The 51,856-nt window shown below is 43.7% G+C and overlaps 1 protein-coding gene across 1 annotated transcript; it reads right to left on the reverse strand.

Annotated features, from left to right (window-relative positions):
* Positions 1-9,631: 9,631 nt before the first annotated feature.
* LOC149438571 (extracellular calcium-sensing receptor-like) lies at positions 9,632-39,932 on the reverse strand. Its single transcript, XM_089659654.1, has 6 exons — positions 39,727-39,932; positions 35,913-36,204; positions 29,620-30,459; positions 27,630-27,854; positions 14,098-14,221; positions 9,632-10,586 (listed from the first exon to the last, which is right to left on the reverse strand). The coding sequence occupies exons 1-6, from the start codon at positions 39,930-39,932 to the stop codon at positions 9,673-9,675; spliced, it is 2,601 nt and encodes an 866-aa protein (XP_089515780.1). The 3' UTR covers positions 9,632-9,672.
* Positions 39,933-51,856: the final 11,924 nt, after the last annotated feature.

Below are 51,856 nucleotides of genomic sequence, written 5' to 3' on the forward strand. Positions count from 1 at the left end.
TATCCCACCATGTGTTGAGCAGGGAGGCTGAATATTTTTCTGATACTCCTGAAAAATAACTTAATGATGAACATTAAAGCTGAACCCCAGACACTATCTTCATTGCATTTTACATTGACCCAGCTTGGATCAATGTCAACATGCATAACTCCTACCTCTGGAGAAGTCGGTACTACCACAGTGAAAGTTATAATTTTAGGGGTCTTGTTTGGCTTCCCCACTGTGCATTGACCACAGGAGGCCACTTATTCAGCACCCATGCCATTTACAGAATGTTTTGTTGTTTTTCAATGAAAACAAGGCAAATCTAATCTCTGAATAGATGAGGTCTACAGGGAAGACAGTGATGTCACAATCTCTACCTTAACCAATCACACAATGTCTTGTATGCAAGTATGTAATAAAGATCATACCTGGAGTTAAGCTTTAAAGTATAAATTCAAGATAATAAATAAATAAATTTGAAAAATTTAAACTGGTCTGTCATTATGAGCAGTTGCTGAATGGTCTTCAGCTTGTACCTGTGTTCCTTTGACCTGATCCGCTGTACCTACTTACCTATGTATGACCTGGCTTGCCCCTGGACTTTGCTTCTACTCCTGCCTAAACTCTGTTCACCTGACTACTATGACCTCAGTCTGTTTACTGGACTTGCTTTTGCCTGCTGTTCCTGTACTCCTTTGCTCGGCTGTTACTGACCTTGACCTGCCTTCTGGATTTCCTCTGCCTGCCAATGTGGTCCCTCGATACTTTGTCGTTGCTGATCTCCTGTCTCCTGGTCCTGCTTCTGTCTTCTGCTCTGGTGCCAAGCTGCTCCTGCATTCCATTCAACTGAGAGTACCAGCTCTACCCACCTACAGATTAAACACTGCCAGACAGCTTCTCCGGCACTCGTGCCACTCTTTGCCCTCACACGCCCTGTCTCCATCTTCAGGAGTGTTGGGCAGGAGGTACAAGAGAGGTCTCTACAGCTTTTCAGTCTTCACTGGTGTTGGGCTGAATGTTCGAGTTGAACCTAAGTTCAACTCAAACATTGACCGTTTGTGTGTTCTCTGAACACACGAATGCTACAGAAGTTTGGCGGGCTACTTGTCTGCCATGCCCCACAATGCACTGCGCCCTAACAGTGTATTGTGATTGGTCAAAGCAATGCTTTGGCCAATAACAGCACAGGGTGACATCACAAGGGGGCAGGTTTCATGATAGTATTTAATAACTGTCATCGTGGCACAGCTTTCAGACCACGGGAACCAGCATCACAAGTTTTTTTTCCCTCTTTTTGGGTAGCAGCAGTGGGCATCGTGATTGATGTTGGATCTACTTTGGGGGGGACATTTTTTTATTTTTATTTTTAATAAAAGACTTGTCAAAGACTGTCTCCTGTCTTTTTTACACTACACTTTTTTGGTGAATGGGTAGCAGTACCATGTACCCCATACTCATTCACATGGAGGGGGCAGGATCTGGGGGCCCCCTTGTTAAAGGGCTCTTCCAGATTCTGATAAGCCCCCCTCCTCACAGAACCCCACAACCACAGCCCAGGGTTGTGGGGAAGAGGCCCTTGTCCCCATCAACATGGGAACAAGGTGCTTTGGGGGGGAGCCCCCCACCTCTAAGCACCTTCCCCATGTTGAGGTCATGTGGCCTGGTATGGTTCAGGAGAGGGAGCCGCTCGCTCGTCCCCCCTTTCCAGACCTGCCGGGCTGCATGTTCTAATAAGGGTTTGGTATGGATTTTGGAAGGACCCTCACGCCATTTTTTTATTCTGGCATGGGGGTTCCCCTCAAAATCCATACCAGACCCTAAGGGCTTAGTATGGATAGGGGAAGGGACCCCACGTCATTTAAAAAAAATGTTTGTAATTGTTGGGCAATGCTGACAATTCTTTTGACAGTCATCTGTCAGCGGGAAACCCCACTGACAGCTGAAACATGAATGAATGTCTCACTACTAAAATACCACATGACTTCATCATATAACTCATGCCAGATTTTAGTAAGTGATCGGGATCCTACCACATACTCAGATGCAGGAAGATACTGATCAGTAAATTGTTCGTGTTCGAAGTTTGCGGTCGAACATTCTGTAGATTTGAATGTTTGACCACGAACCAAACAGGGGGGTGTTCAGCAGATCACTAGTCTTCACCAGGTACATGATAAAATGATAGTTTTCTTTCTGCTAAGGGTGGATATTCTTGCTCTGTAGCTGAGTTGAAGAATGAAAAGATGACCCAATCATGCCTTGCAGCCACACAGAAATATGCAATTATTACATTGCAAAGGATTATTTTAAGAACACATTATGTCAACTGCGTACAGCAGGTACGTCATACTGGGAGGATATTCATAGAAATCTTGACCAAGGGCTGTTCTTACCAGCTGGAAATAAACACGGAAGATGTAGAGATGAAAATTAGGGTGCACTAGTACAAACATATCTTTCTTTCAATGTGTTTGTTTGATTCATTATCTAAAAAGCATTTCCAATTGTGTTGTTCATGTATGTGTACCTGTTGTGTATTTCCCCCTCTGTACATTTTATAAAGAGATCAGGTGACAGTCTCCACAAACTATGCTCTACTCTATGTTTGCACTATTGCAAATTGTATCTGTTCAGATCAGATCTTACCCAAAATTCTAGAACCCATTCCTATTTATATCATATACACTATATTGCCAAAAGTATTGGGACACCCCTCCAAATCATTGGATTTGGGTGTTCCAATCACCTCTATGGCCCAGGGGTATAAAATCAAGCTCCTAGGCATGCAGACTGCTTCTACAGACATTTGTGAAAGAATGGGTCGCTCTCAGGAGCTCAGTGACTCCAAGCATGGTCCCGTGATAGGTTGTCACCTGTGCAGTAAGTCCATCCGTGACATTTCCTGGCTACTAAATATTCCACGCTCCACTGTTAGTGGGATTATAACAAAGTGGAAGCAACTGGGAACAACAGCAACTCAGCCACCAAGTGGTAGGCCACGTAAAATGAAAGCGGGGCCAGCACATGCTGAAGCACACAGTGCGCAGAAGTCGCCAACTGTCTGCAAAGTCAATAGCTAAAGACCTCAACATTTTGTATGGCCTTCAGATTAGCACAACAACAGTGTGTAGAGAGCTTCATGGAATGGGTTTCCATGGCCGAGCAGCTGCATCCAAGCCTTACATCACCAAGTGCAATGCAAAGCCTTGGATGTAGTGGTGTAAAGTACGCTGCCACTGGACTCTAAAGCAGTGGAGACATGTTCTCCGGAGTGACTAATCACACTTCTCTGTCTGGCAATCCGATGGACGTGTCTGGGTTTTGCGGTTGCCAGGAGATTGGCGCTTGCCTGACTGCATTGTTCCAAGTGTAAGGTTTGGTGAAGGGGGGATTATGGTGTGGGGTTGTTTTTCAGGGGTTGAGCTTGGCCCCCTAGTTCCAGTGAAGGGAACTCTTAAGTCATCAGAATACCAAGACATTTTGGCCAATTTCATGTGCCCAACTTTGTGGGAATAGTTTGGGGATGGTCCTTTCCTGCTCCAACATGACTGCACACCAATGCCCAAGGCAAGGTCCATAAAGACATGGAGGAGCCAGTTTGGGGTGGAGGAACTTGACTGGCCTGCACAGAGTCCTGACGTCAACCCCATTGAACAACTTTGGGATGAATTAGAGCAGAGACTGCGATCCAGGCCTTCTCGTCCAATATCAGTGACCTCACAAATGTGCTTCTGGAAGAATGGTCAAACATTCCCATAGACATACTTCTAAACCTTGCGGACAGCCTTCCCAGGAGAGTTGAAGCTCTTATAGCTGCAAAGGGCGGGGCCAACTCAATATTGAACCCTACGGACTAAGACTGGGTTGCCATTAAAGTTCATGTGTGTGGAAAGGCAGGCGGCCAAATATTTTAGGCAATATAGTGTGGGGTTGTTTTTCAGCGGTTGGGTTTGGCCCCCTAGTTCCAGTGAAGGGAACTCTTAAGTCATCAGAATACCAAGACATTTTGGCCAATTTCATGTGCCCAACTTTGTGGGAACAGTTTGGGGATGGTCCCTTCCTGCTCCAACATGACTGCACACCAGTGCACAAAGCACTCCATTGTCCAGAAAGTCATACTTTCTCCTAAGTAATCAACACCAGAGACATCCACAAGGAGGAATATTCATTGGCTCCCCATGATCCCAAATATGAGCAGGCCATGAATTGCACATATAAGTTCTTCTCCTCACTCTATGTCTGGTTATAAAAACATATCACAACTTTAACCCAGCCGTTCTCAACCTATTTACCGCAGAGGAACTCTTGAAATAACGTTCTGCTAATAATTACTATACCTACATTTTATAGTAAACTGTCATGAACAAATAAAGAACATGGCATACTATTTGACACCCAGGACCGCTAATTAGTAATAATAATGAATGGAAACAAATAATAATAATGGCTGGAAAATTAAGAAGTGTTCTCTCAAAATACAGATCTGGGGAAAATGGTCGTTGGAAAAACATAGAAACTTTGATAATACTCCTTCTCTCAATGCAAGCAAATGGAGCACTAGTGCACAACTAGGGATTCCATTAAACGTTTAGTAAAGGTTCATTGCAAATGAAGCCACTGATAAATCCTTTGCAAAATTTTTGGCATAAAGGCATAAACTCTAGTCCTGATGAACTTGTAAAGCAGTTTGGCCTGTGTGGATTTAATCACAGGTGTCTCCATACCTTTGAAACAAAGGGACAATTTACTGCCTTTCAAACTTTAGGGTGGCTGGACTTTGGGCGATGGAAGTAGAAAATGTCCTGACATCGGTGGGAGTAAACAACGCCATAGCCTTGGTGGTCAATGGAAGTAAAAGATTTACATAATTGGTGTCAGTAGGAGCAATAATGCCCCATCATTGATTTGAGTGGGAGGAAATGTGTCCCATTATACGTATCAGTGAAAGGAATAGTGCCCAATCATTGGTGTCAGTGGGAGGAATAGTGCCCATCATTGGTATCAGTGGGATGAATAGTGCCCCATCATTGGAGTCAGTGGGAGGAATAGTGCCCCATCATTGGTATCAGTGGGAGGAATAGTGCCCCATCATTGGTATCAGTGGGAGGAATAGTGCCCCATCATTGGTATCAGTGGGAGGAATTGTGCCCCATCATTGGTATCAGTGGGAGGAATAGTGCCCCATTATTGGTATCAGTGGGAGGAATAGTGTCCCATCATTGGTATCAGTGGGAGGAATAGTGCCCCATCATTGGTATAAGTGGGAGGAATAGTGCCCCATCATTGGTGTCAGTGGGAGGAATAGTGTCCCATCATTGGTGTCGGTGGGAGGAATAGTGCTCCATCATTGGTATCGGTGGGAGGAATAGTGCCCCATCATTGGTATCGGTGGGAGGAATAGTGCCCCATCATTGGTATCGGTGGGAGGAATAGTGCCCCATCATTGGTATCAGTGGGAGGAATAGTGCCCCATCATTGGTATCAGTGGGAGGAATAGTGCCCATCATTGGTATCAGTGGGAGGAATAGTGCCTCATCATTGGTATCAGTGGAGGAATAGTGCCCCATCATTGGTATCAGTGGAGGAATAGTGCCCCATCATTAGTATCAGTGGGAGGAATAGTGTCCCATCATTGGTATCAGTGGGAGGAATAGTGCCCCATCATTGGTATCAGTGGGAGGATTAGTGCCCCATCATTGGTGTCAGTGGGAGGAATAGTGCCCCATCATTGGTATCAGTGGGGGGAATAGTGCCCCATCATTGGTATCAGTGGGAGGAATAGTGCCCCATCATTGGTATCAGTGGGAGGAATAGTGCTCCATCATTGGTATCAGTGGGAGGAATAGTGCCCCGTCATTGGTATCAGTGGAAGGAATAGTGCCCCATCATTGGTGTCAGTGGAAGGAATAGTGCCCCATCATTGATATCAGTTGAAGAAACAGTGGCCTATATTTGTTGTCAGTGCGAAAATAGTTCTCCATTTCTAGTATCAGTGGGAGAAATAGTAATCCATTGTTGGTGTCAGTGGGATGAATAGTGTCTTTGGTGTCAGTGGCTATTATTAAGGCCACACAGGCTGAAATGTGTTAGCAAGTTTGTCACGACTAGATATACATTTTTGCGAAGGTTATGTTACTGTGTGCTTAGTTAATTCACAATGGACTTTCTGTGAAAGCATGTCCCCATACATTGGTGGTCAGTGAAAAGCTCCCTTACTTTGGTGGTCAATGGAGAAGGGCCCACTTAGGTTGGTAGTAAGTTGGAGAAGGACTATTTTACACTGGTGATCATTGGGAAGGGACCCTATTATACTGGTGGTCAGTGAGAAGAATGTCCTTTACATTAGTGGTCAGTCGGAATACTGCTCTTTGTGCAGATAGTTCAAAAGTGGTGGCCATTACTATCAGTGACTATTTAGAAATTGCTAATTCTTCAAGGAACCCTGGAAGCCTCTGTGGGAACCATAGGGTTCCATGGAACCCTGCTTGAGACAAGATGCTTTCAACACATTGTGTATGCAGAAACTAAATATATGGTTCTACATTATGCAACATTTGTTGTTACTTGCATCACAAATGTTGCTCCAAAGAAGGATGGAAGTGGGCTTCATAGGGGAACCACTGTCCTGTACATTGTCAATGGGAAGGGCACAAAGTGTCATCAGGTGTGCAGTAGCAGTGTGATGAGGTTGAAGGCCTGGGAGAGAAGTCTACATAAGTACTGAATAACCTGAATGAGATCATAGGAAGCTGGTGAGGACCATTTCTTTGACTTTTCTGTGATGATGGTTACTGAGAAGGACACATGGCTTACTGGACAACGAGTTAAGAGACAATTGACAACTGGTTACAAATTGCAGAGATAAAAAGGAGGAGTACAGAGTTTGAGCAAAGACATTTTTTGAGAACTCATGTATACGCCCACATGGAAGAAAATATATTTAAAATATATTTTAAACATACTCTTCCCAAATATATTGACATATATTTGAAATACTACAATATTGCACGTTGAAATGTGTTTTCATTACAAAATATATGAAAAATATTTTTAAAAATACATTTTCAAATATACTGTATGTCTTTAAAAATACATTTAATCTACATTTTCAGAATGCATTTACTTACAAATATATGTATAAATATATGTTAAAAATAATCTGAAGAATATGCTTAAAAAATATATATTTTTAAAAATACTTTTCATATAGTATGTATTATATAAAAAATTCATTTCAACATGCAGTATATATATATACAGTATATATATATATATATATATATATATATATATATATATATATATATATATATATATAATGTATTTATTTGTTTATTTTATATATTTAATATGGCCAAAATTGTAGTATTTCAAATTTATGTCAATATATCTGGGAAGAATATTTTTTAAATATATTTTTCTTCCATGTGGGTGTTGCCACTATTCCAGACTCCAGATCTGCTGTATTGTCGATTTGGAGGACACTGGGAGAAGATAAAGGAAGTAATGAAATAATGGAAGTCTGTGAACATTCTCATTTACCCAGGTCATGGTGGTTGCCCTTGGTTAGTTAGTTGTACTTGGTCACTTTGAACCAGACCTATTCTGTAAGGTTTCAGTGCTTAGCCAAGCAACTTCTTCAGCTCTGATGAAGCTGTTTGAATAAGCAGCAAAACATTTCCAATGTTACAGAACAAGTCCAGTTAAATGTAAATACTACTAGGTGAGTAAGGAACCTATTTCTGTTAGACAGCCTTCCAATCCACATGGCTGACTCTCTTGCTGATGTTCTTAATTTCCAGTTGGGTATACTGTGCTTAAATCTGTGGTATTTCATTCCATTGTTTGTAATTGTGGATTGTCAATTTTTAGATTATCATTGATTTGAATGGTTAAAATGCACAAGAAAATGTTTTTGTAGACTGACCAACTTATACTTTTTGTCAGCACCTGTGTTTGTGAGCCCTTGATAGTCAATTTAGGGTTCCCCAGGGCACAGAGTCCAAGCCCCAGCCTGCTTCTTCACCAGTGCCCCTGATGTGGGGATGGACTTGCAGCAAGTTAGGACCAGGTCACAGCCCCCAGGTATGCCCAGCTGAGTTTGAGGAGACCGCATGCAGGAGCAGAGTACAATGGGAGGAGACAAACAGAAATCTGATAGACTAGCCTAGGTCATGACAGGTGGAAAACAAGCACAGTCAGAGAACAAAACCGGGGTCAGTACACAAGTAGTCAATGCAGGATACAGGAGATAGCAACACACAGGAGCTCCGACAACTAGGAAGTTGCTCAGGCAAAGTGGCCTACACTGAGCATGTCTTATATAGGCAGGCAAAAAAGGAGGCGGGCCAGGAAGTGATGGAAGGGAAGGAAATAAAACCCAGAGAACAGCAGACGACGCCCATAGGTGAGCACAAACACACATGTGAAAGGGATCAGGAACAGCACTGCAGCAAGGAGGTAAGAACACAAACAAGAAACTGCAGGCTAACTTGTTACACTTTTTTCTGTAATTTTTGGGATATACCGTATATACTCGAGTATAAGCCGAGTTTTTCAGCACATTTTTTGTGCTGAAAAACAGCCCCCTCGGCTTATACTCAAGTCAACATCTGCAGACAGTGGGGCGCGCCCCCCAGGGGGGCGCGAGGCTCCGTCAAGGGGGGCGCGTACAGGGGTGGGCAGAGGGCTGCTATCTCTTACCTGGCTCCGGTCCCACGATGATCCATCCAGGAAGCGCTGCTCCTTCCGTCACTCCGGCCACTCCCTCACTCCTGCCGCTCGGCCCCGCCTCCTCACCGGTGATTGGCCGCCAGAACTGTAGCTCAGGAAAGGTACACAGGCGGCCAATCACGGGCGAGGAGGCGGAGCCGAGCGGACCCGCGAAAATCGAGTGAGGGAAAAGCCGGTAAGTGTGCAGTGCAGAGGTGCTGCTGCAACCACATATGCTGGCTGCAGCAGCACCATACTGCAACAGGGGTCAGCAAGTGTCATTGGTGTCAGTGGGAGGAATAGTGCCGCATCATTGGTGTCACTGATACTAATGATTGGGCATTATTCCTCCCACTGACACCAACGATGGGGCACTATTCCTCCCACTGACACCAATGATGGGGCACTATTCCTCCCACTGATACTAATGATGGGGCACTATTCCTCCCACTGACAGCAATGATGGGGCACTATTCCTCCCACTGACACCAATGATGGGGCACTATTCCTCCCACTGATACTAATGATGGGGCATTATTCCTCCCACTGACACCAACGATGGGGCACTATTCCTCCCACTGACACCAATGATGGGGCACTATTCCTCCCACTGATACCAATGATGGGGCATTATTCCTCCCACTGACACCAACGATGGGGCACTATTCCTCCCAGTGATACCAATGATGGGGCACTATTCCTCCCACTGACACCAATGATGGGGCACTATTCCTCCCACTGACACCAATTTTTTACATTGACTAGTAGGTGCCTCATTTCCCACCCTCGGCTTATGCTCGAGTCAATAGTTTTTCCCAGTTTTTTGTGGTAAAATTAGGTACCTCGGCTTATATTCGGGTCGGCTTATACTCGAGTATATACGGTACTAAAAATCAATACAATTGATATTTTTTTTAATAAAATAACCAACATACAACTTTGCAACATTTTATTTAGCTGACATTCTAGAGGAGTTTATGTAAGCATATCCATTCTTTGTTTATGGCTTGATAAGAACTCTCGTCTGTTCTCCTCTGGTCTCAGCAGGATAATATAACATTTTGGTAGGAATATACAACTTAGCAGTCCAGTGCTGGAGGCCAATATACTGAATATCTGAACAGCCACAATGTATTTTCCACTGGTGCTCAGATAGGCCGGGATGAAGGAGATCCAGACAGAGCAGAAGACCAGCATACTGAAGGTGATCAGTTTGGCCTCGTTGAAGCTTCCTGGGAGGTTCCTTGCCAGGAAGGCCACTAAAAAACTTACCATGGCCAGAAATCCCATGAATCCCAGGCTCATGTAGAAAAATATTTTCTGTCCTTCATTACACTCATATAATATCTTATGGTTTTGGTTGCTCAGCATCAAAAAAGGAGGGGACCTGTAAAGCCATAAGGAACAAATGCTCATCTGAAAAACTAAGCAAAGTCCTACAATATTACGAGGGATGGTGGAACCCAGCCATTTCCTCAAGGGACTATTCAGTCTGGTGGCTTTAAAGGCAAGGATTACCATTATAGTCTTCGCCAAGACTGAGGAGATACTGATGGAAAAGGCCATTATGAAAAAGGTTTGTCTCAGGAGACAACTGAGTGTGGTTGGTTGACCGATGAATACTAGGCTGCAGAGGAAGCAGAAAATGAGAGACACCAGCAGGATGTAGCTGAGCTCCCTATTGGTGGCTTTTATGATAGGCGTGTCCTGATATTTAATGAAGATGGTTAAGATGCATACACTGATGGCTGACAACATAACAGCTGTTATCACGAGCATGATTCCCAATGGTTCATCATAGGAGAGATACTCTAGGACCTTCGGGACACACCTGTCCCTTTCCCCATAGGACCACTGATCGGAGGGACATTTGATACACTTGCCAGCATCTAAACAAGAATTTTGAAATGATTAATTAATATTAGGATACAAATTACATCTCAAGTGAAAGGGAAGCTTTGTTTTCTAATCTACTCCTTTTGATTTCTTTTGATTTTTGTAGTTGTGCATCCTGTGATCTGATTCCAGGGTTTGAGCTTGTGCTATGTATTTGGGTTTTTCTCTCTCTAGCTACAGGCAGTGTGTGTACAAGATCTGCCTTTGGATTGTGTGTCTTGCTTAGTTGCCTGCCTTTCTGTTCCCATACTCTATCCTGGTATCTTTTGTAGCACTATACCCTTAGGAATCACAGAGTTTTGGGTTCCCCTAAAGCCCTGCACAGCCAGGCAACACACATTTTCCTCCACACTGTGCACACTGGAGTCAGTAACCAGTCCTTGAGCTTGGTTTTGTGATTTTATTAAGGGTTTAGAACTTGGATGGGGTGGAGGGGTGTATGAGAGGCCCAAGGAACTGCAACTTGAGGACACACTCCTTAGCAACTATGTACAGATATGGACAAGAATAGTCTCTCCTCTGAGAGCATTCAAGCTCTCTGGTGTACCTCTTCAGACCCCAGATGAATCCTCTTCTTCACCCAGCTGTACTGAGGGTATTCCCTGGACAAGGAGCCCAGAATTTGCCAACTTGAAACAATCCCGGATGAGCAGCTAGTTGGGTTCTCTACCTGACTGCCTTCTCCCTTTATCTGGCCCAGGGGGTGTAAGATTACTCACTCTGTCTCTCTTGTAAGCTTGGTGGGTTATTGGCTGACTTTAGGCCTGACACTGAGCTGGCACCTTCCCTGCTTCAAAGGCCATCCTTTGAAGCAGGGAAGGAGATGATGGGACAGAGGAGATCCTCCCTTCCAGCAACTTCTAGGGAGGGGGCCCAAGGTTCCCCCCACCTTGGGCCCCCTCCCAGGCTCCTCACTCCAGCCTCCCTCTCAGTTTATCTTTCACCGGACACTAACTCTGCTGCACAGGTTCTGCCACTTTTGAGGGTTGCACTGGACACCATGCCCAGCCTTCTGCCAGGGGATCAGCCAGGGTTCCTCAAAGATGCAGATTTGGGCCTCCTCCCCTCCTCCACCCCTCTGTAAGTTCTGTTGGAGCCTCCCAGCCTGTCATGAGCTGAATATCTCTACCGCACTCCCAGGCTGACTCATCCCAGGCTGCTGCCCAGCCTCTGCCTAAAAAACAAAACCCCAGCCTACCTGGCTAACCTGGAGGGTGTTTCATCTTCATAGATCCAGTATTTGGGTGCCTCCTTATTTGCCTCTGTTCTCTAAACATTCCCCAACATGTTCCTATAATTTGTCTCCACTGACTGTGAAGCGTTCAAACCTCTCAGTATATTGTGAACTGTTTGGCAGTTCTCATGATGCATGGAAATGCATAGAAGATAAAGTGCTTTAAAATGTGAATGAAAAGGAGTGACCAAGTTACTTTATGACATGTGGATGGAGGTATTATGGACTGCCCCAAAAGGTCTTAAAGAGACCTTGTCACTAGGTTTTACTTATAAAAATATTAGCATTTTATTTGTACACACTATACACTATTTCCCTCAAATGCATTGATGAACACCTAAGGAACGAGTGACTAACCATTGACATGGCCACAAAATGTTGCTACTAATCACATAAGGTGGAAGCATATTGTAAACAACACATTGAATCCAGTGGTACCTACAGCAGTGTACTATCTGAGAGAACAACTAGCTCTACGGTCACCAGCTACGGATTAAAGAAGAAGAGGTGATTGCCCTCTCTGGGCTGCTGCCTGCTGCATTATAAGTACCACATTGTCAGGATGGCTCTTTTGGATGGACTTCTGTGTATTTTCCCTCCTGTGCAGTCAGAAATTGGGCACATGCTAATGCTCATGTACATGTGTATATGTATGCAAACATTGGTGCTCATACCAGTGGCGGACTGACAACTCATGGGGCCCCCGGGCAATAGGGGATCATGGGGCCCCTGTGTCCTTGCCCAAACTCAAAAAAGCCTATGAAAAAGGTACCAGGGGCATCTTATGGGGCCCCCTATTGACCCTGGGCCCTCGGGCAGTGCCCGAGTTTCCAAATAGTCAGTCCGCCCCTGGCTCATACCTGTGCATATACCCATGCATGCAGGTGCACATGCGCACTTGTGACAGATGATGGCACCAAATTACCTATTTAAACTGGGCTAGTGCTCATCATCATCAATATCTGCTTTGTCTTCAGCCTCCTGTGTTCCTGCGATCCTGTATCCTGATTCCAGTTGCTGACGCAAATTGTCCAGACTACCCCCTGAATTCTGACCTCGGCTAATCCTCAATACTCTGCTTTTGTCTGTTCCATTGGCTTCTGCTCAACTGATTAGTAGATTTACTAAGAACTGATAGGGTCGATTTACTAAAAACTGGTGCCCTCAGAATCTGTTGTATCTGTGCATGGTAGCCAATCAGCTTCTAACTTCAGCTTGTTCAATTAAGCTTCCATACCCAGCTTGTACCCTGACGTCGCTTCTGTCTGTGCCCTGTACCTGATCCGTCTTGCCAATGTATGAATTGGCCTGTCTGTCTCTGCACTTGCCTGCTACCACTGGTATTGGCCTACCACTGTCTACTACCAGCCACTGTCTTATCTCCCTGCTGTTGCCAGTACCAGTCTTCCTCAGTCTGCTGCCCAGCTGCCTGCCAGTCTGCCTGCTATACTGAAGACCCCTGATGACTTCACCTACCCAGCATGGACACCTGCTCTGCTCCTAGTAAGACTGCTTGCAAGGCACTCCTGTGCCTTCTGTTTACACTGCTAGGGGCCCAGAGTCAGAGGTGTAAGAGGGGCCTTCCTCATCATATCAGGCTACCAGGTATATGATACACATGTTATCCACAGAGATGTTTCCTGTTCTGCAGTGACTGTTTGTCAGATTCCAGAAGTTACATTATTTGGTTGCAACACAGTACTGCCATACCCATCCCATCAATAACTAGTACAGCCTTTCTCAATCTTTTTAACATGGAGTCCTTTGATCTCTAGGTTTTATCTTTTTTTTCAGATTTTGTTCCACTGTTTAATATTTTTTACATCTCATATTTATATTTACAACTTTTCATTTGAATATTTATATTTTGTAGAAGAAAGTGCACCAGTAAAATGAGGTTGAATTAAACAAGAATAGATACCATAGAGTAGATGTATTAAAAACTGGTGCCCTCAGAATCTGGTGTAGCTGTGCATGGTAGCCAGTCAGCTTCTAACTTCAGCTTGTTCAATTAAGCTTTGACAACAAAATATGGAAGATGATTGGTTTCTATGCAGAGTTGCACTAGATTTTGCACTCTCCAGGTTTAGTAACAAAAAATCCAAGGGCCCACCAGCCCAGGGAAGTCCAAGACTTCTTACCATTTTGGAACACCAAGTTCCAGCCAAGTCTCTTATGGGCCTCTATATGTAAATGCTCAAGCCCCCACCCCAACCCCCAACTGGCACCTCATTAGCAATCTAAGGTTTAGCAGCTCTGCCATATAATACCTGTGTAGTTGGTCATCTCTCCTTCAGAGCAGAGGACACAGTCATAACAGCAGATGGGTCTTCCTTGCAAAGGGGCTTTCCTGTACCCAGGCTGACAACTGTTACTGCAGACAGAGATTGGCACCTGCCGAGGAGACAATATTATGAGTGGATATGAGGGATGCAGAAGAATGGAGCTAGTCAGAGACACATCTATTTATCTATTTAAACAGACAGAAAGGTAGGGTCAGCATTCACTAGCTGTTTTTGAAGAATTCTAAAATATTGTGAATATGGCCAGCCAGTATAGAATATGCTGAATTGGATTGGGAATATCACAATCAGCCAATCTTTGCCAAATGTTATGGCTACATCAAAACCTAATGAGATTGTTCAGGGTGTTTTTTCTCACAAAATAGGTGCATGAACCCTTCCCTCCTTCTGAGTCTCCACCCCATACCCACCTCCAAGCACCGTCAATTGATTCCACCCCCTTCCACCTCCCAGTACCTCTCCTTTTTTGAGAATACAGAGCCAATAAACATTTTGTGGTGCTAAATAATTTTTTTTTGTTCCACAAAGTTTATTGAGAAAAATTCAAAACATATAAATGGTAGAAATTGTACAATGTAATACAATGTGCCAAAGAAAAACACGGTAAAACACAAATCGCACATGCCAAACAATAAGAAATACGCAGGCAAACAAAATAATAAAGCCATCTCGTGTCACCTGTAACAATAATGAAGTTGAACTTGGAAAAAAAAAAAACACGAGAACACAGCAAAAAAAAAAAAAAAAAAAAAAAAGAAGGCAAACACCAATCATAATCACCACATAGCGTACAAAATATCACCAAATGAGCAGGATCAATTATTTGCACCCCCATATATCTTTTATCGTAGAGTAGCAGAGTAGGGGGGAAAGGGATAAAGCTAAAGGTGCTGGGCTTCTGGTGCAAGGAAGAAGTTGCAAAAATATAGAAAGCTCGGTGTTATCCATGAGGAGCAGCAAAGGTACCACTCAAAGGTAGCCCACGCATATGAAAATAACTCCGTGGAATGGGAGAGGCACATGTGCAAGTGTAATCTGGGTGTGAGATTAGGTTGCCTATGGACAGAGGAATAAACGTACATGTAGAGGAAAAAAAAAAAAAAAAAGGAAAAAATGAAGTGGAGAAGATGTGTAAAACAGCAAAGACAGTAATGGCAGGGCACAATGAGGAAGGAGTCGGGAGAAAAGAAAAAAGAAAAAATGGTAAGAAGCTGGAAAGCCAAAGAAGGAAAAAAAAAGTGTAGAAGAAAAAAAAAAAAAAAAAAAAAAGGGGGGGGGGGTAAGGGTCAAGGGGGAAGGAGACTAAGGGGGGGGGGGGGGCGGTATGGATAGACATGTCATATAGGTGGAAGCTCCAAGGACAGAGCTGGTGTGCTCATCCCCTAGGGGATAGAGACATAAAGCAGACAATCGGGCACCAAGGAAAAGGAGTGTCTCACTACCTGATCAGGGAAAGGGATATAATAGAAAAGTGTTATCGATAGCCTAGCAAGGGTCGAGGAGTCAATACAATACAGAGTGTAATACAAAGCCACAGGTCTGGCTCAGAGTCAGGTAGAAAGACCCATGATGGAGTGGTATTCGTGGGTCGTTCGGAAGTGAATCCAACACGACCAAGTATGGGAGAATTTAGTCGGGTTATCTTGGGAGGAAGCAATCAGCTCCTCCATCTCTGCAATTCTTCCTAGACGAGTGAACCAATCTTTTACTGAGGGGGGTTGAGTAGATCTCCAAAGCACAGGAAGACAGAGTCTAGCAGCATTAATCATATGCATAGCTAACGATCGGAACGATCGGATAGACGTTTGGGGAGCGGTGTATGGTGGAGGAGAAATTGGGCCGGGGAGAAATCGAGAGGTAAAGTGGACACTGACGAGGTTATACGGTGGACTTCCTGCCAGAAGGGCAGGACGATAGGACAGGACCACCAGATATGGAGAAGGGACCCATCAGGTGCTCCACATCTCCAACAATTATTGGGTAGAGAAGGGTTAAAACGATGAGTTCTGGAAGGGATAATGTACCAACGGGAAGCTAGCTTGTATCCGTTTTCTTGGGTCGATACATTCAGCGAACATTTGTGGGAGTATGTAAAAATTTGGTCCCAATCAGAGGAAGAAAAATCTATATCAAGGTCTCTCCTCCAAGCTCGGCAAGCGGGGAGCGAGTTAGGATTCCCATCACCGGTGAGAAGGAGGTACATGGATGAGATTAGATGCCGCTGGGGTTCAGCCTTAGAACAAATTGATTCAAAGGGGGTGAGAGGACGAGTCCATTTGTGGCGGTGAGCAGAGGATGTGAGAAAATGCCTGATTTGAAGGTAGGCCCAAAAGGGGAAGGTACGATCTTTCATGGTGCTCGCCAAAGAGGAGTAAGATTTCAATTGGCCTGTATGAAAAAAGTGTTCCGCTTTCACCTGGTCATACGGCCAATGTTCCGACAGGAAGGCCTTGTGCATACCCGGAGGGAAGTCCGGGTTTAAGCAAAGGGAGGTTAAAGGGTTGGGGGCATCCGAGATGGAGGCCGACTTGCATGTCAAGCGGAAGATGCTCAAGGTAGGACCAATCAGTGGATGAGTGAGAAGGGCCTGGGGGGTATGTTTCGTCAAGAGCCACGGGATCGAAGCTATAGGAGAAGGAGAGAAGGAGTTTTCGAGATGCACCCAGTCTTTGGTAGTGGAATGAATATTCCAATCTATAATTCTGCAAAGATGGCAGGCCCAATGATATTGCCTGAGGTCTGGGAGCCCAATCCCACCCCTGGATTTGGGGAGAACCAATTGGCAGAAAGATATGCGCGGACGCTTGTGGTTCCAAAGGAAGAAGGAGCACATTCTCCTACATGAAGCGAAAAAGGCAGGTGGCAATTGGATAGGTAAGGTTTGAAATAAATAGAGGAGGCGGGGGAGAATGTTCATTTTTAATATAGCAGCTTTGCAGAACCAGGAAAAGCATGGTCGATGCCATTTAGTGAGATCTTCCTGAATGGATTTAAGTGCTGGGATAAAGTTCTTTACGTAAAGGTCAGAGAGGTCGCACGTAAGCTGAATGCCCAGGTAAGTGAGAGTCTCACTGTCCCATCTAAACGGGAACTGCGATCGGCAAAATGAGACTACATCAGAAGGGAGGGTGACATTGAGGGCGTATGACTTTGAATGGTTGATTTTAAGGTTCGACATGTATTGAAAAAGTGAGAAATCTTTAAGCAAATTGGGCAAGGTGGTCCGAGGTTCCGTTAGAAACAGCAAAATGTCATCCGCATAGGCGGCGAGTTTATACTCTTGAGCCGGTGCGGAAACGCCCTTAATATCTGGGTTGGAACGGAGTTTACGCAGCAGTGGCTCTAATGATAGCACAAAGAGGAGAGGAGAAAGGGGGCAGCCCTGGCGCGTGCCATTGCCGAGAGAGAAATGGTTCGATAAATGGCCATTCACCCGAACCTGTGCCGTGGGTCCAGAATACAAGGTCATGATGAAATTAAGCATGTGTTCTCTCAAACCAATCGCCTGAAGGGTTGCCCTCAAATAATCCCAGGACACTCTGTCAAAGGCCTTCTCAGCGTCCAAAGAGAGAAGGAACCCAGGATTCTTTGATGTGTGAAGCCAATGGATAAGGTTAAGGGCCTTGATAGTATTGTCTCTCGCTTCCCTGCCAGGGATGAAACCCACTTGATCGAGGTTAATCAAAGAAGGGAGTAAGGGGAGGAGACGGTTGGCCAGAATTTTAGCATAAAGTTTCACATCTACATTCAGAAGGGAGATGGGCCTATAATTGGAAACCAAAGTTGCATCCTTATCTCCTTTGGGTATGACAGTGATGTGCGCTTCTAGAAGGCGATGACAAGGCACAGGGAGTGAAGAGAAAGTGTTGAAAGCCGAGAGGAAGGGGTTGGACAAGACGGTTAAAAACTCCTTGTAATATACTGCAGACAGGCCATCAGGGCCCGGGCTTTTACCAGACTTCATTTGTTTGACGGCCCGCGACAGTTCCTCTGCCGTGATATTTTGCTCCAGTTCCAGGGCGGATGTCTCAGAAAGTGCAGAAGGGCTATAAAGATGAAGAAAGTCCGAGATCACCGTGGCTCTGAGTTTGTTGGTTTCAAGTGGGGGACGTTCCGGAGGGAGGTTATATAATGCCTGATAATACCGCTCAAAATGAGAAGCAATGTCAGCATTAGTGGTGGCAAAAGAACCGTCTGGACCCCTGATTTTGTGGATTGTTAAGCTCGACTTTTTCGCTTGAAGGGATCTGGCAAGGAATCTCCCGCTTTTGTTTGCAAACTCATAAAATAATTTTTGAGACAAGACATATCTACGTTTAGCGACCTTGCCCAGTTCGGTCAAAAGCTGCGTGCGAGTGTTTGTGAGTTCAGTCAAGGTAGAAGCCGCTTGACTGTGTTTGTGAACTCTTTCCAAAAACTGGATGCGCTCCATAAGTCGTCGTAAATGTGCTTGTCTCTCCTTTTTACGCTTCGAAGCCATAGCTATGAGAACCCCGCGAATTACACATTTATGTGCCTCCCACTGCGTCAAGGAGGAGGTATCTGAAGTCTGGTTGGTCACAAAGTAATCTACCAATTGGGAGCGGATCTCGGCTTCGTTCGTTGGGTCGGAAAGAAGAGATGCGTCCAATCTCCAAATCTTGGAGCGGGAGTGCTTTTCAGGAAAACGCAACGTCAAGGTGATGGGATGGTGATCTGAAAGGACCATGGGTTCAATGGAGGTGTCATGAAGAAATGGCAGATCCACTTGCGAGAGAAAAATGTAGTCAATTCTGGAGTACTTGTTGTGTGGAGGAGAAAAAAACGTATAATCTTTAACGTTCGGGTGTAGGATTCGCCAAGAATCGTGAAGTTGTAAATCCTGAAGTTGTGTGCGGATCTGTCTTAGGGATTTGTATGGTAAAAATGAACTGCCCGAGGAGGAATCCAGTAGGGGGCATAAAGGGACATTAAGGTCTCCCCCCAAGATCAGCACACCCGACTGAAAGGAAGAAAGAGAGGTGGTGATTGAGCGGAAGAAAGGAACCTGCTTGGTATTGGGCGCATATAGATTTGCCAGTGTAATGGGTCTGTTGGCAAAAGTGCCTTTTAGAAACAAGAACCTACCTTCTGAGTCAGGGAGCGACTCCGTGACAGTTAAAGGGAGATGTTTTGCAATCAGGATGGCAACACCTTTTGATTTGGCATGAGGGTTAGGGGCATGATATACTGTCGGATAACGTGAGTTAAAGAGCTTGGGAATGACATCCTGTCGAAAATGCGTTTCCTGAAGAAAAACGATATCCGCTCTTTGTTTATGTAAGTAGGAGAGCAGAATGGAGCGTTTTTCAGGTGTGTTCAAACCCCTCACATTAAGAGATAGTACTTTTAAGGATAAGTGTCCCGATAACGGTTTGGAAGAAGACATGTCCAAAAAGTTATATGAAAGCAACCTAAGGAGAAGGGACACGGGGTACTAAGAGGATGGGAATAGGATTGAGGGGGGAGGGGAAAAGAAAAAAAAAAAAAAAAAATTAAAGAGATAAATGAAAGAAAAAGAAAATAAGAAAGGAGAGAGGAGGAGAGTAGGTACAGGGAAGAAAAAAAAAAAAAACCTAGAACTACCAGCGGGAGGAGTAGACCAGCTAATCCACCTAGATATATGAAAAAAGGGGAAAAGAGAAAGGAAGAGAAGATGGGGGGGGGGTTAAGGGTTAACAGAAAAGAGAAAGGAGGGAGTAAAAACAGCCGGCAAGAGTCAGTAAAAGCTCTCCGAGCTTACTGTGTGGGGAACGCGGTGGGTCGAAATCCAAAATAAAAACGTACGGAAGACCTCAAAAAGTGCAGGGAATGGAGAGGTAGGGCGAGGATAGGGCGTGCACAGAGAGGGACTACGCCCAGCTGGCGAGGGAGATGTATCAACCCTCACCTGGTAGGGCGTATGGCTCAGGATTTAGCGAGAGATTGGGGACAAGAACAAAACGGTAGCCTGCGCTAGGAGGGAAGTGAGACAGACAGCAAACCATATCAATGTTTGTGAGATACACATATGAATAGAGTAAGACATAGAAATTCTAGAGCGGAAATATGGTGTCACGAGTATACCGTGGTGGAACTACTAGGAATGTCGTCCTCAGAGGTATGGCTTCATAGAACGGTCAGACCGCCCTCCCCTCAGGGAGAGAACAGGCAGTGTCCCACAACACATGAAGTCATAAATTATTGTCAGAGGAACAGTAAGACATAACATGTGCAAAAAAAAAACATACAGCTCAAATATCGCATATCAAAAAAAACAACACAATATACTAAATTGAAAACAGCTAAAATGACATAACGACCCCCCCCCCCGGCCTGGACTCTCAAGGTACCCCCGGAATCGAGCAGCACCTCAAATCAGATAGGAGGAAATGCGTGGGGAGGGAAGAAGAAGGCACAGACAGAGTACCTACAGTGGAGCCTCATCAGTGGTACTCCATTAGTATGCAGAGGGCGGAAAAGGATACAGAGCGGGATGGGAGAGACCAATCTCTGCTAGGAGTCTCCATCTGGAGAGCGTATTGAGGTGATGCTCGTTCACAGGTCACAATAACAGTGTGATGGAGAGAAAAAAAAAAAAAAAAAAAAAAAAAGAATTTTTATAAGCAATGGTTTCAAGTCCCCCTCCCCCCCCCCCCACCCATCCCAATCCAAACTCAGCAACCCGCCCATCTGAGTACGTGAAAAAGGATAACTGATGCTGAGGACTGCTCATCATCCTCTCCGAACTCGGTCTTCTGGAAACGGTGGAAGGCGAGTTGAATACGATGTGTGCGGGGGGACATAAAGTCCTTCAGTGGCGAACCCGAGATCCTCGAAGGTCCCCAGGATAGGCTCGGAATCAGATGTGCAGGAGACGTAGGAGGATCGGAGCCCTCCGGAGTCCACCCAGAGTCTCTAGAAGGCAATAGACCTGTCAGAGGTGTTATGGAGGAAGGTGGGCAATACAATGGTGTAGACCCGAAAGTCCCGTTGCAGAGCGACAGTGGTGGTGCAAAAAATGGGCGGGTAGAAGGGAGGAGCTTACTGGAACGTTCTGTGCCAAACAATCTGTGAGGGTCAAGAATCGTAGGGATGAGAGCACAGTGGCCCCAGGTGCATAGAACCGCCTCTGTACAAGAGTACCATTGAGTCCAGTCCAGATCAGATGGAGGGAAGACCCCAGGATGATAGATCAGAAAGCTCCATAGGTAAGGCGAAATGAAACATAGGATTTTGCAGACAGAGTCTGAAGAGTGGCTAAACGGGTCCTGAGCAGTGAAACCAGTGGTAATGTATAGTAGATTAAGAAAATCAGGACAGAGCTTAGAGAAGGGTCTCTAAGCTTCATGACGAGGCCTTCGATGTGCAGGAGAGGCCGTCGGGCTGGTGATGCTGTTAGAGCCACTGGCTGGAAGTCTCGGCGGGGTTGCGGGGTTGCGGGGACCAATCTGCGTCGGCGAGAGCCAGGGCCCTGCCATTCCATCTCACTTGGCGTCGGTCTGGATTCCGGAACACCTGGGAGGCGCATATTGCTGTACCAATCGGGGAGGTCGATTAGTGGGATATCTAGGGAAGTGCAGAAATTAGGCAGATCCTCCGGAACTCGCAGGTAGGCTGTGCGCCCCTGCGCCTGTGCGGAAAGACAAAATGGGAAACGCCACCTATATGGTATGTTATGTGAGCGGAGTACATCCAATAGGGGGCGAAGTTCCCGTCTTTGTTGCAGAGTAAGATTGGAGAGATCCTGGAATAAATGTATTTCTGACCCCTGATATAAGAGGCGCCTTCTGTCCCTGGCGCGCCTGAGGATGTCCTCTTTTAGTGGGAAGCTGACTTTGCAACATATTACATCTCTTGGGGGATCAGAATCTCTGCCCCTGGGACGGAGTGCTCTGTGTGCTCGTTCCAACTCTATAGGCGTGGCCGGCGGGCGACCTAGTAGGTCATTAAAGATCGCCACAACCGTTGTAGAGATGTCGTTCGGTTCCACAGATTCTGGCAAACCACGGAGTCTAATGTTATGTCTGCGTCCACGGTTATCCAAATCCTCTATTTGTCTGTAGAATTCACGGATATGTGATGCGTGTGAGACTGTTGTCTGCTGTATTTCTGCTATGGCGTCTGCATTATTGCGGCTAGCAAGTTCCACTCCCTCCAGCCTTGTGCCCAAGGAAAGTAAATCCTCTCGCAGGTCACTGAGGGCGGTGGTGAGTGTGACTTTAATATCTGCAGCCACCGCCTGAAGATCTCTGAGGGATAATGCCTGGGAGTCAGAGGAGAGATCATGCTGCGGGACTGTGTCAGTGACATGCTCAGTGTCACTGCTTTGAGCACAGGCTGCCGTGGAGGAGGAAGGAGGGGGGGGAGAGGGGGAAGCTGCTTGGGCCCTGTCCCTCTGCTGGGAGCGGAACAGCTCCTGTATATGCCGCGATTGCGGCTGATTAGGGACCCGTGGGGAACGGGAACGGGAACCGGGTGTGTTCCGGTCCGTTTTCCCCATGGTCATGTGCCCCTGCCTCACCCGATCCTCTGTGCAGAAGAGGGAGAAGTCCTCGGCCGGCGGGAGCTCCTGGCTTAAGCGGCCATTCCGGATCGCGGCAGACCACGCCCCCCGGTGCTAAATAATTTGTATGTAATTTGTATATATTAATTTTAAATTATATAATAATTTGAAAAGAATTTATTACTGATAAAAAGAAAAGCAGGAAAATAGATCCCATGAAGCCAGCAGCAATAGATCCCCTTCTTCCCCAGCAACAATAAATTCCTCCAGTAACATAGACCACCAAAACAAAATACCACTCCAGCAACAATAAACCCCCAGCCTCTACAACAGGTCCCAGCAGCCAGCATCAATAGACTCTCCAGCAGCCAGCAACAATAGGCAATAGGCAAGACAATAGACCCCTCCCTCAAAAGCAGATCCCTTCCAGCAACAAATAACTCCCATCAACAATAGATCATCCTCCAGCAACAATAGACCTCCCTAGCAATAATAGACCACCACACAAAAATAGATTCCCTTCAGTGATAATAGATCCCCAAGCGGCCAGCAACAATAGATTCTGCAGCACACCCCGCACCCCTTGCCATCACATACATTCATTGCTTGAGGTGCCGGAACTGCGTTCCTCCTCATTCCCGCTGAAAAAAAGCCCTGGTAGTGTTACAGTACTCTCAGGATTCCTGCCAAGTTTTCCAGGATTCCTCACAGGATCCCTGCCTAGTCTTCCAGGATTCCTCACAGGATTCCTGCCTAGTCTTCCATGATTCCTCACAGGATTCCTGCCATTTTTTCCAGGATTCCTCACAGGAACCCTGCCTAGTCTTCCATGATTCCTAGGACCTTAACTACCTCCAGGATTTATTCCAAGTAATGGTGCTAGACATGTCCTCTTACCAGAAGGGTATTTAAGCTCCAGTCTTTAACACAACTGGTGCTGTGTCATATTGCCAGATACCTGAGAGTTAAATAGCTAGAATACTTACCTATCAGTTGCCCATTGCCGACTCAGATTGATTACTCTCTTGCTCGCTGCCAGCCAAAAAACCTGCCTGGACCTTACTACTCTCTTGATCGCCACCTGACTTAACTCTGACATGACTATTCACTTGTCTTCTGTATTATTGTCCACACCATAGCCCTTCTGTCCCAGAAACCCCATGGTGGAGTGATCCTGAGAGCTGTGACCTGTTGCCAGTTCACAGTAAAGAAAACCATAGAGCACTAGGGTTCCCTGTCCAGCTCCACCATCAGGAACTCTGGGGATGGCTAAATGGTACTTAGACTCTACACCTTGGGTAAACCTACATCACCCACCAGGGGCCACCATAACAGATATATATGTGAAAGTACAAGTATCAGCATGCTATGTGTAAAAAAGAGCCTATTGACTGAAACCGTCAAAATTAATACAATTAATTCTTAAGGTATAATAACCTATAAGAATCAAATAAAGAAATCTTTTTAATACTACATCTTCAAGTGAACAAAAAAGTAAATATACAGTTGTGTTCAAAATAATAGCAGTGTGTTGAAAAAAAGTGAATAAAGCTGAAAATCCTTCTAATAGCTTTTCTTTCCATCCACACAAATGCATTGGGAACATGACACATTCTATTCCAAATCAAAACATGAAGAAAAATACATCAAATTTGTGTTGTTCCTCTAAACAAATTGAAGAAAAGTGCATATTAGACGGTTCAAAAAAAATCGCAGTGTTTGTATTCTTCTTTACAAATTCAAACATTCACTATATAAACTGAGAAATGTTTGAAGATTTTGCTTTCCTTTGAATGACTTCATGAATATTTGGTTGTAGTCGCACTGTTTCTGAGAACTGCTGTACATCTGTGTTGCATGGAGTCACCCAACTTCTGGCCCCTGTGATCAGGTATTCCAGCCCAGGATGATTGGACGACATTCCACAGTTCTTCTCTATTTCTTGGTTTTGCCTCAGAAACGGCATTTTTGATGTCACCCCACAAGTTTTCTATTGGATTAAGATCCGGGGATTGGGCTGGCCACTCCATAACGTCAATCTTGTTGTTCTGGAACCAAGATGTTGCACGTTTACTGGTGTGTTTGGGGTCGTTGTCTTGTTGGAACACCCATTTCAAGGGCATTTCCTCTTCAGCATAAGGCAGCATGACCTCTTCAAGTATTCCGATGTATTCAAACTGATCCATGATCCCTGGTATGTGATAAATAGGCCCAACACCGTAGTATGAGAAACATCCCCATATCATGATGCTTGCACCACCATGCTTCACTGTCTTCACAGTGTACTGTGGCTTGAATTCAGTGTTTGGGGGTCGTCTGACAAACTGTCTCCGGCCACTAGACCCAAAAAGAACAATCTTACTTTCATCAGTCCACAAAATGTTGCGCCATTTCTCTTTAGGCCAGTCAATGTGCTCTTTGGCAAATTGTAACCTCTTCAGCACGTCTTTTTTCCAACAGTGGGACTTTGCGGGGGCTTCTTGCAGATAGCTTGGCTTCACATAGGCGTCTTCTAATTGTAACAGTCCTCACAGGGAACGTCACACCTTCTTTCATCTTCCTGGAGCCGATTGTTGGCGGAGTCCGCGCCATTTTGGCTATTCTTCTATCCATTCGAATGGTAGTTTTTCGCTTTCATCCACGTCTTTCAGGTTTTGGTTGCCATTTTAAAGCATTTGTGATAATTTTAGCTGAGCAGCCTATCATTTTCTGCACTTCTTTATATGTTTTCCCTCTCCAATCAACTTATTAATCAAGGTACGCTGTTCTTCTGAACAATGTCTGGAACGACCCATTTTCCTCAGAATTTCAGAGAGAAATGCACTGTAATCAGCATGTACAACATTTGCTGCCTTCCTTCCTTAAATAAGGGCAATAATTGCCACCTGTTTTTCAAAGAATGAATGACCTCACTAATAGAACTCCACACTGCTATTATTTTGAACATGCCCTTTTCAATGAGTGATTCAATGACACAGAATCAGCAGCATGCATGTCATGACTGTTGGGTCTGTTGGATTTCTATTACTCTACTACACCTGCTAGTAAATTATTTGCCATGTAGAAATATCATTTCTACCAAAAACAATGATTGATCAGGTTAGTGATGTCTGACTGCTATTATTTTGAACACAACTGTATAAAAAAAATTGTATTTATGAAAATCATGAAGCATTTTTTTAAAATGACACAACCATTTTTGGAATTGGATTCCAAAGAAAATTATGACATTTTTCATACACAGAAACATTCTAGGTGATGTCATCTTCTTTTCAGCCATATCTTGGAGAATATTCAGTTACATGGCCACCATTAGAAATCAAAGGGACCTCTATATCCTACCTGACATGGCCTCCATACCCCTGATTCGTATTTCTCAAGTCAAATCCTATAGGAACCACTGTTGTACCCTCTTCTGTGTAAAAGCTATCTGAAAGCTGCAATACATACAGATATAATCTAACCAAGACACTGGTAAATGCTGAGTCATTAGAGAAGAGCTGGAAGTGGCACACATAGTTTGCAGTGAGTCCTTTCTGATTTTAGCTTGGTCGGCATTTTGTATGTGGATCTACTCTCCTTTAAGAGCATTCCAGCTCTCTGGTATACCTCCTCAGACCCCAGATGACTCCTCCTCTTCACCCAGCTGCACTGAGAGTATTCCCTGGACAAGGGGGTCCAGACACTGCCAATTTAACACAGAAACCCCAGATGAGAAGCTAGTTAGGTTTTCCACCTGACTGCCCTCTTCCCTTATGCGGGCCAGGGGGTGTAAGAGTAATCACACTGTCCTTCCTGATAGCTTAATGGGTTGGGGGGGAGGGGTGTTACATTGGTGAGGAAAAATTCCCACTTATTGCCCTGCTTTAGCCCATTTGTGGGTAGGTACAGCGGAGTAATTACACAGAGTCTGGTTGCAGGAACAAGGTAGGACTCAACTCAACAGACATCCCCATGGGAGAGTGCCACATCAGGGAAACACATACAGTTCCATGTGACTTGAGAACACAGCAGGTTCAGATGCACTGACTGCATCTCTCTCAGAGGGCAAAATGCAGCCTGGCTGGTCCGGTCCCAATGGGGAGGCTTCCAAAGTAGCATGGCATGTCCCTAGCCTGTCCCTCCTCATCAGAAACCTCTCCCTGCTGCTATCACTTTTACTGACAGTTTTCCCTCTGCTAACCACTTCACAAAAAGGGACCCAAGATGGCAACTAGGGTCACCACCCTGAAGCATAGCCAACCGGAACTACTTCAGGGGACCTGGAAACCATAGAGAACCCAAATTTTTCCTGACTCCCTGTCCGGATGCTGTATGAGACTGTACAAACCTACATATTCATCATATCGAGAGCCCCATTACTATCATGTCTCCCCACCAGAGCATGCCATCACAATTGAGGCCAGGAAGTGGAGGGAGAGATGCCCACTCAGGGGACTATATTTGGAAGCAGCCACCTTCCTACTGAAGAAGTAGACAGCCATTACCTGAGGAATATCTCACAGTGGCAGCTGCTTTGTGGAGGTGAGACACTAGCAGGATCATCTGTCTGCTTTAGATGGGTCAAGCTAAGGTGATAGGGCTTACTGAGGCCATCAACAGGGGCCTCATCAGATCAGCATGTGGACCAGGGCCCAGTACAGAAGAACCACCAGCATCCCTCAGTTGAGTAGCATACATCTTGTGAAAGACAATTCTGCACTGTGCTATAACATCTTCTCAGCTTTCACCAGAATGAGAGGATGGAAAAAAGTGAGTATGCTACCTATTTTTCCCCCTGTAGGTTCTTTTTCACAATTTTATGCAATGTTTAATAAAGAAGAAGAGGGACCGCATTAAATAAATGGACCTATGACCGAAGTTCAAGGTCTGCTTTAATTTCTAGGAAGATGAATAGAAATAATACACAAAACATTCAAAGTTTCTGTATTCCCTTTTTAGGAGTCAAGATTGCAAAGTCTAACAGGCCTACTTTAGTAGTGTCAGAATCATTTACCTGTAAGAAGTGATCATTCCACAGGATGGTGCTAATGTTCAGACTGACCATCTCTCCTGGTTTTGCCTTTGGGTTAATCCATCCCACTTTCACCAATTTAAAGTTATTGCTGAGGATCTGGATATTCATGATGTCATAGGAATCAGGAAGGTCCCCCACAGAATTGAACTTCATCACCTCCCCGGACTTTGTGCGGAAATCGGTTTTCTTGAGGTAACGGAGAACCTAAAGTGTTTTGTAACAACAGTGCAAAATAGCTTAAAATGTATTTTCTGGTTCTAGGACATAACTGACCACCCTAGTTGTCCCCATATGTGAGAGAAGTGGTATAGGTCCACTCCCAGGTACGTCCCTATCCCATCCCTTTCCTTTGACTCCCCCTAATCCCTTCCAGTTTCTTTTCTCGTTCGGTACTATTTCTCATCCTCTACTTTATTCCTCTTCTATAGGTGGACCATTCATTCACTCATGGATCCCCAACACCTTCTGAGATAGGAAGGCTTTTGGGATGCTGCACACCCATACCACCCCAAACAAGCTCATTCCCATTCTCCAATCTTTACCTTTATGAGGTTTACAATCCTGTTTCTCTCATGTTTTATGATTGCTTAGGCCTCATGTACGCATGAACTCCCCTAGATGTTTAGCTCTCTTGGCAGCAGAAAAATGCCAAACGTAGCAAAAACGCGTGTAAACATGGTACCGCATTTAAACGGGTTTACATTTATTCATTTGATTGGCCAGGGTATTTACATTGTCATGAATAAACTCCCAAGAGCTAAACACAGCTAGCGGTTAGAAGCGTTTACAAGCGTTCTTGCAACATTTAGTGGGTTTTTTCCAAAACATTCCTCTCCTGAATATGATTCTTCTGCATTAAGGAGAGGGTCATTTAACTGCCCCTAAACTCTGCTGCTCCTAAACTCTGCTAAATGCCTATGTGTACATGGACACATCGGCTTTTATTGAGTTGAGTTTAGGGACTTTGGCAAAAAAATGCCAAAAGCTCCTAAACTCACGTTTAGCAGCATGTCTACTGATGCATCCAACTCCAGCTTGAATGGAGCCTAAAAGATCCTGTAATATGTGGTGTGCATATTCCATGAGGCTTCAGAGCACAGAAGACACCATTCTTGCCTAAACAAGATCAGCATCCAGGGGACTCTGTAAATACTTTTGGGCACATGTACAGTAAACTCATGGACTGTGACTTCAGGATCTTTCCTGAGCCTAAGTTGGCTGAGTGACATCAGCCAACAGTGGACTTTATCCCGCTGTTGACTAAAAATGGGTCACAGGAGTGCAGATTGAACTGCACCTACAGGACCTGTGACCTTCAGAAATATTGCCAAAATGGCTTTGGCTATACTTCTCCCTTAAGGCATCACTGAGCTGTACACACCAGCATTTAAGAGTGGGGTAGAAAGAAATTATGGAGATTTGTTCATGAATAGAGATTTTACAGTTGTCCTATTGACCCATCTTCTTAGGACATGAGGACACAGGTTGTTATTTTCTACTTCCTTTTATCCTGGATGAGGGTAAGATTCCTTAATCTGATCATACAGAACATCTGTCACAGTTTGTGTAAATTTCTTGGCCTAAGGGGTGTTCCAGCAGCCACAGTAGTATTAAGGTGGTGAAGAATGGAAGACTGATGGAAGAAAGTAGTCGCACTCTACAAGGGATGACTTTTAATTGTAGGAAAGAGTAGGACAATATGTGTGTTATGGCAGGTGATGGAGGCGAAATTGAATATGTAAAGCAAACAAATGGACTCTAAAGTTCAATTTTCAATCTTATAGTACCACAATTCTTCTTCTTTGATGCTTGATTAGTTAATCATTTTTGGCCAGAAATTGCTGGCCTACTGTGGGAAAATCTAATTCAACAGTACACACATCAAAAGTAAGGTGAAGAGAACTCAGATAGGACAGACCTACAGAAGAGGTAAAAACATAGGTTGCACAAATACATCATTTTCACTCACCTTCTGTGGTTGGGCATTATTAATAGTTTCACACATTCTGTTATTAATTAAACCCTTTGACCCAATTTGGTAGCCAAGAAGTGAATGCAGAGCATGCGCATAGGCATACACAGCCAGGTAGGTGTGATAAGTGAAGCTGAGGTCATTTGTCTCAAATAACTGGGCAGTTTGGTTTCCGAACTCTTCTTTCCCAGTGCAGGTCATGCCTTCTTGCATGGTAGAGAGCCTTTCACCATCTTTAGAACCATCACGCCAGTAACATTTAAAGGTCTTTTCCCAGAGAAGCCGAATAAATGGATACACTGAGCTGCCATTTGAGTGAAGGTTTAGGAGGAATTTGTCAAACCCTGGCATGGTTCCGGTATGAGGAATAAGTCCAATTGTCCCATTTAGAACCTTCCAGGCCTTTTTAGAGAAGAGTCCTGGTGTGAGCCCAAAGGAAGCTGAAGAGATGAAAATTTTCCCAGTCACCCCATTATCAAACATGACATCTAGCAGGGAGATCATATGGACCTCTGGGCTGTGGAGAACAATCACATTGATGGAGCTGCCTTTAATAACATTCACCACTCTCTTGATCTGATGAGTGGAATAACTTAGATGGATCTTCTCCAGAAAAGCAATGCAGCCTCCATTTGTCTCTATCCCGGCTCGTATAACCTGGGCACCCTGCTGCCCAACATCATTGTCCACCACCAACATTCCAACCCAGGTCCAACCAAACTGGCTGAGCAGTTGAGAGAGAGCAATATTCTGATAAAGGTTGCTGGGCATGGTGCGGAAGAAAGAGGGGAAATATATTTTATTGCTGAGGGCTGACAGGGTTGCCCCATGACTGATCTATGAAAGAAATAATAGATACATTATAGTTTAAAAATTAACAAAACACCTGCAGGACATATGGAGCTTACCATCATTATATCAACATATTGGGCTTCAGGATTACATGTAAGCAGAGGCGGACTGACAACTCATGGGGCCCCCGGGCAATAGGGGATCATGGGGCCCCTGTGTCCTTGCCCAAACTCAAAAAAGCCTATGAAAAAGGTACCAGGGGCATCTCATGGGGCCCCCTACTGACCCCGGGCCCTCGGGCAGTGCCCGAGTTTCCAAATGGTCAATCCGCCCCTGCATGTAAGGCTTAGTATTAATTTTAAGGCAGTTGTTCTATGTGAGAGTCTAATTGTACATGGTTGATGTGTGATAGCGTTCATCAACTGTGGTATAGTCCTCAAAGAACCATTGTGTAAGAATAAATATTGGGCCCTTAAAGTGTTACTAAACCCAGGACCCTGCATTCACTATATCTGGTCTCCCCGGACCCTGCATTCACTATATCCGGTCTCCCCGGACCCTGCATTCACTATATCTGGTCTCCCCGGACCCGGCATTCACTATATCTGGTCTCTCACAGTACACAAAACATGGAAAAGCAATTATTTTAGTAAATATAAAGTGCTAAATACCTTTTCTCATCAGCAGCTAGAGCAGTCTTATGACTGCTATCAGTGTCCAGCAGAGCACTCGTTAAAGTTTGTAGGATGAGTTTTTATTTTTATATAAACTATTATTCCTGCTCCAACAGATTCCCACAGGTTCTATACTGCTGCTGTGCACTGTGCAAAAAACACAAACCACAATAAATAATGAATAAACCAGCGCAAACATAGACCTCTATACACCATCGATACATAAAGTGCATCATAATAAAAAATTAATAAAATTAATAATTAATATTAATAAAAATCAATAAAAATTAATAGTGAAAGTCCACAAAAAACACCAAAAAAATTTTTTTTGTCCGTGAAATGTATATATATATATCAAGTGAAAAAATATCAAGTGAAAAAATATATTTTGAAAAAATATTAATCAAGTGACTTTCTTCTTTCCCAAAGACTCTTCAAATACACCAAAAAAACTTCCACCTTCCACCCGTGAAACCAACATCAAATACACTCACCAGATTTAGGTGAATCCAACATCAAATTCCTTAAATTCCTAAAAAGTGTCTCATTCACCTAAATCTGGTGAGTGTATTTGATGTTGGTTTCACGGGTGGAAGGTGGAAGTTTTTTTGGTGTATTTGAAGAGTCTTTGGTAAAGAAGAAAGTCACTTGATTAATATTTTTTCACAATATATGTTTTCACTTGATATTTTTTCACTTGATATATATATATATATATATATATATACATTTCACGGACAAAAAAAAAATTTTTGGTGTTTTTTGTGGACTTTCGCTATTAATTTTTATTGATTTTTATTAATATTAATTATTAATTTTATTAATTTTTTATTATGATGCACTTTATGTATTGATGGTGTATAGAGGTCTATGTTTGCGCTGGTTTATTCATTATTTATTGAGTTTTTATTTTGCTCTAGAAGGATGCAGAACCCCTGACTTCTGTCAGGACAGTACTGATTGCCCTGTGCTGATCACATGCACTCTCCCACGAAAAAAAAACTTCTCCAGCAATACACACTGAACTGAGCATGTGCAGGAGTGTCTCCACACAATATGTCTTATCAGGAGATAAGAGGGGATCACTGGAAGAAGGGGAGGATCAGAGAAGTCAGCGTTTTCACACGATGGAGAGGATTAACCCCCTAGGTTCCACAGTGAGTATAACAAGCATGCTTTACTGCATATACAGACTGATTGTACTGTTGTGGGTTTAGTAACACTTTAACATTCAATTAATATTTTAAGTACAAACAGTTGTTCACTTTGTTTAGAACAGCCTTTTTTCAACCAGGGTTCCATGGTACCGTGAGGTTCCTTCAGCAACTTTAGCGATTTCTTAAGCAGTGAGCAGTGATTGAGTTCCTACCTGATGGTGACTGCATAGTTCCAGTACTAACAACACTGAACAGGGGCAGTACATACTGGCAGGGGCGGACTGACAACTCATGGGGCCCCAGGGCAATAGGGGATCATGGGGCCCCTGTGTCTTTGCCCAAACTCAAAAAAGCCTATGAAAAAGGCACCAGGGGCATCTCATGGGGCCCCCTACTGACCCCGGGCCCTCGGGCAGTCCCCGAGTTTCCAAATGGTCAGTCCGCCCCTGATCCAGGCCATGGTATAACTAGTAGAACATAGTCTTAGTCTTTTTTTTTTTTTTGATTGTTGAACAAATCTCACCAACCATCCAAATGACTTCTAGTCTTTAACATTACAAACCAAGTCCAGTTGATGGTATCTAACTACAGTTGGCTTAACCTGATACATTCATAGATCATCTTCGGTGGATACTAAATGATGCAGCAGATTAAACCAACTACCAGACATCTAATTAGAGGACATGAAGCTCTGCCATATGATACCTGTGTGATTGGTCATCTCTCCCTCAGAACAGGGAACACAGTCATAGCAGCAGATGGGTCTTCCTTTCATAGGTACCAGGGGCATCTCATGGGGCCCCCTACTGACCCCGGGCCCTCGGGCAGTGCCTGAGTTTCCAAATGGTCAGTCCGCCCCTGCATACTGGTCTCTAATATGTAGCACTATCCCCTACAGGAGCCCGCTGCTTCAGTCCCAAGATTCTTTCCCCAGTAAGTACTCTAGCAACCGGGCACACAGTCTAAGTCACTGTTCTGTCTCAATGATTAGTCGACAGCTATTCTTTTTGGTGCTTTATTGAAAACTTGAACTTGGATGAGTGCAAGGTAACCAAGGGATAAAACAACAGTAAGTAGTAACTAACGGACATCTATCATTCTCCTAAAAATTCTGAGCACAGTTCTTGCAGTAGAAAATAATGTCCTGAGCTACACAGCAGTACTTTTGAGTACAAGTTGACTCTGATACAAGAGAGATAGTAGCAGCACACAGTTACTGAGATCTCACACATCGGTCAGTACTAACTAATATTCCTGGATAAGTCAATGCCTCCTTCCAGTATCTTCCATAAACCTCTTTAGTGAATCCTCCAGAACAGATTCCCAAAAGAAGTCCTTCAGTCAGCTCCAGCAGAGTACAATAGAATAGGCCCTACAGCCAGCACAGCTGGGACCTTGTTGAACAAAAATGAAGAAGTACAACATAAACTGCCCAAAAGGGCAGCAGCCTTTCAAGCTTGGTATCCTCCTCCTGGAAAAGCACCCCTCTGCTAGAGGCCTCCAACCAGTTATGCTCACTCCCAGCCTCCATCTGGGCAACCTCCCCCAGGGATTGGCTAAGACCACATAAATATTCATACTATAGATCTGATTCTACCAGCTTTCAACTTTCCAGAACCATTCAGAAAACAGGGGAGAGAAGCCAAATCCACAGCCTGTGAACCTCAGAGCAGACCAGAGGAAGCACAAGAAGCTTCACTCATTACGGGAGAGCTTAGAATTAAATTTACCTAAACCTAGCACCTATCTAGTGTTACAAATATAATAAGAAATTCTTTCTGCATACCACCAATGTAAGGAGAACCTCCCACAATGACAACCATTGCAAGGGGGCACCCCTTCCGCTGACCACCAATGTAATGGGAAACATTTCCTCTGATTTTCAGTGTATGGATCACTTTTATACTGATCAGCAATGTAAAGGAGCACTTTTCAATCTATAGTTCACCAATAAAATAGGCACACTAACATTTTTACTGTGTGTGTATCCATGCTCTGGGCATCACAAACCTTTTAACTTTACTGTCAAATCTACAACTTACAGACCATGGTAATATACAATGGGTGGTAGATATATTAATTTATAGAAGGGGTTCTGTAATATTGTAAAAATATTTACGAGGTTCCTCAATGGTAAAAAGGTTGAGAAAGGCTGGTTTACATAGTTAAATAGCAGCTGCTGAATAGTTGCCTCTGTGATCCCCTAATGTACAGTATCTCCTGAGCTCCTAGTTCTCCCCCCAGCCCCCCCCCCCCCCTGACTTCTCCATCACGAACAACAATGCCACCATCAGTCCCACCCCCATGCCAGGGTACTAGGTGTCATCCTAGACTCCAATCTGTCTTTCCAGCCCCAGGTCCAATCACTGACAAACTCATGTAGACTTCACCTCCGCAACATCTCCAAAATACGCCCGTTCCTAACCTCGGAAACCACACTAAGCAACTCATTCACTCCCTTATCATATCAGGACTTGACTGCTGTAACTCCCTCCTCACCGGCTTACCTCACCACAGGCTATCCCCGTTTCAGTCTATCCTGAATACTGCGGCCAGACTCATCCACCTTACTAACCGCTCCGTATCCCCCACCCCCCTCTGCCAATCCCTCCACTGGCTTCCGATTGTCCAACGCATAAAATTCAAATTACTAACATTGACGTACAAAGCTGTTCATAACACTGCCCCAAACTACATCACTGACCTGATATCCTTATACCACCCAAAACGTACTCTCCGCTCCTCACAAGACCTCCTACTCTCTAGTTCCATGGTCTCCTCCTCTCATGCCCGTCTCCAGGACTTCTCCAGGGCTTCCCCCATCCTCTGGAACTCCTCACCCCAATCCATCAGACTATCACCTACTCTCCTCTCCTTTAGGCGCTCCCTGAAAAGCCATCTCTTCAGGGAAGCCTACCCCGCCCTCAACTAATTTCCGATTTCATCCGCTCTTCCCACCACTCCATTCCCCACAGCTATTTCCTCCTGTACCAGTATCCCCTCCCTCCTAGATTGTAAGCTCCAAAGAGCAGGGCCCTCTAACCCCTCGTGTATCGAATTGTATTGTTACTGTACTGTCTCGCGTACTGTCTCCCATTGTAATGTACAGCGCTGAGCAAACTACTGGCGCTATATAAATACTGTATAATAATAATCTCCTGGACCATAAAATGCTGTACTACTAAGGTCAGACATCTATCTCATTTCCTCCCTAGATGACGTCAAGAGGAATTGGAGAAGCATTCTGAATGTTTCGGCACTGGTCAAGCAGGGAGAGAAAGAGTTGTTTGTTGCCTGACACCTTTTGTATTTTGCAAACCAAGAGCATAGTTGTGACATCATGAAGAATGATGTTTGCTTCTCAATGAATGAGAGGAAATGACCAAAGTGTCTGTCCACCATTGAATTGGATATCTGTATGTGTTAGAGTACAGCTAGCACCTTGGCTGCACAATTGCTTCTATATAGAAATCTTCACATCAAATGGCTAGCTACAAAAATGTTAAGATTTACCTATAACTTTTGCTGCATACATCTCTCGATAGTCTAGATCTGGATAGTCTTTGGATAGTTACCTCTTATGGATTTTTTTCTTTTACTTTTATTTAGACATAGTCTCTTTAAACATAATTTATTATTGTTCACAAAATGTTAAATGTTTGAATACCTGTGGGTAGTGAAGGGCACCTAGTATTTGGGCAATAGGAAGAGATAAGGCGGAAAACCGTTCACCTATAATCCCGACCATGACTGATGGCATATGACAACCATTTCCCGAAAAGGGGTTTCCAAGTCCTGACAGCAGGGACAGAATTCCTCCAACAGCTCGGAGCTCTGACATACAGGAATCCAGGAGGCTGAAGCCAAGAGTGATGTTTGGCAAGAGGTCCAGAGAATTGTTAATTTCATCCACTGCAAACATGAGGCCAAGAATGTCCCTATAGTAACGAATGTGGAACCTACACAAGATGAGAGAGCATGGTCAGTGTTCTCCTGCCATTCCCTTGTCAAGTTTGTTATTGAATAAATAATTGTTTGAGTGTCCTTGGTATCTAATGTGTGAAAAGTCATTACCGGACTTCATAAAGGCTAAACCCATATCAAAATTTAGATATTAGAAAAGAGAACTTCAAGGGATAATCATTGACTATAGCAGGAATAGAAAAAAAGCACATTAAGAGATATCTAGTAAGTTAAATTTTATTCTTAAGTTCACCTTCAGACATTTCAACCCTTTGCCACCCATCTTCCCACACCCCTTGAAGACTACCTTTTTTCTGCAGTTTTCTATGTGGTCTAGTGACATCACAGCAACGTCCACTTTTTCCCCTTGTGGAGACAGTGTGGAGGCATTCTTTTAGGACTGAGAAGTGGTCATGTAATGTTGTACACAGGGGCGGACTGACAACTCATGGGGCCCCCGGGCAATAGGGGATCATGGGGCCCCTGTGTCCTTACCCGAACTCAAAAAGCCTATGAAAAAGGTACCAGGGGCATCTCATGGGGCCCCCTACTGACCCCGGACCCTCGGGCAGTGCCCGGGTTTCCAAATGGTCAGTCTACCCCTGGTTGTACAAATGCTGCTCATTGCTGAAGTACTGTGAACCTAGTCGGCAAGATGATGCATGGAGAAGTTAAGACGAAACTGGCATTTTTTTATACAAGATTTTGGAGGGATTGAAAAATTATAAAAACATTGTAGTTCTACTTCTGAGTGTTTCTGGGACAGAAGATAGGGGAGTAGGATAGGAGGTGTGAAAGTTGTGGTGCCATCCTGTTCTAGGTTCATAACTCCATTGTTGGTGTCAAGGAGTCTGCATAGGTGTAAGTTCCTCAATCTACATGACTAAAGCAATGAATTATTGTCGAATGTTGTTAAAACTGCACTATATGTGAAAGAAAGATGGTGGTGCAGGCTCTTACCTCTAAGGACTTTTGTTCCATACTAATATTTGTCAATGGCCTTGTTCATGTCAATTGTGAACCATTTGTCTTCTCTGTCCCAATTTCAACATCCTCAAAAAAATGTCCTTTTTCCTTAAAGTTTAGGAAGACTGTTGAGTCTTGAAATATTCTACAGGCCAAGACTCAGAAATATTTCTGCACCTTTAAGAAAATGGACATTCTTTTTAGGACAGTAGAGAGAGCGTATATTTTGGACAGAGAGGAGTTTTGGAATACAAGAGGTGTGAAAGAAGCCATTCACATCAAAATAGAACAACCATCCAAGAACAGGGGTGGGGTCTTTGTCACCATATTTCTTCCACATATAATGCTGTTTTAACATTTTTACCACAGCAATTTGTCAACAATTCACACCTTCAGCTGTGTAGATTGAGGAATCGCCACCTAAAACAGCTCTCTGACACCAACAATGGGGTTATGCAACAAGGACAGGATGGTACCACAACTTTCATACCTCCCACCCTGCTCCTGGACAATCATCTTTTCCACAGACCATGGTGATTGTATTATTGTTATTATATTATTATACAGGATTTATATAGCACCAACAGTTTGTGCAGTGCTTTACAATGTGAATTAAAGTGGTTGTAAAGGCTCATGGTTTTGTATCTTCATTAATTCTAAGTGCAGCCACCCCCCACCAGCCTACCATATACCTACCTCAGAACCATCTTGATCCAGTAATGTGCACAAGAGCCTTGACTGTCCTGGGTCTCTCCCTCCTCATTGGCTGAGACAGCAGCGGGAGCATTGGCTCCCACTACTGTCAATAACAGCCAGTGAGCCAATGAGGAGAGAGTGTGGGGTGGGATGAGCAGCATCTGTGTGTGAGTGGACATACAGAGCAGCAGCTCAGGAGCAAGCCTGCTTGGGTGCTCCCATAGCAAGCTGCTTGCTGTGGAGGCATTTGCAGGAGAGAGGGGCCAGGAACACCAGTGGGGGACCTGAGAAGAGGATGTTCTGGGCTGCCCTGCCAAATCACAGAGCAGGTTTAATATGACATGTTTGATATTTAGAAAAAAATCTGCCTTCACATTCACTTTAAGGTACAGTATGTGAATATACTGTAAATATATGATAAAGATGAAATAAGCCCCTCTTCATTGGGACATCAATAATGTCATAAATACTTCAATCTGGTCAAGGAGATACAGGGATCCACCATCACCAACACCCAAAAAATTGTGCCACTTACCAGACCAAAATGACCCTCAAATATGGAAGGGTCAAAATGCACAGTGCAAATTCCAAAAGTAGGGTGTGGACCCGGACACTTAATGGCTCCGAAGGAACAAAATTGGACCCCAGTTGTAGAAGTATAAACTCCTGTAAAGCTGATTCCAAAGACAAATCGTGGTCAGGACACTGATATAACTCCAAACCAGGGGCGGACTGACCATTTGAAAACTCGGGCACTGCCCGAGGGCCCGGGGTCAGTAGGGGGCCCCATGAGATGCCCCTGGTACCTTTTTCATAGGCTTTTTTGAGTTTGGGCAAGGACACAGGGGCCCCATGATCCCCTATTGCCCGGGGGCCCCATGAGTTGTCAGCCCGCCCCTGCTCCAAACTTGAACTTCAGAAATTGGAATGAAAAGTGAACCTTTTCTGAAGGAAAAGATGGATGTTTGTGTCCATGTAGAATTTGAATCTAATGGGAGTGGTTTCTAATTATTGATAATCTTTTCCTTCAGAAAAGGTTCACTTTTCAGTCCAATTTCTGAAGTTCAAGTTTGGAGTTATATCAGTGTCCTAACCACAGCTTGTCTTTGGAACCAGCTTTACGGGTGTTTATCCTTCCACAACTGGGGTCCAATTTTGTTCCTTCGGAGCCATTATGTGTCCAGGTCCACACCCTACTTTTGGAATTCGCACTGTGCACTTTGACCCGTTCATATTTGGGGGTCATTTTGGTCTGGTAAGAGGCATAATTTTTTGTTGGTGACGATGGATCCCCTTTATCTCCTTGACCAGATTGAAGTATTTATGACATTACTGATGTCCCAACGAAGAGGGGCTTATTTCATCTTTATCATATATGTATTGGACTTCTATTCCATCTACTTATTTACTATAGTTATTTTAAGGACCACACTCCTATGTTTTCTATGTTTTGTGTATTGTTGCCTGCAAAGCTGAGGTGGCTGCTCATGCTTTTTTATTGATTTATTATATAGCATAGCGCAGAATTGTCTAAATATTTTTAATATACTGTAAATGGTGGGTTATCATGCTGACCAAGATGAAGTGGCTTGATAAGCTATGAAACATCTTCAACATTACAGAACAAGTCCAATTAAATGTGATCATCTACTACAAGATGTGTATAATAATCATATTAGCTGTCCATTTACAATATTTAATGATTCTATTTTTGCTGTGTTGGCAGAGTGGGATTTTATTAGGGTGTTTGGTGCAATCAGAGCCAGTGGTAACTTTTCCTGAATTATATTTTATGTGAGATTATCAAGAATTTAAAACAATCACAAGAACATATGTGCTATTTTTTTTCAACTTACCCCATACAAATAACTGGGTTTGGCCTTTCCTTGAAGGTTGGTGCTTGGAAGACAAATCCAGAGTGAACCACAAAAACAGCCCCAATCAGGATGTCCCCTAATTGTGAAAAGGCATCCATTGGCCAACCCTGGATGCTGCAGGCAGGACTGGAATGACTGTGATCCAGTGATAAGAGTAGCAGGAGGATCTGAAGGAGTCTCCTCATGATGGCCATTCAGTTCAAATGTTAGAGTTGATCTAGATCTGCATATCACTCAAAGCCGAAGTGCTGTTATATTGTTTAACTGAAAGATGAAGGGTCTGGGGGTTAGAGCTTGTTTTTTTGTAAGTGATCAACAATGAGCATTCTTAAAATATTTCAATGTTAGCTGCTGGAAGGTAAATCATCTAGTACTTTCTTGAAAAAGTTCTGCAGTTTTGTTCCCATGTCTTTGAATTTTTCTTCAATTTCATATTATGGAGAAATACACGAGGAACTGAAACACCACAAGGTGAACAACACCTGGTACTCCCAGTTGGGAAGGAACAAATCCATGAACTATTGTCAAGCTATCCATCTCACCACTGGAGAACCCAACAGGTAAATACAAGCTACAGGCTGATGAAGTCCTGTGGACTTCACCTGAAATCTTCAGTATTAGTTTGATTCAATTAATCTTTGCTAAGACCATGAGGGCAGTTCTGTATGACAATTCCCTTGATCCAGGGGTGGACTGACCATTTGGAAACTCGGGCACTGCCCGAGGGCCTGGGGTCAGTAGGGGGCCCCATGAGATGCCCTTGGTACCTTTTTCATAGGCTTTTTTGAGTTTGGGCAAGGACACAGGGGCCCCATCATCCCCTATTGCCCGGGGCCCTATGAGTTTTTAGTCCGCCCCTGCCTTGATCCCAAGGTTTCTGTTAAGTATTTTCCTATTAGATGGTCATTCTTTTTTGTACTTTCACTGTGAAAATGATGAGCATTCTCTGAGAAATTCTGCCTTTAGACTTTTCACTATTACAGTGATGTAACATTGTGCAGAATTCTCCATTTGTCCATTGGTAATGTTGCCTTTAAGCCCCAGTGGCTCAGTATGCTACTAGGATGCTCTGGTTGCCAAACCGTACCCTTGACCTCCAGCCCCTTGTGTGCTATGTTGTACTTCTGTCATTCTTACTGACACATAGGCAGGAAAGGACAGGCCCCAATGGAGGCCTACCCATAATGATTAACAAAAATGGCTGGAGGAAAATCTTTATGACGTGAAGAACTCTAGCTACAAATATTTTTCAGCTATTTCCAATCTTGTTGAAATTTGTGGGTGTAGGTATCTCAAAGTGCTGCCATCCCTCAAGCATATAATGCAGCCATTCTCAACTAGGGTTTTGTGGAACCCTAGGGTTCCTCCAAGCGTGCTTAGGGGTTCCTTGAGCCATGACTAACTAACCTCCCATCTGACAGTGCCTGCATAGTTCAGGTCCAACACAACTTGGCAGAGCCAGCAATATGAATGCAAGGGTGCCGTTCAGTCCACCCCTGTAAGCCAGAGCATGCTTCTCACTTACCACCACCAACGTAAGGGGCATTTTCCCAGTGACCCTCAATAGACTATTATTACCAGGGGTTCCCTGAGGCCTAAAAAAATATTTCAAAGGGTTCCTTTGGGGTATAAGGTTGAGAAAGGCTGATATAATGTAATTAAATACTGATAAGAGCCTGGGACTTTGTATGCAGACATTTTAAGAAAGGCATAATGTATTTTTTTCTACAGATACAAATTCAAGCGTTTTATCATGTAAGCCTATATAGAATTCATCACAAAAGAGACTATATAGACATTGGGTATATAGACATATATTCCAGCAGTGTCTGTTATACAGACTACATTTCCGGCACTCTAATACAACCACATATTTAAGCCCTATTGTCAACATGTCATCAGAGGGAGCATGTCATATGGGGGGAGGTATATGTAAATGATCAAGCCCATAAAGGTTGTAGGTAATAAAAGCCAGTTTCCATCATCTCTGCATTAGGGACCATTTCAAACAAATGGAGAATATGAAAGCCATTATGAAAACCAGTAGGTAAACATGTGGAGGGTCTACCTGACAGTGAAAAGAAGGGTGTCTGTGGGGGGGATCTGTATCCCCTGAAGGAGGCATGCTTCTTCCAGGTACCATCTCAGGGAACCCTAGTGGTTCCACCAAGATACGGGTCAATAAACAATGGGGGACACAGATCTGCTCCACAGGCACCCTAGTATTCAGTGTTGAGTAGACCCTCTGAAGGTTTATTTACTGGGTTCTTCAGATCTATTTATTATGGAGATATATATATATATATATATATACAGTATATATATCACTGACAATTCATCAAGTGCTTTACGTATATATTGTACATTCACATCATTCCCTACCCTTAAGGAGTCTAAGGTCCCCAAAGCTGGCCATAGATGGAACAAATCTCAGCCGATTCAGCTGGGGTTGGGTAGAACCAGCCTGTTGGATTTTTAGCATGTGATTACTGCCCACAACTATAGCCACTAGCAGTAATCATTGTATTCTGTTGGCTGGGAAAACTCCCTGTCAGCAGAATACAATAGCACTACTAGAAGCTTTCCCCCATCAACACTGACTGCTGATGTGGGAATCAAGCGATTTTCTTTCCTTTCATGGTGGAAGGAAAGAAAATCAACTAATCTTTGGCTTGTCTAACTCACATTAATTTACTAGGGCCAATTAACCTGCCATCAAAAAAGGGGGGGATGTGAAAAGAGATTCAGAAAGAAAGTGGTTACATAATGAACAAAAAGCGATAATCAAAAGTTACTCAAAAAATTATGCTTTATTAGAAAATTGCATGTGTAGACATTTTAGGTAAATACCTCAGTTAGCCATCACCGCAAGATGAGACAATACAACAAAGTATGACCTAAAACCAATTAAAAACAGACGTCATGACCGGTCATATGTAGAGTAAGTGCTGTAAATGTAATGATATCTGGTCTAGTACATATGCAGCACCGACACATTGGTTACACGCCAGGCAGAAGTGCTAACCACTGAGCCACTCTTCTGCCCCACGCAGGGGCAGACTGACAATTCATGGGGCCCCCGGGCAATAGGGGATCATGGGGCGCCTGTGTCCTTGCCCAAACTCCAAAAAGCCGATGAAAAAGGTACCAGGAGCATCTCATGGGGCCCCCTACTGACCCCAGGCCCTCGGGCAATGCCCGAAAGCTCGAATGGTCAGTCTGCCCCTGGCCCCATGCCTTACATATGCTTGAAATAGCCCATAATGTAGATATGCGGGACACACTGGACACAACTTTTATTAAATAGAAGCTCTATGGACTGAATCACTGACATTTGCTGTATACCAAGGTCCCAGAGAAGCAGAGATAACTGTGAAGCATGTCGACGATAGGGCTTAAATTAGAATGCTGGAAATGAAATGTAGTCGGTATAAAACATAATGCTGGAATATGTCTGTATACCCAATTTCTATATATTCTGTATTGAGATTGTTTTCTGTAATATTTGATTTATTCTTATAAGGAAATAGGTAACAGCATTAAATCATGACTGGGAAAAATGCCATTTTCATCCAGACAAAAGATTGTGCTTTCAAGTTCAATTATTCCTGTAGAATGGTTAGTCAAGATCTTAAGACAAGGAGAGAAATATTTCCATTCTTATAGAGGTGGTATCCAAAGATCACTGAATAATGATTTAATGGACGGATGACTACGGGAGGTGGTAATGACTATAAGATTGTCATAAGTGGTCCATAAGCAGCATGGAAATTGTAACAATTTGACAGTAGTTGCTTCTATGTCTATTAAAAAAAGTACCAATCTGAGCATACATTTGGATGCAGTCTACTGTCTTCTCTGGAAATCAGAATGACTTCTTTTCATAACCATCCATGCAAAATCTCAGAGTCAGCGTGAGATACTGAAGCAGACCATAGATGATCGTTTGATCCCCCCCCCCATCAACACAGTCAGTATTGATGGGGTAATTCCTCCTGCCGAGCTATTGTGTTTTCCCGGTGGGCAATAATTACATGGAAAAAGCTTACATGCTGGTTTTAACCAAGCCGTACAACAATTGAATTGGGTACAATCTGCCTGCCCATAGATGGCTCGAATCTTGTCCTTGATGAATTGGCCAAGATTCAAACTATCTACAGTAAGGTCCATCTAAAAAGTTTGATCTTTAAAATTCGTTATCAAATATTGGTTAATTATTATTCAATGCAATAATGAAGTAGACACAGCTATGAGGAATCCGGAAGAAATGGCAGAAATGCGCACTCACCGACCGCGCATAGGAAATGCGCATGTGTGTATTACATTCCGCAGATGTGGATCTCCCTCGGGAAGGGATGTCATCAAATGATAGTCTGCTGGGCTCACAGGACCTCCTTAAGATCAGGATGGATCAGCCGGGTAAAGATTCCCCCCAGGTAAAGGCTTCCCTCCTCTGGATGTAGTATGTATTGGGAGCTGTGTCTGCTGACCCCTCAATGAGGGGCAAAAAGTGGAAGAGTACCCATAGTGTAGTAGGTCAAAATTTTATTGATAACAAACTCAGTGCAGGGTAGGTCAGTAATGGTGCTGGCAAGTGCCAGAAAACACAAAGTACAAGAAGTAATGTTACTGACCCTAAAAATGAAGTGGCCCCCAGACCTCCTCGTGGTCTGGGCGGCAATGAGGCGTCACAGGTTGTCAGTTCCTCCTGAGGCCTTTCGTGCTAAGGCACATCATCAGAGGGGATACTGACAGTATCCCACTTCATTTTTAGGGTCAGTAACATTACTTCTTGTATTTTGTGTTTTCTGGCACTTGCCAGCACCATTACTGACCTACCCTGCACTGAGTTTGTTATCAATAAAATTTTGACCTACTACACTATGGGTACTCTTCCACTTTTTGCCCCTCATTGAGGGGTCAGCAGAAACAGCTCCCAATACATACTACATTCAGAGGAGGGAAGCCTTTACCTGGAGGGAGTCTTTACCCGGCTGATCCATCCTGATCTTAAGGAGGTCCTGTGAGCCCAGAAGACTATCGTTTGATGACACCCCTTCCCAAGGGAGATCGACATCTGCAGAATTTAATACACACATGCGCATTTCCTATGCGCGGTCGGTGAGTGCGCATTTCTGCCATTTCTTCCGGATTCCTCATAGCTGTGTCTACTTCATTATTGCATCGAATAATAATTAACCAATATTTGATAACGAATTTTACAGATCAAACTTTTTAGATCAAACTATTTAGATCAAACTTTCTGTTTATTATTTTTAGCGCTGCACTTTATTTATTTGTACCTGAGGTGGTTGTGATCTCCTTCAGTGCTATTAGCTGCTTACTTTTATCATTTTACAGGAGCGCTCACTTTATTTTGTATATTTTATATCTACAGTAAGGTATTAGTCTACAAAGTAGTCTTGCGTGACTCTGAAATGTTACACAGAGGGTGGGATTTGATGCTATAATTAATAGAACCTTGAACAACAAAAAAAAACAACAGGGTACACTGGAAACATATTGAATTTATGCTTCCTTCTATTCCAATTTTTGGTTGCTACAGCACCCTATTTAAACACGGTTGGATCCAGTAAGGTGTGCAGTGAGTGTATTCTGATAGACTGTGGGGATTTAGAGAGACAGGAAACCAAAATGTCTTAATTCTCAATCTTATTCAAATATCTGACCAGTCCCTGCATTGCAGCCCATCAAATGATTTCATTTACGGCAGAGCAAGCAATATTTAATCACTTACCATGGAGATAAAACGTCATTTAGATATATGGTAAATGGTGGAAAAGTGCAATCCTGTGACGTATGTCTAGTGTGTATCCATTACAAATATTGTAAATATTCAGTTATATATAAATGATAATATGTTTATACAAGATGCTGGAAACTACCAAAATTCTTTGCCATGTAGCAAGAGGTGGGGTAATGAATAAGCGTTGTCTTTAGCGTGAAATGCGTTTACCTGCCAGTCATCCATTGTATTTCCACTGTCTGTATTGGTTTTATCTTGGTTCAATAAAGTGGATTGTTTGAAGTGCAGCCAATCAGACGTCCTTTGTTCTCATTTATGCACCACACGAGCTGGGCTGGCACCTACAGGAGGAGTTGGGCTTGAAGATTGGGAGTCTCTCTACCTTGAGCAGCGGTAAACAGACTAATAACTCGAATACGTGCCTCTTATCTAAAGGTTCCAGTTGGCCTTCAACATATACACATGATATACTGAACGTAGATGTAGAGATGCATATAGAATTGCTCACTTCTCTAAATAGAGACAGACGCACTGATATTTATAGGGATGGTGAGAGCCAGAGGTAGGGAGCAGGTGAGGAGCGGGCACTCGGCGGACACCAATCTGGTATAATTACTGGTTTGGATTCCTCATCTGAGGAACGTAGACAAGCCGTAAAAATTGCTGAGGTAAGTGGTATAGTGAAAAGCTGTCTCATTACAGAGATTATGGCGCCATAATTATAGTGCTGCACCTTTGGTGACCCGGAAAATGGGAAGATTGCTCAGGATGAGAAGAATTCAGAAATTGGAGGAATCAAATTACCGACTAAATGGCTCCATTGGTCTTGTGACTGCTGGGAATTATAATGGAATTATATCCACCTACAGTATGTATGTCCCATGAGCAGCTAATGATATATCTCAATGCTTAATAATTCAACTCTAACACTTCACATGATCGGTATGATCAGCTATGGCTTCACCATAGAGACTCATATCAGTTGTGTTAGATTTCTGGATGATGAAATACACAGATATATCAAGATAAGAACAGAATGAATCACCCCCCCCCATCATTTAAATATAATAGGTATCCAAACCCAAAACATCATCATTTATTTTAGCTGGAGTAAGTAACTTTGTTGGGTTTTTGCATGAGATTTTTTCAGGTTTTTTTTTTTCCCGTATGAGATTTTTTTTTATTCCTGCATTCTGCATACTCATACTTACGTCTGACCTCTGCACTATATGTGCTAAACATATTCATTACCTCTTCACTCTGCATGCTACATACATCTGACCTCTGCTCTCCATAAATAACATACTCTTGATGCCTGCACTCTACACGTTACTTTCTTCGGACCTGTGCACTCTGCATAAATACATAATCATTACCCGGGAAGTATGTACTCTACTCACTCTTGACCACTGCACTCTTTGTAATTCATACCCCTGACCCCTGCAATCTGCACATTATGCAGTATGCATCATACATACTAGGGGGGTACAACTGGGGGAATCAATGGTGGAGAAGGATCTGGGGGGATCAATGGTGGAGAAGGATCTGGGAGATCTGGTAGATCACAAGCTTAATGATGGCATGCAATGCCAAGCTGAGGTTTCTAAAGTGAGCAAAATCCTCTCTTGTATTAGGAGAGGTATAGACTACAGCAGGGGTGGACTGACAACTCATGGGGCCCACAGGCAATAGGGGATCATGGGGCCCCTGTGTCCTTGCCCAAACTCAAAAAAAGCCTATGAAAAAGGTACAAGGGGCATCTCATGGGCCCCCTACTGACCCCGGGCCCTCGGGCAGTGCCCGAGTTTCCAAATGGTCAGTCTGCCCCTGGACTCCAGAGAGAGAGAGAGAGATATCATATCCCCCGGGTACAAATCATTAGTAAGACCTCATCTGGAATATGCAGTTCAGTTTTGGGCACCAATTCACAAAAAGAACATTGGGGAACTGGAGGAAGTACAGAGAAGGGCAACCAAACTGATACGAGGCATGGAGGAGCTCAGCTATGAGGAAAGATTAGAGGAACTGAATTTATTCTCTCTTGAGAAGAGGAGGTTAAGGGGGATATGATCTCCATGTATAATACATAAGGGGGATATGATCTCCATGTATAATACATAAGGGGGGATATGATCACCATGTATAATACATAAGGGAGGATATGATCACCATGTATAATACATAAGGGGGGATATGATCTACATGTATAATACATAAGGGGGGGATATGATCACCATGTATAATACATAAGGGGGGATATGATCTCCATGTATAATACATAAGGGGGATATGATCTCCATGTATAATACATAAGGGGGGATATGATCACCATGTATAATACATAAGGGGGGATATGATCACCATGTATATTACATAAGGGGGGGATATGATCTCCATGTATAATACATAAGGGGGATATGATCTCCATGTATAATACATAACGGGGGATATGATCTCCATGTATAATACATAAGGGGGATATGATCTCCATGTATAATACATAAGGGGGGATATGATCTCCATGTATAATACATAAGGGGGGATATGATATCCATGTATAATACATAAGGGGGGATATGATCACCATGTATAATACATAAGGGGGGATATGATCTCCATGTATAATACATAAGGGGGGATATGATCTCCATGTATAATACATAAGGGGGATATGATCTCCATCTATAATACATAAGAGGGTATATGATCTCCATGTATAATACATAAGTGGGGATATGATCACCATGTATAATACATAAGGGGGGGATATGATCTCCATGTAAAATACTTAAGGGGGGATATGATCACCATGTATAATACATAAGAGGGTATATGATCACCATGTATAATACATAAGGGGGGATATGATCTCCATGTATAATACATAAGGGGGGATATGATCTCCATGTATAATACATAAGGGGGATATGATCTCCATCTATAATACATAAGAGGGTATATGATCTCCATGTATAATACATAAGTGGGGATATGATCACCATGTATAATACATAAGGGGGGGATATGATCTCCATGTAAAATACTTAAGGGGGGATATGATCACCATGTATAATACATAAGAGGGTATATGATCTCCATGTATAATACATAAGGGGGGATATGATCTCCATGTAAAATACTTAAGGGGGGATATGATCACCATGTATAATACATAAGAGGGTATATGATCTCCATGTATAATACATAAGGGGGATATGAACTCCATGTATAATACATAAGGGGGATATGATCACCATGTATAATACATAAGGGGGGATATGATCTCCATGTATAAATACATCAGTGGTTCATATAGTGAACTCAGTGAAGAACTATTTACCCTGCGGTCCTCACAGAGGACAAGGGGGCACTCTTTACGTCTGGAGGAAAATAAATGTAATCTCCAAACACGGAAAGGTTTCTTCACAGTAAGAGCTGTGACAATGTGGAATAGACTCCCTTAAGAGTTGGTTTTGGCCAGCTCAGTGGATTGCTTTAAAAAAAAGGCCTGGATTGTTTCTTAGATACACAGAATATAACTGGATACTAACATTTATAGGTAAAGTTGATCCAAGGAATATCCGATTGCCTCTCGGGGATCAGGAAGGAATTTTTTTCACTGCAGGACTAAATTGGATCGTGCTTTGCTGGGGTTTTTGCCTTTCTCTGAATCAACTGTGGGTATAGGATTATAATTTTTTTTTTTAATGGTTGAACTGGATGGACTTTTGTCTTTTTTCAGCCAGACTAACTATGTGACTATGTAACATACTCCTGACCCAGGCACTCTATGTATTGAAAATGTCTGACTCCCGCACTGTATATTACATATTCCTAAGTCTTGCTCTATTCATATTATATACTCCTTACCTTTGCACAACACATATTACATACTCCTGACCCTTTTACTCTTCTTATTACATAACCTGACCCCTGCAATCTGTATATTACATACACCTGACCACAGCATTCTATGTATTGAAAAATGTCTGAATCATGCACTGTGTATTTCATACTCCTTACTGCTACTTTTTTCATATTACGTGCTCATGACCCCTGCACAGCACATATTACACACTCCTGACCCCTTGACGTTTGTTTTTACACACTCCTAACCCCTGTGCTCTGTATATTGCATACTTATGACCCCTGCGCTCTGTGTGATCCATAGACCATTGTGATGCCTGTAGCATGACATAGAGCATTTAGTCTGATGAATATTGTACATTTGTGGATGCCTGAATGTTAACCCCATTCTATGAGAGGTGAATGATCAACACTAGATAAGAGTTTAGGAACAATTGCAATTCTAAATTTAATTTTTTTTTCGTTGATGCCCATCAATGGTTCACTCATTGTCTGTTTTTTTTGCCTTTGATCAGTATGGCAGAGTATTCATCTCATACATCTGATGGGGGTTGGTGTCAGGGAGCGAGGAGCCAGACACACAAGGAGGTGCAAATAAAGGTAGGTTTATTAATATAAAGATAAGACAAGAGTCTATGCAAGTCCAACAGCAGAAATCATAGCCAAAGCCAGGGTCAAGAGCCAGGAAGAATTGTCGACAGAGCCGGGATCAGGAGCCAGGAAGAATCGTTGCCAGAGCCGGGAGCAGGAGCCAGGAAGAATGGTCGCCAGAGCCGGAATCAGGAGCCAGAAAGAATGGTCGCCAGATCCGGGATCAGGAGCCAGGAAGAATCATCGCCTGAGCTGGGTTCAGGAGCCAGGAAGAATCGTCGCCAGAGCCGGGGTCAGAAGCCAGGAAGAATGGTCGCCAGAGCCGGGGTCAGAAGCCAGGAAGAATGGTCGCCTGAGCCGGAATCAGAAGCCAGGAAAAATCGTCACCAGAGCCGGGATCAGGAGCCAGGAAGAATGGTCGCCAGAGCCGGGATCAGAAGCCAGGAGGAGTCTTAGCCAAAGCCGAGTCGGTATCCAGGAAAGCAATGAGTAGCTAAACAGGAGCTTGCTGCTGGGCAAAGACAGGACACAAATGCAATGGACAGCTACCAACAGCAGACTTAAATGTGATAAGCCGCACCTTCTGGAGGAGGAGCCACAGAGGGCTGAAAGCATAAATTGATCCCACAATGCTTTGCAGACACCTAAGTTGGATGCCAGCACATGGAGCAGCACAAGCCATGAGGAAAGGTAGGACCTTGACATCTGGGAACTGGCTGGATACTCATCAAGAAGTTGAAGGAACTTGGTCACAGCTATAGCCTCTCCAGTAGGGAATCTTACAGCAGCAGGATCCTAGTAGAGGTTCTCACTCTTTCACCTTCTACTATACAGTAGATTTGTGGATTTTCTCTATGCCTATATCTCTGCCAAAGAGATTTCCTCTGGCTTTATTGACAGACTGAGAGGTTACTGAATCAGGAGAATCAGGGGAAATATTTTAATTGAGGTAGTAAGGGTCTTATCCCTTTCATCATACAATAAATGAACTGAAATGTAGGAGACCTCAAACATGTGTGTTTACTCCAATCTTCAAAAAACACCTATAAGTCTTCTTCAGGACTTATAGGTCTGGCTATATGCTCAGACCACAGATCTTGGCTGACAGTGAGAGCAGACTATAAAGCCTTAGGGCAGATCTGTGCTAAGAGCATAATTGTGTTTATAAACCAGTTATTGCGGTTTTACATAGTGCTAATCATTATGTGATACTAGAAAACATGTCCCCGGTCCAGAACTGCCAGGTTCCTAGGTGTCAGGTGTCTTGGCAGACAGTATGTGCAGAGAACAGGGGGCGGTATGTACAGGAGAGGAGTGTGGAGGGTATGACAGTGGGCAGTATGTACAGGAGAGGAGTGTGGAGGGTATGACAGTGATCAGTATGTACAGGAGAGGAGTGTGGAGGGTATGACAGTGGGATGTATGTACAGGAGAGGAGTGTGGAGGGTATGACAGTGGGCAGTATGTACAGGAGAGGAGTGTGGAGGGTATGACAGTGGGCAGTATGTACAGGAGAGGAGTGTGGAGGGTATGACAGTGGGATGTATGTACAGGAGAGGAGTGTGGAGGGTATGACAGGGGGCAGTATGTACAGGAGAGGAGTGTGGAGGGTATGACAGTGGGCAGTATGTACAGGAGAGGAGTGTGGAGGGTATGACAGTGGGCAGTATGTACAGGAGGGGAGTGTGGAGGGTATGACAGTGATCAGTATGTACAGGAGAGGAGTGTGGAGGGTATGACAGTGGGCAGTATGTCCAGGAGAGGAGTGTGGAGGTATGACAATGGGCGGTATGTACAGGAGAGGAGTGTGGAGGGTATGACAGTGATCAGTATGTACAGGAGAGTAGTGTGGAGGTTTGAAAATGGGCAGTATGTACAGGAGAG

Source organism: Staurois parvus, unplaced genomic scaffold, assembly GCF_062004578.1.
Source record: "Staurois parvus isolate SC_StPar_1 unplaced genomic scaffold, SC_StPar_1.0 ptg001181l, whole genome shotgun sequence".
NCBI lineage: Eukaryota > Metazoa > Chordata > Amphibia > Anura > Ranidae > Staurois > Staurois parvus.

Bases quoted from the DNA above. Each gene is read 5' to 3' on its own strand.
- LOC149438571 (XM_089659654.1), bottom strand. From the start codon at position 39,932: ATGAGGAGACTCCTTCAGATCCTCCTGCTACTCTTATCACTGGATCAC. The intron at 36,205-39,726 runs GTAAGTTGAAAA...CATCTTGTGTAG, and splicing joins AACCCAGTTATTTGTATGGG to GTTCCACATTCGTTACTATA. The intron at 30,460-35,912 runs GTATTCAAACAT...TTTCTTTCATAG, and splicing joins GTGCCCTTCACTACCCACAG to ATCAGTCATGGGGCAACCCT.